Below are 71,103 nucleotides of genomic sequence, written 5' to 3'. Positions count from 1 at the left end.
TGAGTTGCGTTGTGTTTATTGTTTAAAAAAAAGAAGTATGTAGGCTATAAAACAGTACTATGTATGATATCGTGAACTCGATATGATTTATAGCGCTTGGTTTAAAAAATAAATAGGGGAGAATGCAATTGGTATTTGTATAGAAATTATTCAAAAAGAAAAAGGGGGTTAGACCTGCTATATGCCATACCCATTTGGTTTTAGTCTTTCTTGCAAAAGAAATATTATGTTGGGTTTTGGGCTCTACTACAGTTTTCTTTTACTTTGTATATAATGGCGACCCATGATTTTGATAATAATGTTGAGTTAAAGAAAAAAGGGTTATGTTTCGCTTCATTCTATAAGCATAAAGAATATTGTAACCTACATATCATTCATTCATTCATTTATATCATCACTTTCCATACATATATACATATGAAGACATAAAAAGTGAGCTTAAATGGGTTGGTTTATATACAATATGAAGCCCTTGTTACTAGAAAGAATTAACATCTTATGCAAAGAATCAATGTGATTAAAATGTTGTTGTCGTTGGGTGATGTCCTCCATAATTTTTCATTTTTTTCCCTATAAATATAATTATTGTTAGCTATTAAAGATGATTGAAGTACTTAGTCCGCAGGGGTGTAGTTTGATTGGCGATTATTGTGATATGAAGACATTGTGCGAATTTGAGGCTAAAGGTTCAAATCCCTTGATTTAGCGTGTGATCCATGTGTGGGGGCGCATATGGGTTCGCATAGAGGTTATAGTGGTAGCAATTGGAATTGACATTGTCTCACGCGAGTATAAGCCTGGCCCAGTTGTTGATTCTTTAAAAAAAATGGTTAAGGTACTATATCCTAGAAATTGGAAACTATAAATGATTGGAATATTATTTTTAAAGGAAGTTGTTTAAAACAAAAAGATGAAAAGGCTCATATACATCAAAAGAAGAATAAATTATATTATGAGTATAAAAACAATGTGTTTTGAGTTTTCACTATATCAAGAAATATTTCATTGTCCTCTCTTCTTTTACATTCTCAATTTTTTCTATATTTTAACTTGGGCCTTGCTAAAACATGTTTAACATATTTTTATGAAAGTATTCTTTCTTACTACATATTGTATTTAATTTGAGAAGATTTAATTGATTTAATGGTACTTATATAATGAGTTTCTTCAGCAAAAGATCCAGAGGAAATAGAAGAAGATGGGGAAGGAGGCCAACGTGGTTCGGCAGGAAGGTAGGAACAAAAGAATTCACTTTTCCATTCACTTGGATGTCAATTCAGATGATTTTAATGAATTAATTCAAACATGATGCTTAGACCTTGGTGGAAAGTTAGCCATGCCTCAACCACTTCCCCCTCCGGATGTGCCTTTGCAATCTCACCCAAGCATTACAGATTTCCCTAAGCAACAATCTCATCCTATTCAAGATGGTTGGGAAAATAATGTCGTCAAACCACCCATATGTAGAATCAATTGGCTCACTAGCCTTATAGATCCACCCTTACTACCTATTACTACACCTATGGCTACCTTTGATGCCTCTTTTGTCGACTCTCCTCCTAAGAATGATAAGTAGCCTCTTCCTAAGATTACTGGAGATAAAGGGAAGAAGCCATTAGAAGAGCTTCCAAGCACTAAGGCTTCTTAGTTAACTTCAATGGATTCTAAATCATAAAAAATAGGGGATGAGGGGAACCGAGAAATTTGTTTTAAATATATGTGTCTAGAACTTTTATGATGTGATATTTATTTTATTTTATGACAATATTTATAGTTTGGACATTTGAGGCATTAATTTTTCTGAGTTGACATTAATAATATGATATTTAATTGTGATAAATATTTAAAAAATCATTTGTTGACCAGGGAGATACAAGTGTTATGATGATGGTAGTGATGCATTTATTATGCTTTTTCCATTTATGCTAATTATGTTGTTAAAATATGGGAGTCATAAGGACTTTTATGTACCATAAATTCTTGCAAATAGAGTCTAGCGGGATCCCACCTACTATTAGGTAAGAGTGTTTTAAAACTTCGTGACCTTTTTATAATAAATTTCACTATCCCATGATGTTCTCTAAACTCAAAGTGTAATTAAGTTGTTAAAAGGTGTTTGAACGAAATAACTATTTTGTATAAGTATTTGAAAAGGGAGAAGTCATGAAGAGGAGGAGAAAAATAAAGAAGAGAGAAGTCACGAAGAGGAGGAGAATTTTGAGTGAAGGTATACCAAAGTTTTGAGAGTGATTTTCTTATTATTATTATTCATTTCCATTTTAAATTTTCTATGGACCAAATTGTTTTGTTGATAGTAGGGGTATCTTGAAAAGTGAAAAGGACATATTGAGTAAAACTCAACTATGGTGTTTTTCAAGGTTATTTGTATATTTTATTATTTAGAAATTCTAATCCTATTCGGTGTTAGTAAGTATAGTTTGTGGATGTTTTTCACATATATTGAATTGTTCTAGATCAAATTTATTCTTCTTTTTCTCTTTCTTGTAGCATTTAGTTTCCTTTGTATGATTTATTATAGACTCTTAGGCTTCTAAGGACATTTTTTATCTTGGTCCTCATAGGTATTTGAATAAACAATTTATCTTGTATTCAAATTGGTCTATAATAAAATTTATTGTTGCTTTCTTTCTCAAATTGGCTTACTAAAACTTTTACTCTGAATTGGTATTGTTGTCTATTTTTACTTTTTTACAAATAAGTTTGGATAGTTTATGTTCATAAGTTGATGCATTATTTTATTCTTTTGACTGTTATGAATAAAAGAATAACAAAATTGTAATCTAAAAATAAATTTTAGATTTCAAGAACTTTGCGCCTTGGATTTTGATTACAAAATTAAAGGCTATAAACACAATTTAACATTCCTAATTATCTTGTTTAGCCTAACGAGATTCAATATTTTCTTGTGAGAAGCATCAGAAATTCTCCATTGATAGGAATTACTTCTTAATAAATTTATGTCGAATTTATTTTCTAGCAAGAATTTGAGAGCATGGACCTCACAGAACATGACATCTAAAAGGCATGTATGTAAGAAATTTGACCGTATTATTAAAGATATTTGAGAGAATGTTATTATGTGAATCTATATGTGATTGTGCATGAATGCAAATTTTCTTCCTTGACTTTAAAATGTAAGGCATGCATAATTGTTTCATGTTACTTGTTTACATGGTGTCTAATGATGCTTTTAATATGAATCTTCATGAATATGAGGAAACAATCCTACTTATTTCACTTAGCCTAACATAATCTTGTATAGTTTTAGTAGCTCGAGTGGTTGGGAGCACGTTTTGTTCTCTCATCCACTCGGGTTCAATTCTAAGGGATATGTTTCGCTCATTGTGATAAGGCTAGGAGGGTAAGTGTCCCCTTGCTAACTAATAAGTTATTGATATATTTAATTTGCAAGTCATTGGCTATACTCTTGGTGTTATAGTGGCAACCGGTAGGTTTGATCCTGAGCCTCACTCAAATTACTCCAAAGTGTTACCAACTCACCATGGTTAGAAAAAAAACAAAAAACAACATAATATTTTATTTGAAAAAGATGATTGCTATAAAAATGTAACCCAAATAAAAAATGATGCAGGAGCATCCAGCTAGGGCACCATGAACAAGTGTTGGTCTCGAGCATCCAGCTAGGGCACCATGACCGGGTGTTGGTCTCCGCTAAGATGGAAGTTGTGTTAACAAATTGTTTTTTTTTATGTTAGTTTGTCAAAATAGGGTGGAAGATTTTGTTTACTTTTAGTTTTAGTACTAGTTAGGGATAGTTTGGTCAGTTAGGGTCATTAGTTTGTATGTCTTTAATCAATAGAAATTTAATAACTGTTCTGTCATTTTGGAGAAAAAAAACAAAATGTGTTTGATGTAAAATCTTGTCAAAAAGTAGAACCGAATGCAAGCATCATTATGTAACTAAATAGAAATACAACTGAAAATAGTGACTACACAGTTCAGGTAACAATGAACAGAGACTATAAATGTACATGAAAAATTCGTTGAAAGGGTTCAACATTTTTGGAATTCAAGCAATAATAAGAAAAGAACAGACAATTCGAATCCATCTATGTATCCATAGTATTTTCGTTTTGCTTCCTAATTCACCAAACATCAAAGTAATCAATACAATGCTTACATACAAGTTTATTTAATTCTTCTTTTTTAAGAAACAGAGTCCAGATAGTGAGACAGAGTTGCATTTCCAGAATGAGGGTTTGAATCCCATAGAAGAAATCAACATTGAATAAACAGGAACGAACGCAGACAAATCAATCGGACGAGTTAATCACATACAGGCCATACAATATCTTCTTAACTTCGAAATCAACCACCAGAACAAATTACCAAAGAAACTACAAAACTTTTTGTTTGTGGAAAAAAATAATTACAAATACATTTGCAAATTAACAATCGTAATTCAAAGGCGTTGAAGCCGGAATGAAAGGAACAACAGCCAATCATCATCATTAAAATAAGGTAAACCGAAACAAACGTTTTCCTAAAAGTTTTTTTTAAAATTATAAGATGAAATGTATGAGCATACATAGAAGAGTTCCAGAATAAACCAGAAACAGTCACATAGCCGACGGTCGACAAACCCTAGGTGAGGGTTTTGGGAAACGGCTCCCACACATTAAAAGTTACAACCAAAAATCACAGAACCAAGGAAGCCTATGCTAACAAAACGACCAGGATGCTGGCTACAGCCGAGAGACAACACTGACTAAGCATTGAGGAAAACCAAATCCTCAATCTTACAGGCCTAATCCAAAAACTGAAGATTAGTTGCATTGACAGAGCCTACCAGGCAGAGGCCGACACGTTTGTTTCGAGCATACCCAACTGCAAACCCCAATACCTGCAAAAGAACCAACACACAGTTGTTAGCAACCTGTCGACAGAGGAAAACAAAACAAGTGCATGAGTGCAAGTATAAGAGGGATACATTTTCCCTACCTGAAGGATTCGCAGCGAGAATAGAGAACAAGCCTTTAACCCTCGAGTTCCAACCAATGACTGAGACAAAGGAGTGGCCACATTAGGAACAGAAGAATGGAAACGACAAATTGAATCATGGATAGAAGAGGCTACCTGCATTGAAGCTGAAGACCGGAGAGCACCACTGTTTCGAAACCTGAGTGCATGCCAACTCACTGAGTTTCACAAGCAAGACAACCTCATACCAGAACCCGAGCTCGTGGAGCAGAGACTAGTTGAAACAATTGCAAAAAGAGCACAGAAATCTACTTACACAGGCAGCGGCAGAACCATTTTTGGTTGTCCAACGAATCAGGACCAAAGGTTATCCAAGCAAGTATAAGAGTCAAGCAAATATAAGAGTCACACTGTCGGACAAGAAAAACCAGAAGGTGCGCCCAGTAGTTGTAGTGCAGCTGCATACACAAGCAGCAAAACCACATAGAACAAACCCTCGACGAACAAGTGCAAAGAACAGAAATGGTTGAATGAACGACGGAGGAAGAGTTTTGGCGAAACGAGGAGCAGGAAACACGACCCGAGATACAGTACACAGTATTGATTGCACACATAAATGCAACCCATCATTTTCCAAAAAAATCTGAGAACAATGGTAATCATAAACTAATCCACAGCTAAATCACACTTAAATCATTTAATTGTTGATTAGTCCGAACAGTGTTGGGCTGGTCCCATCATAGTGGTATCAGAGCAGGTTGAAATTGACTGAAGAAATGGAGGTAGGAAGGAGAGGTCATGGAAGAGGTGTTCGGAGGATAGCAGAGGAAGGACTGAGAGAGGAGATTAGGATTCTTACTGCCCGTTTGGAGGCAGTCGAAGCAGGGAGAAGAAGGGATCCAGAGGTAGGTGATGACAGCGAAGAGGAAGCTGAAGCGACAATAGATGGATCGGATGGAGAGGGCCCAGAAATGAGACTGTTGAGATCTGTCTTAGTGGCAAGTAGTAAACCCAAACCAGAACTCCCAAATTATGACGGCAACCTATCCATAGAGGTTCTATTGGATTGGATCAGTGAGCTAGATAAGTATTTCGAGTGTGAGGAGGTTAATGAAGACCGCAAAGTTAAGTTCACTGCGATGAAGTTGAAGGGACACGCAACCCTGTGGTGGGACAATGTCCAAATAGAGAGAAGGAGATTGAACAATTTGCCGATCAAAACCTGGTCAAGGATGGGGCCAAGTTGAACGGCAGATTTCTGACGAAAGACTATCAGATTGCACTACATAGACAAGTGCAAAATCTGAAACAAAAAGGAATGACAATGAGGGAGTACATTGAGGAGTTTTATCGAGTGAACTTAAGGGCCGGTTATACAGAGGATACCTCGGAGAAGATAGCCAGGTATGTAAATGGTTTAAGACTAGAAATTTTAGATGAAATTAGTATTCTGTCTCCAAAGAACATTGAAGAAGCGTATCAGAGTGCTATGAAAGCTGAAGAGAAAATTACTAGAAAGCAAAATGCCAGGAGAGGACGAGGAACCGGCAGAGGAAAAGGCCAGTCATATGGCAGAGGGTGGACTGCTAGTAGTAATGAGGAAGGCAGCAGTTCTAAAGCTTCCAGATCAGCAGATAAAGGTGATAATGCGAAAGGTGGTAGGCCATATCAGCGAGGTAGGGGAAATGGCCGAGGCAGAGGAGCTAGTTACCAATGTTACAGGTGTCATAAGTGGGGACACAGATCATTTGAGTGTCCTGAGGTAGACCAAGCTAGACAGAGGGGTGCGTATGTTGCACAACCAGAAGAAGCAGAGGCACCTCCCCAAGAAGCAGAGAATGCTCCAGAAACAGGGGAAGCCCTAGTGTTGAACAAGGTGTTGTTAAAACCAGCAAAAGAAACCACCGAACAAACTCAGCGGAAGGCTTTGTTTCGAACGGTTTGTAAGTCACACAGTAAGTGTTGTAAGTTAATTATTGACAGCGGTAGTACAGATAACTTGGTGGCCACAGAGATGGTGGAAAAGTTGGAATTGAAGCGATTGAAACATCCCACCCCTTACAAAGTTTCATGGCTGCAAAAAGGCCATCAGTTGCTGGTGGATGAACAATGTGAGGTGGAGTTTCAAATAGGCAGATATAAGGATAAGGTCATTTGTGACATCATGCCGATGGATGTATGTCACATACTGCTAGGCAGGCCATGGCAGTACGACAGAAAGGTGGTACATGACGGATTGACAAACTGCTATAAGTTTGTCAAGGATGGAATCAAGCACACGCTTGTGCCCATCAAGGAGGAAGGAACAACAGGAACAAGTGAGCCAAGAGCATTGTTGGTCAGCGGAAAATAGTTTCTGAAACAAGTTGAGGATAGCGAGGTGAGTTATGCAGTTGTAAGAAGAGCAAGAACGGTACTGTTGCATACAGAGGTATCGGATTTACCCCCAGAAATTCAGCAGATGTTGCAGGAATTTACAAACATAGTGGTGGATGACTTGCCAGATAAACTGCCCCCCAAAAGAAGCATAAGTCACCATATTGACTTCATACCCAGAGCAAGTTTGCCGAATAAGGCAGCATACCGAATGAGCCCCAAGGACAATGAAGAGATTAGGAAGCAGGTGCAGGAACTGCTAGACAAAGGATTGATAAGGGAGAGTTTGAGCCCTTGCGCAGTTCCAACGGTTCTCGCTCCTAAGAAAGGAGGAGAATGGCGGATGTGCACAAACTCGAGGGCCATCAACAAAATCACCATCCGGTACAGGTTCCCACTGCCACGGATGGACGACATGATGGATTGCCTAAGCGGGGTAGCATATTTTTCTAAGATAGACTTGAAGAGCGGGTATCATCAGATCCGAATTCGAGAGGGGGACGAGTGGAAGACAACCTTTAAGATGAATGAGGGACTGTATGAATGGCTGGTTATGCCATTCGGGTTGAGCAATGCACCTAGTACATTTATGCGGTTAATGAATGAAATGTTGAAAGAATACATCAGAAAATTTGTGATAGTGTACCTAGACAACATACTAATTTTCAGCAGGACAAGGGAGGAGCACCTTCGACATGTTCAGAAAGTGTTGGAAAAATTACAGCAGAATAAACTGCTGATAAATCTGAAGAAGTGTACTTTTCTGCAAAAAGAGTTGATTTATTTGGGCTTCGTAATAGCAGAAAACGAGCTGAAGATGGATCCGGAGAAGATTGCAGCAATAGTTAATTGGCCATCTCCGAAAAGCTTATTTGAGGTACGTAGTTTTCATGGGCTGGCGAGTTTTTACCGGAAATTCATAAGAAATTTTAGCGAAATCTGTGCACCTATGTTGGACACCATTAAAAAGGCCAGTCAGCCTTTTCGATGGACTGATGCAGCGGAGAGGAGTTTTCAGCTACTAAAGAAGAAGATCACAGAAAGACTGATCCTAAGATTGCCATATTTTAAAAAGCTCTTTCAGGTTCGTTGTGATGCTAGCGGTACGGCTATTGGAGCTGTACTTAGCCAGGAGGATAAACCTGTTGCATTTTTTAGCGAGAAGCTAAATGAAAGCAGACAGAAATATTTGTCCTATGACAAGGAGTTCTATGTTGTTGTACAGGCATTGAAACACTGGAGGCACTATTTGTTGGGAAATGAATTTGTGTTGTTTTCAGATAATTCTGCACTACAGTATGTGATGCAACAGCACAAGCTGAATCACAAACATGCCAACTGGGTGGAATATTTGCAGAGTTTCACCTTTGTGTTGAAACGCATCAGCGGGTAGGCCAACAAGGTGGCGGATGCGTTGAGTCGGAGAGCCTTACTTTTGCAGGAGAGTACTGTACAAGTGCTGGGTTTTGAGCACTTGAAAGATTTATATACGACTGACACAGATTTTAAAGAAGCCTATGAGGCATGTCAGAATCCCTTGGTGAGAGATAACAGTCCATGGTTGGACTACAACTTGCAAGAGAAACTGTTGTTTGGAGGAGGATAGCTATGCATTCCTGACTACTCAATGAGAGAGAACATTATTTGGGAGAAGTACAATGGAGGTCTAGCCAGACATTTCAGCATAGACAAGATACTCAAGCAGCTCAGTAATTTCTACTTTTGGCCAAAGATGCGAAGGGATGTACAGCGATTGTGACCAAATGTAAAGTGTGCCAGTTGGCGAAAGGTCACGGTCAAAACACGGGACTGTATACACCATTACCTGTTCCAAGCAAACCATGGGACTCAGTCAACTTGGACTTTGTCTTGGGTCTACCTAGGACACAACGAGGTTATGACTCGGTGATGGTAGTAGTGGACAAATTCTCGAAGATGGCACATCTTATCCCTTGCAAATAAACCAATGATGCCACTCACGTGGCCCACTTGTTCTTCATGAAGATTGTCAGGCTACATGGTTTGCCTAAGTTTATTCTTTCGGACAGGGATGTGAAGTTTACAGGGCACTTTTGGCACACCCTGTGGAAGAAGATGGATACACAGCTGAGTTATAGCTCTGCTTATCACCCGCAAACCGATGGAAAAACAGAGGTGGTAAACAGGAGTCTGGGAAACCTACTACGGAGTTTGATTGGTGAGAATTCACAGATGTGGGATCGAGTGCTTGCACAGGTAGAGTTTGCTTATAACGACTCACCTAATCGCAGCACAGGTGACAGTCCATTTCAGATCATGTATGGCATGCATCCTCGCTAAGTGCATGAGTTGCGAGATCTCGGACTCCAAGAAAGGCGAAGTGCAGATGGAGAAGATTTCGCTAACGCGATGAGAGATTTACATGAGCAGGTGAAAATTAAATTGCAGGACAATAGCCAAAAGTATAAACAGCAAGCAGATTTGAAGAGAAGGGAAGTACAGTTCAATGTAGGAGATGAAGTCCTCGCGCATCTGTGCAAGGAACGCTTCCTTAGAGGTGCATACAATAAGCTGAAGTATAAGAAGATAGGTCCTTACAAAGTCCGTCGGAAATTTTCAACGAATGCCTATGAGATACAGCTGCCACCATGGATAGGCATTTCACCCATCTTTAATGTAGCATACCTGTTTCCTTACACTGCTGACCCAGAAGAAGAAAACAGAACCACACAGCCTACACGGAATACCCAGGATGGAGGAGAAACTTGGATGAGACAAATGCCTTACGTTCAGCCTCCCAAGATCGAGAGCATCCTCGATACTCAAGTGGCCAAACGAACTCGGCGGAAGGAGTATCTGCAATATTTGGTTAAGTGGAAGAACCATCCTATTGAGGATAGTTCGTGGCTTGATGCCAGGCGGATTGAGTAGGCGGGTTCTTCAGTCGTGAAGCTCATGGACCGGAGTCATGATTTCTTTTTGCCCTGGGAGCCTGATGCAGTAGCATCTAGCTAGGGCACCATGACCGGGTGTTGGTCTCCGCCAAGATGGAAGTTGTGTTAACAAATTGTTTTTTTTTATGTTAGTTTGTCAAAGTAGGGTGGAAGATTTTGTTTGCTTTTAGTTTCAGTACTAGTTAGGGACAGTTTGGTCAGTTAGGGTCATTAGTTTGTATGTCTTTAATCAATAGAATTTAATAATTGTTATGTCATTTTGGAGAAAAAAAACAAAATGTGTTTGACGTAAAATCTTGTCAAAAAGTAGAACCGAATGCAAGCATCGTTATGTAACTAAATAGAAATACAACTGAAAACAGTAACTGCACAGTTCAGGTAATTGTGAAAAGAGACTATAAATGTACGTGAAAAATTCATTGAAAGGGTTTGGCATTTTTAGCATTCAAGCAATAATAAGAAAAGAACAGACAATTCGAATCCATCTGTGTATCCATAGTATTTTCGTTTTGCTTCCTAATTCACCGAACATCAAAGTAATCAATACAATGCTTACATACAAGTTTATTTAATTCTTCTTTTCTAAGAAACAGAGTCTAGACAGTGAGACAGAGTTGCATTTCCAGAATGAGGGTTTGAATCCCATAGAAGAAATCGACATTGAATAAACAGGAACGAACGCAGACAAATCAATCGGACGAGTTAATCACATACAGGCCATACATTATCTTCTTAACTTCGAAATCGACCACCAGAACAAATTACCAGAGCAACTACAGAACTTTCTGTTCGTGGAAAAAAAAATTACAAACACAGTTGCAAATTAACAATCGTAATTCGAAGGCGTTGAAGCCGGAATGAAAGGAACGACAACCAATCATCATCATTAAAACAAGGTAAACCGAAACCAACGTTTTCCTGAAAGTTTTTTCTTTAAATTATAAGATGAAATGTATGAGCATACATAGCAGAGTTCCAAAATAAACCAGAAACAGTCACATAGCCGACGGTCGACAAACCCTAGGTGAGGGTTTTGGGAAATGACTCCCACACATTAAAAGTTACAGCCAAAAATCACAGAACCAAGGAAGCCTATGCTAACAAAACAACCAGGATGTTGGCTACAGCCGAGAGACAGCACTGACTAAGCATTGAGGAAAACCAAATACTCAATCTTATAGATCTAATCCAAAAGTTGAAGATTAGTTGCGTTGACAGAGCCTACCAGGTAGAGGCCAACACGTTTGTTCCGAGCATACCCAACTGCAAACCCCAATACCTGCAAAAGAACCAACACACAGTTGTTAGCAACCTGTCGACAGAGGAAAAAAAAACAAGTGAATGAGTGCAAGTATAAGAGGGATACATTTCCCCACCTGAAGGATCCGCAGCGAGAACAGAGAACAAGTCTTTAACCCTCGAGTTCCAACCAACGACTGAGACAAAGGAGCGGCCACATTAGGAACAGAAGAATGGAAATGACAAATTGAATCATGGATAGAAGAGGCTACTTGCATTGAAGCTGAAGACTGGAGAGCGCCACTGTTTCGAAACCTGAGTGCATGCCAACTCACTGAGTTTCACAAGCAAGACAACCTCATACCAGAACCCGAGCTCGTGGAGCAGAGACCAGTTGAAACAATTGCAAAAAGAGCACAAAAATCTACTTACACAGGCAGCGGCAAAACCATTTTTGGTTGTCCAACGAATCAGGACCAAAGGTTATCCAAGCAAGTATAAGAGTCAAGCAAATATAAGAGTCACACTGTCGGACAAGAAAAACCAGAAGGTGCGCCCAGCAATTGCAGCACAGCTACATACACAAGCAACAAAACCACACAGAACAAACCCTTGGCGAATAAGTGCAAAGAACAGAAATGGTTGAATGAACGACGGAGGAAGAGTTTTGGCAAAACGAGGAGCGGGAATCGCAACTCGAGGTATAGTACACAGTATTGATTGCACACATAAATGCCACCTATCATTTTCCAGAAAAATCCGAGAACATTGGTAATCATAAACTAATCCACAGCTAAATCACACTTAAATCATTTAATTGTTGATTAGTCCGAACAGTGTTGAGCTGGTCCCATCAAAAAAGGAAGCAACAACAATAAATATGAACCCACTATTCAATGTTAACCAATTGAAAAAAGAAAAAGAAAAAATCCTTAATAACTAGTGAATAGCTTTTATGCTTAGAACTAGAATGACTTACATTTAACAAATTTATTTGATCTTTTTGTGAGTTTTCCGAGATGATTTTATTAATTGAATCAAACAAAAATAATGTTGAAGGCAAGTCATCCTAGTTGATTTTAAGTAATTGAAGACCACCGAGTTTATACATATTAATGTAATTGAAACTAATGATATAAACAATATCTATGCTTTTGAGATAGAAGTCATTCTTTGAAGATTGGGGAGAGTATATTCTTTAAGTAGCATATTTGGTGGAGGCCAACTGAACCGGGCATCATTCTTAATTGGGATTTACAATTGAAACACAAAACAAATCCAAACATAAAACCCTCAACAAGAATGGATCTACGGATCGAAGGAACACAATCCCAACTAAACATTAATATACTACCAACAACAACTCTTATGTATTTGTATGTTTATCTTTAAGAGATAAATTGACAAAAATTGTTTTATATAGTAAAAAAGGAATGATAAATTTTAAAAAAGGAAAATTTCTATAACCATTCTATCTCCTAAAAAAGACACAAGATAATGTATTTTGTGTGAGTTCATTGCATGCAATTAATGTAAATAACTGTGAAAAATACAAAATGGAAAAAAAAACAATAAAACTAAAGGAGAAAAATAAAAAGATGTGTGGATATGCATTTAAAGAACTTAAGTATGTAGATGAGATGGTTCGTCTAATCTCCCCTACTCCTTTAGTGTCTTGAAAATCATGATCTTAAATTAAATATTATTATTAGCTTTGCCTTACAGATATCTTTCAGATGCAAATTTGTATTCTCAATCTTAAAAATTGGATTGGTTCCACTTATAAATATAGATGTAACATTATTAAGAAATATCCCCAATCAATGATGTACCATCATTCAGATATATGCCACTTCACTAATTATAATTTAAAAAATGGGATTGGGATACTAACTTACTAATGGAATAAAAAAATTGCACTTAAAAAAGCAAATAGACAATCAATGAATGGACAATTAAAAAGACTTGAAAAAGAAAGGTAATGAACTTTTCCACACCTAGGCACTATACCTTGGCACACTACCATCAAAGTCAACATGGAAGAGTTGCATCGTATTTGAAAGATATTTGCATAATAATAACACATCAAGAGATAAGGGTGGATAGTTATCGTGGGCATTCTAAATTTAAATAATATATATATTGGATTTATTATTCCCACAAGTATCTACGTGTAGTTATTGTGGACATTCTAAATTGGAAATTTATTCCGTTTATTAGTGCTAGAAGAATCTATGCACCATGAAGATGACCTTGTAGGTCTCTTGCTTTCCCATTTGATATGCATTAGTATGGTTTAAACTCTTTAAAATTTTATAATGATTATAAAACTATAATAAAAATTACGTAGATTGTTTTTTTGTTTTTTTTTTTTTTTTTAGGGATTTGGAAGATATATAATAATATAACTATTTTTTTTTTTTAGTGTTTAAGAAAATAAGAGGTCGTTACATGTTGGTAACGATAAGTTACAATGAGCTTTTTGATAATATGAGAAGGCCTGAGGGGAAATTGTGGTTGGGCTCTTCCATCATAATGACAGATCCCTCCATTATTAACACAACTACTCATTGGTATGGAAAAATATGCTTTTAATTGAGTTTTGGACTAAAAAAGTTGTGTTAGTATGAGGGTGGTTCATAGTCAACTTAATTGAACCTAAAGAGGGAAACTTTGGTTAGCATGTTAGAGGTTCAATTGTGTATGGCATATGCAACTAGGAGACTAGAGAATAAAGATAGCAATTAGGAAGAAGGTTGGGATGGAAGAGAGAGAGAGAGACACACACACACACACACACACACAAACCAGATGTGGTCAATGTTGCTGTCACAACCCTTTTATTTCACCCACATGTTTGTAAATATAATTGTGTAATTCTAGTTTGAGAGTCATGACTGACTAAGGCAAAATTTGGTGAACACTTGAAAATTAAATTTTGAATTGTAATGATGGCCTAAAGGAGAGGACATTATGGATCCATAATTTGAGGGAAAATGCTATTGTGTGCCTTGAAGAGTCATGAGTCAACCCAAATTAATTTATGAAGCCATTATGGGCCAATGGAACAACCCCACTAACAAAAATTGATCAGATGGGATTGGGCAATGTGGGCACGAGATCATGCCCATCCCATTCCCCTTGGGGATCTAGGACGAGTCACGACCTCTGAGGAACACACACAGCAAGGGGCCAGTAGATGAGACAGGAAGGAAAAAGAAAAAGGAAAAAAAGAAGAAAAAAGGCATCTAATGGGGGAAAGGAGAGCAACGAAAAAATGTTATTGAAGGAGAAACACACAGTGAGGGGGTTCAATGATACTCTCCCCGTTTTCCTTTCGTTGGGTATTGATCATCTCTCCCTGGAACCTAGAGAGACCATTTGTTATTAATTGAGGGGCACGTGGAACTATGGAGCATGATAGTATAATGCAAACCATTTTGGAGTTGATTGTTGAACCCTATGCTTGAAATGAACTATTGTGCATTTGGATTATATTCCTTGTAAACTTGTTTCAGGCCATTAGATTGTTAGTTTAACCTTGTTTGGTTAGTGGGAGGCTTAGTGAATGACCAAATCACTATGGTGCTTGTTGTAGAGTTGATAAACCACCTGGACAGGGCAATATGAGTCACCGTGGTGCTTACTAAAGAGTTGATAAGCCACCTAGATAGTGGAATACATACCCTTGTGGCGCATGCTATGAAAAGACAATTGATAAACCACCTGGATAGTGAATTCAATATCCTAGAAAAGCAATACCTCATTTGGACCTTGGGTGAAGCCCTGTGAATGAGCTCAAAGGAGTGGGTGGGCCACTATGGTGCTTATTACCATATACTAGTTGATAAACCACCTGAATAGTGGACTCTATCTCCTAAGTGTATGACCAAGTCATTGGTGTAATTTCCCTAAGTAAGCATCCCCTTAGACTTTGGATTTGACTTGGGGGTGGTTAGCTATAAGAATGTTGTGGTGTAGTTGGCCTATGGTTGGGTGGAGAGTGGAAATCCCTCCTTCAGTTGCTAATCATCTTAACATATTCAAATAAATCTATTACAGTTATATATTTGAGTTATGAAATGTGATGTTTCATGAATTTCATATTTCCAGTATAAGCTCTTCTATATCCCTTAATGTTATTGGATGCTTGAATGGTGATGTTCGTTATTATGCACATGGTTGGCATGAAATATCTTATGTTTATGGAAGTGATGAATGACTGAACTGTAGTCCAATATTGTGTTTATGGTTAATGCCTTAATTGTTTGTTTATGCTCATTCACTTTGCTGTTATGAATGAGGAATGTAATAGGTTAGTTGCTCAGAGAGTTTATGTTGTTTAATATAGGGAGTCTGCAATTCCTCTCGTATTGAGATCAGAACTTGTAGGCATGTACTTAGTTGATTGATTATCCCATGCATCTTAATATGATTAATCGACTTGCAAAAGATCTGCAGAGTTGTAGTAACTTGGTATGTTCTCCTCGAAAAGCTATGAGAATTGTGTAATAAATTGGTGTTTGGGCTCTTGCCCCCATTGGTTTCAGGACCGGTGCATTTCGGTGTTATAAACCCTTACACCCCTATTTTGTTTGTACTTAGAATTTGAACTTTCAGTGCCACAAGCCCTTGTACTGTAGACCACCAAATGTTGGCATTCTCACCCTTGCACCATAACACGTAGATAAATAGATAGTTGGGGCAGTCGCCCCTTTGTTGATATTATTAACCAAAATTGAGGTCTTGGGGACCTTGGTACCGCGTGCCTCCTTAACTAGAGGTTGAGATACAAGGCTTCAAACCCGTAGGCCATGATGCCAAGGAGTTGGGCATGGGGCAGCCACCCTTATTTGTTTTGTGAACACCCCCAATGTGATGTTGTGATTATTCATTGACACCGATAGGGCAATATGAATCAATACACAAGTGTATGGGCAAGAGCCTAGCACTGAGGGTCCACTGGTGGAACCTTATCCCAATGGAACCATGATAAGAAGTTCCATGATGGGCATGGGTCATTGCCCTATAGCCCCTAGTATAACTCAATGGATGTGTGAAAAGAGGGATGTGGCAGGTTTGATGGTGGAACCTAGCCAGTGGAACGTTTCCATTGAGCTACTAGACCACTGGATCCTTGGGGAAATATGCAAGTAAGCTAGGTGGAGAGGCTGACACTAGTGGGTTGATAGAAAAATTAGTGAAGAGAAGTGACACAAACCTCATGGACCCCATAGTACTCTTGGGCCTTCGAGGAATCAGGGTGTTGGTTGAGTGAAGAACTTGAGTAGTGGTTGAATGGGGAAGTTGACCCGATGTGATGTCAACAAGTGGACCCCATTGACCCTTGGCCCTTTTGGTTTTTGAAAGAGAGTGGTAGAGAACGAGTTGGTATGAAATGGTCTGAGGATGGACCCATAGAGTTCATGGGCCTTCAGGCATTTCAACATAGTGAAGTAGAGGAGAGACAGAGAAATCCTAGTCTGACATGATGTGGACTCATGGTTCCCACGCGGGGCATTAGCCATTGGTCCTCGACCTTCCCACAAAGTGAGAAAATGATTCAATGCGTGGAGAGACCAATCTGCCATGGCATGGAGTGCTCTACAGACCTCATTTGATGATGGCATGGCAGTGCCACATGAGTCAGCAAGGGCCATGTGGAATCCATGTGGAGCTCCAGTGATGGCGTTGACTCTTTTAATGAGTCAAACTCTAATGAACATACTTTTGTTTTGGGACTTGAATTAAGATAAAAAATTATATTGTTGAAAAATGCTTAACAAGGTGAACACAATGGTGGTATCAGTTTTAAGTTCTGAAGACTTTGAAAAATGAGTTTGTTTTAATCCCATATTCATAACAGACCTTGGAGATGAGGCCAAACAGGTAACCCTTTCACATCCTGGGATGGACAAGAGGGTGGGAGGTGGTTACAGTGGCGTTTGTAGGCAACAAAGGGATTGATGGATGAAGAAGAAGGTCAACATGGTGGGATTCATAGCCATAACAATAGCTAAATTTTACCACTAGTGGTTTGCAAGCACGATGAAGGAGGACATTGAGAAAATTGAAAATTGGGTCCAAAAGAAAAAGTAGCAATCCACGGTAAAGGAGGTTGCACTTAAACTCGTGAGTGGATTCCATATATAAAAGTATCAAAGATAGGGAGACAAAATACATGAATGTGATAGATTTATATTAGATCAACACAATTTTAAATATGAGATTGTGGAGGAAAAGGGAATGCAATAACATGCTATTTTACAAAAATTGAACAAAATGGAAAAAAAGTATGAAATGGTCGCGTGAGTGAGTGTGTGTAGGATTAATAGAATCAATTATTTTTGGGAAATGAAAATGTAGAAATACATTTCGATAAAGAAAATATATAATAAAATAAGATGTTTAGATTAGAACTCTTATTGATGTAGATCAAGTCCAATATGCAATTGGTGAAGATATGCCATGCTATGAATTTCACTTGACTATTGAACAACGACTATAGGTGTGCAGATAGGTGCAACATTTACTTGCACTATGATAACCAGAATGACATTTTGTTTCTCCTTCTTTTGGACATTATTCCACTCAACAAAAGGGGGTGAGTGTGGTGGAGACCTCTATGAAATTACTTGTCAATATGTGTCACAACCAAATTCACCCTTGGATGTAAGCAATATCCATTTCTTGGACATAAGCATTCGATTCACATGGCCACCTCAGTGCACTTGTAAGGCTATTTCTCTAAATAATACACATAGTAGAGTTGGGTTCTTTACATGACCAAAGTATAATATCTATCTTGCCAAAAAAGGGCAAGCATCACCTTATTTAATGCATCAAGCTCAAGTCAAACATTTTCTTTTTTTGAAATTTCTGTCAGAGTGAAAGTCCAACCTCTAGGTTTGGTGGTTTCCCCTTCCTTCCTTGTAAAATATTGGCTTTGGTATATACACCATTCAAACTATTAATTCCTTCATTACACACTCTACATTCAAACTTGCATTTTTATATCCAGTGCCTAGATATAATAAGAATTATTTCACTACATGACAAACTTATTTCAAAGGCCTAGATTCAAGTTAAGCTCTACCTAAATGGGAGCATAAGAAGCGATACCCTTTTCAACTTGTTTGAAGTCAACCTTAAAAAATTTCCCTAGAGCATTTCCAATTACTTTTAAATTTAGCAAAACCAAGATAATAAGAATATGCTAGTAATAGAGATGGTAGCTAGATTAATATTTTAATACCATGGTTTAACAAAGGGGTTAGCACAACCCATAAACCATAATGCCTCTTCCAAACCCTTATTTCAATTATAAGAATTATTTTGAATACCATAGTTTAAATGAAGGGGCTAGAACAATCTATAAATCATGATCTTCTTCAAAATCCTTATTGCTGTCATCAATATTATTACAAAACATAATAAAGAAATCCTTGGAGCAAAAAAAAGACTGAAATATATGTGTTTTTTGTGGATTTAATCCACTCATAAAACAAAAGACATTGACAACCAATATCATTGAATCTACAAACCAAGCCACATGCTGATAACCTTAGCAACATTGCTAATCTATAATGCCCCCAACTTTAACAATGGATATTCATATAACCTCTCCACAATGAATCTCCTAAGGAGGAAGAAAAGGGAAAGATTAATTATTTTGAATATATTCTTTATAGGAATGTGGCGTTGAAGAGGAGGGTATTCTTTATCTAAAAAACCCCACAATGAAGATGTGAAATTGAATCCCTAGTAGACTTCTTTTGAATGCATACCCTCCTAGATTGAAATGATCATCAAATTGTTGACCAACGAAAAACAATTATTAGTAATCAATGATAATCTCATGCTTGAATTGCAATATTCATATTAAAATTGCAATATAATCCGAAAAATTCACCAACAAAGAAAAAATCCTCATTATGAACAACCTCACAAAAATATGAAAATTGATTACCATGTCAAAAATATTTTAATAGTTTTCAATTAATATTTGACAAACAAATTAACAACCCTCTAAACTATTTAGGCTACATATTTCCCTACTCCAACATAATTTATAAATAATTTATAAAAACATTCCAGGAAAAAAAAAATAACCTACCTTAAAAGTTTCATGACAAACCAATAACCCTTTCTAAAGCATCACCAAAACTATGCCCAATTACTAACTAAATTACTAACTAAAATAATTATAAGTAACACAACTCCTAATGACATTAAACTTATAATCCCCATTAACATCCACAATAAAATAAACATCACAAGCTTTCTCACACAACATTAATACACCACCACCAAAAATAGACATCACCATGTCAATGTCACATATTAATACCCTCTTCAATATTCAAATCTTTCCATACTAATACCGTTAACTAGGTACTACTATAATTGTACCAAACAAATTTGTGATAATTACACCCACTCGTATGCCTATAGATAGACAGAATAATATCCATGCTGTCAACTTTTACTCCATAGGAAGATTATCTCACTTTCAATCATTCTAAAAGAATCTTTCAACAGAGTATATCTCAAAAAGAGTATATCATAAAGACCCTCTACTTTATCCTCCAACTTTAAAGTGTTCAAATTCCCACAAGAATTCCTTTCTTCGAAAAGGAGAGCTATGTAGGTACAATAGGGAAGGCCTTAAACATCCATAATATAAATTATTTATATATTTTGTTAAATTGGAAGTTATTAGGTATATTTATGTTTATTTTATTGTAATATTAATTTTATATTATAATAGGTATATTATTTATTATTTATATAATATTTTAATATATTTTATATTAAAACGTTCTTTTACACTAATAAAAATAAAAAAAAAAAATATATATATATATATATTTTTAATTTGTAAGATTTTTTTGTTTTGTAAATGTTATTTCAAAGATAATATTTAAATTACATATTAAATTTTTTGAGAAGATATAAATTTATATTAACAATTTTTAAATATATTTGAGTATGTTTAATGGTTAAGAACATGTGTTTCCTCATAAATATTTATATGTTCAAATTTATAAGGGGATAGAGTATGTACATTTTTGCATACTTTAGTAGTCAAATTGTTTCACAAAGGAGAGCCCTTTATCCCACAAACAAGGGAATCTTACACCAATTCAGTTCCTATAACTTATATGTGACCTTAAAAATGAATGATTATTATTATTAAACTTACTAACAATTAGTTCATGAAGAGTAAACATGTTATAAAGTATGATTTGAATTTAGGAGGGTAAGGAAACAACTTTTCCTCACAACCATTTGGATTACATCCAGTGGACTAGAATATATACACTTATATAAATTGAGTAGTAAAATATCTCAAGGAAGAGGTCCCTCATTCCACATAGAACTAGAATATATATATATATATATATATATATATATATATATATATATATATATGTAAATAAAGTGGTGAAATTGCTTAAGGAAGATTTTACTTATTGCATAAACAAGAAAGTTTAATACATCAATTTGGTGTCTTACTAGATTATGATTTTAAAAACAACTAAAAAAATAGTAGTCTAATTTTAAGGTCACAACGGACACCTAATAGGTGTATAAGACCTTCTTGTTTGTGGGACAAGGGATCCCCTTTGTGTCACGATTTGAAAAACATGTAAATACTCTACCCCACTTTCGATTTGATGATGTGACCTCTTAAAACAAAACACATTTTTTTTTCAAAGGAATGATTGGCTTTATATTATCAAACTGGAACACAGGGCAGAACCCTTTACATTCATAGATTGTTCATCAACTATTGGAAACCAAAATTGATCAAAATGGATTATGCATCTACTTTGCATATGTCGTATTATGCCTCTAACCAAGTCGATCTTATATAGTCTTCAGAACAGGCCATTGTATTGCACTATGTTACAAAACATATTGTAACAACCTTGGTTAAAAAATCCAAGTATTAATAAAGGTAAAATAAGACCTTGGTCATGGGACACATACTCTAAGCTAAATGTTAGACAAAAACATAATGATGGGGATCACTTGTGATTAATTAATGGCTAAGGAAATTGGTAAAGGAAATTGCTAAGGCTTTGGAAAGGCAAAGTGACATTTATTGGCATTTTATTTATGAAAATAATGGAAATTAGGAGAAAATGGAGGTGAAATGTCACAGGTTGCATGTGAGGAGGAAAATGAAGGAAAATAATGGAAAATGAAGAAAATAGAGGCCTCATTAATAAAAAGACTTCTGAGGATCAGTTCAGTTTTAGAGCTCTCATTCTCTCTTTCTCTCTCATACTTTTGGATATTTAGAGTTTTCTTGGAGCACTCTTGGAGGAGTGTAGCATACTTAGAGTTTTGGAGCAAGAAGGAATGTATGTTTTCCTTACTAGTTTTAGCATGCATGGCATATGCATGTTGTTTCTTGGTTATGATTTGTCATTGACATGGATGATTGTCTGGGTTGACAGTGGATTTTCCTAGCCTTTCCATTTCCTAGATAGCCACGGTGTTGTGGGTTTTACTTTTGTTTTATGGTTGGTTTTCTTGTGCCTTTGGTTGTGGGTTGAGTTACTAGTTCCTGGACGCTTTGGTTGGACAAATGCTCTAGAAGCAGTGTAACGGCTTGGGTTGAGTTACTAGTCCTGGAAACCTTGGTTGGAAAAATGCTCTGGAATCCCTTGGTGGGTTGAGTTACTAGTCTTGGAAGCCCTGGTTGGACAAACACTCTGGAAGTCGGACAACAACTGTGAGTTTAGTTACTAGTCCTGGAAACCCTGGTTGGAACAAACACTCTAGAGCCCTGGACAACTTGGGTAGAGACCAATCTGGTGATGGTTAGTGGTCTCTGACGGTGAGGTGGAATCACTAGTTGAGGGTCGAGGTGGTTTGGCCTCTGGAAGCCCTAGATGGTTTTTATTGAATTGTTTTATGAAATCCCACATTAATGCTCGGAATATGGCACAAGGGTGACTGATTAAAAGAAATATATGGTTCAGCCTAGTCTACGGTCGAGCGGTTCATGGAAGTCCCATACCTGGTTGGCGTATGCAATCATCAATGAGAACTCTCTTTCTCCTTGGTATTTTATGGGTAAATATACTTGTTTATATGTGGCTTATATGGTTGTTATATCCCTGATATTTATGTTGGTTATATGTTGGTTATGAATGAGTTTTATGGGAGTGAGAATCTATGATTCTCAATGATCCAAATCAACTTCAAGGATGCATTCAGAATTGCATATAAAAGATGATATTAACCAATTAACTTAAACCACATGAAAGAAGCGGAAATCATATAGCAACCATGAGATCAAAGACACAATGATTTAATTGCAAAGTTCACCCAATGTGGGCTACGTCTCCAGGTCCTGCTCAAAAGTGGGGAGGCCTTCTTTCATTAAGTGGCATCAAAGAAATCAGTTACAAGCAACTTTTACAAAAATGACCCTTGTACCTCCAATCCAAATGATGGCCTAAAAATGGATACCTCAGTTGGAGAAAAGTATTGCACGATTGGATTCTTGGCGAAAACATGCAAAATCGGCTATAAAATTGTCCAATTATGACACTGGCACCTCTGGCCCTCTAAGGGAATATTTTTAGCATCACTAAGATTCCCTCACTCGGGGTTGCACACCTTTGGACCGCTCCTGGTTTCGTGCATTTCACCGGTCTGCTTGAGAAATTGAAACGAGTTCCTATATACTTGGGTGAGTGGACTTGACAAGGAACGAGTCATTGGCCCAATGATAAGGTTGGCGGATTTGGTGGGGCGGGGGGGTGGGGTGGATAGGGTTCAAACCTCGCCCACCCCAAATATGGCGCATTTGTTTTGTAAAGCGGCTTTTAACGCTGATGGTTATCCTTTGGGCGGTCATATATAGCAACAATTGTAGTGTTATATTTTTTTGGGGCCGCACGTTGGGGGCTGGCCCATGTGGGCCGAGTGGGTTCAACACCTGTTGGCTCCCCATCCATGTGACACCATGATATATTTTAGTTGGCACAAGGCCATTGGGTGGGGTTCGGGTATATATATATATATATATAGTTTTAACATATATAATAAATGATTGTTTGGTGGGGGTGGCAGCCCACCACCCCTAATTTGTATTTATTTTATTTATATAAATAGTTCAAATTTTCCTGCCAAAAAATAAGGGTCATTGGACAAATTAAGTAGGCGACAAATTTTCTCGTTCCGGTTGATCCAAATGGATCCTAGAACACTCTCTAAGTTTTCATGAACTCTTTAAAAATTATGCCAAGATTAAAAGTCTTATAAAGATCAAGCTATCGGAGGGAATCCTCAGACAGTTGCAATAGCGATTAGCGTGGATCAACGAGGGCCGTTGATCTAACGCGCAGAGCGGTGGACCATGGTAACGCGCGCTGACCCCAACCAGCAAATGCTGGGATAATTTTAAGCAAATGAGGGATAATTTCAGTGAAGAGAAGCCCCAAGCATCCGGACCCAAAATAATTATAAAATGCAGAAAATATTGTTGCAGTTTCGTCGGAGCAGGATTCCACAAAACCGACAGAATATCGAAGGGGCTTCGAGCGGTAAGCGGTTTAGATCGAGTTCCACCCGATGCCACACAGCGATCGCCACACGTCCTGGGGAAGAGAGAGAGAACCACTCACATCGGACGGGTAAACATCATGTTACTTAGCCGCCTGATATGAACGATGATCGTCGGATCTGAGGCCCCCCAGATCAACGACAAAGACACGTTCTGATGGATGACCGGATTTGACAAGGTTATGAAGCGAGGTCACATAGGATTTGAAGTCCGATATGGATGATGCATTGGCAGAAGGTCGTGTTTCGCGGCCATTCTTGGAGTTAACGGAAAGAACGATCATTTCAAATATGTCCAAGAGAACTGACACTCATCCAATATGAACTAGGTGGCCACCTCCCTATGAGGCGTTATACAGTGACTGGTTACACAGGACAGAGGGATTAAAACGGACAAAGGCAGGGGAATCAGAAAGCCAAGAAGCGGAAACGAATAGTCAAGAAGTAGATTGGCTTAAAAGCCACAAACTAACAAAGAGAGAAGCAAGTAGTAAGCGAAGAGCAGTAGGCAGTAAGCCGAAAGCAGAGAGAAAAAGCCGAGCTGACCTACAGAAGCAAAGACAACATCGAGCCCGAATTAAGATAGAGACATAGAGAGTTAGAGAGTCTGTGCACTCCAGAAGGCTTGAGAGGTTCAAGCGCACTCCTCTGTAATGCCTGTCATGTATGAGTCTCATATTGGGCCCATACTACTATGACCAATAGAGGTCAAGAGTTCAGTGAGGAGAGTCTGTGTACTCCAGAGACTTAGGGAATCCAAGTACAGTCTTAATGATTTGTATTTGCTGAGTGAGACTCAAATTGAGCTCACTGTTGTAAAAACTCTGCTTTGAAAACATAATAGAGAGGCCACCACTGAAGGCTGGACTGGGAGACGTAGCCCAAGAGTATTGGGTGAACTCCTTATTAAACTTGTTATGTTTATATGTTTGCCTGTTATGTTTTCTTTAACTGCTTCATTGCCTGTGTATTTTGCAATCTTATCGATCCGTTGCATAAAATAACATAGCCACATCCATGCACATGAGTCTGTAATACCTTATTAATTGTCTTAGATCAATTCTAGATCACCGGTGGCTGAATTTTGTGTGTCGAGACGCTGCCAAATTGTTGCCTCATTAAGACTACCACTTGGCCAAGTTTGACCATAACTTTGACTAGCTATAACTTGAGCACACGAACTCAAATTTGAGTGTCGTTCACATCGTTGGATTCAGGGAGACGAGCACTACGATCTACTCCTAGTTTTACTTCTATCCAATGATTTTTAATTTTGAGCTATTTTCAAGGCCACTTCTATTTTTGGATCCTCCCAAATCATTCCTACCCATTGATAAGCTTTTGGTCTTCAAAAAGCATGACCACATCCTGCACACTTCTTGCATCCTCATTAAACCACACTTTCAACATCTGCATTGCATGCAAATCTGGTACATTCTTTGCAATCACATAAAAAACCACACATGACTCAAACAACCCCATACTTGCCAAGAGTTTATAACACACACTCTTTGGTCAAGTTTTACATAATAGAAACCAATACCCTAGCTACCAACAAAAGGCCAAAAACATCATCGTTGCTTTAATAAGCGATGGAAAACACATCATCACTTTTACAATTATTCGTAACACATGATTTACAAATTGTTGCCATGATAAGCAACGATACCTAGTAAAAGCATCTCTTACTCAACAAAGTGAATGGGTCATCTCCATGTGGTGGATTTGCTTGTTGAATATCTTCACTAGTTAGTTTATTCATAGGTGCTTTCTTGGCTTGGAGTGTCTGACATGCGGATTTTTTGTGTCCATGCTCGTTGCAGTAACTAGATTGATACTTTCTCCTCCAAACTTTCTGGATTGTCTTGGAACACTTTCTCCTAGTGTGCCTCTGATAAGTGTCCGTGGAATAATCACTATCACTGGAATGTGATGAGGTGCTTTAACCATTTGTTGTTGGTTGGTCATTGGCTATCTTGGAGCATTCCAAAACTTCCTTTCTGACATATCAAAGTCCTGCATAACGAGGCAATTCCTCTACTTTGATGGGATTCACAATGCCTTGGCCATTAATGTTGAGGCCTTTTTCTTGATACCCCATTTTCTTCAACAATTTTGATCCAATTCCTGTAGTATGTTTCTCAAAAGCAGCGAAATCATCATCATAAAAAGTACATGAAATTGAAGAATCATTTTTTACCTCAGGATTGTTATGTTGCAACTTTTCCAAGGCCTCCTCCTTGGCTTGTAACTGATGTTGCAACCTTTGTTTCTTCTTCTCTGCTTCTTGTAGGAGTCTCCTTAGTTCAACATTCTCTGCCTGAATGCTTTGGTTTATTTTTTCGAGTTCTTGGAGCCATGCCACATATGGTGCCCTCTTCATTTTTGGCACAACATCTGCTGAAATCTTTGTCTCATTACCCAAATCAGAACCAAAAAGTCAATGGGTCCATCTTTTGCAATCCTGAGAGCGACAATCTTCATTTCGTCAACTGAGTCCGATCCCAGGTCAATTAGTCCAACACCTGCAAATATTGCAGTTGTGATCCTCTTATCATCATTTCATTCAGATTCTTGGTCTTGTTGCATAGTTGTAACTGTCTTTTGCTTCTTTTTTCTATTGTTCCTCTTAGGCCTCAATTCTGGATGCAGTTTCTAGCAATTCTCCTCATCATGCCCTTCTTTCTCACAATGAGTGCAAGAGGGCCTTGCTTCTCTTCTCATAGTTGTTGTTGCCCTCTTCGGGCAGTCATCTTGCTTATGTTTCTCCCTACTTTCAAGATGTACAACCTTCACACTAGCTTCATTAAGAGACTTAGGTTCAAATAATAATAATGAATGATGCAAATAACTATGAAAATATCCAGTATATTTCATCAACGTCTCATAAGTGTCTAGTGGAACATTTAATGTTAATGCTTATTTTCTAAACTCTTCTGTAAAATTTTGAACAATTTGACATTTTCTTTGTTTCAAATGTTGCCATTCCATCATGACCTTATGTCTATAACCCAATGGATAAAATTGTCTTCCTAAAGAAAAAATGAACTCAAACCAAGATGAAATAAGTTTATGACTACTCTTACCACCTTGTTGCAGCTTGACTTCCCACCAGATGAGAGCGATGCCACTCAATCGAAGGGATGTTAGCTGGAACTTGGCTTCATCCTCTTTGATTTGTTGTATGTGGTAATACACTTCAACATGTATTGTCAAATTATCTAACTTTTATGCATTAGATTCTCCACTAAATACATGTAAATCAAATTTGACATCCAACTTGAAAAAGGGCTCTTTAGATGCACTTTTCTGATTCCTATTAGAATGACGCGAAGAGGAAGAAGATGAACTTTCACTGGAGGATGGAGAGGGATAAGGATCTTCTCCTCCACCTTCATGATTTACCAAGGCATGATCATATGGTTCCTTCTTCTCAAGCTTGATTGTCTTCTCATATTCTGCAAACAACTTGTCAATTTTTTCTACCATGATGAAGAAGATCTTGCGATAATTTCACTTTTCCTCCAATCGAGCTTCCTCATATGCCATGTTTCGTCTTTGTGGTGCACGCCTTGCTTCGGGTTCAAAGGTTTTAAGTTTTCCTTCACATCTTTGGAGCTTGTTACTGGTTAGCATTAACTCATGCAACTCATATCAATAATACCTACTCTGATACCAAACTTGATCCAAATCTTTTAACTTCAAGGATGCATTTAGAATTGCATATAAAAGAGCATATTAACCAAGTAACTTTAACCACATGAAAAAGAAGTGGAAATCATAAAGCAAGCATGGGATAAAAGACTCAACAGTTTAATTACGGAGTTCACCCAATGTGGGCTATAGCTCCGGGCCTTGCTCAAAAGTGGGGATGCCTTCTTTCATTAAGTGGCATCAAAGAAATCAATTACAAGAAACTTTTACAAAAATGACCCTTATACCTCCAATCCGGATGATGGCCTGAAAATGGATACCTCAGCTGGAGAAAAGTACTGCATGGTTGGATTCCTGGCGAAAACATGCAAAATAGACTATAAACTTGTCCAATTCTGACATTGGCACCTCTGGCCCTCTAAGAGAATCTTTTTGGAATCTCCAAGATTCCCTCAGTCAGGGTTCCACACCTCTTGACCGCTCCTGGTTCCGCGCCCTCCGCCGGTCTTGTTAAGCAATTGAAATGAGTTCTTATATACTTGGGCAGGCATACTTGACAAGGAACGTGTCGTTGGCCTAATAGTAAGGTTGGTGGATTCAGTAGGGGGGCGAACAGGGTTCAAACCCTTCCCCCCCAAATATGGCACATGTTTTTTTTTAAAGCGGATTTTTAACGCTAGTAGTTATCCTTTGGGCGGTCATATATAGCAACAATTGCGGTGTTATATTGTTTTGGGGCCGCCCGTTGGGGGCTGACCCACGTGGGCTGGGTGGGTTCAACCCCCGCCGGCTCCCCATCGACACCATCCCATTATATATGGTGGTAGGCATAAGGCCGTTAGGCAGGGTCCGAGTCACACACACACACATATATATTTTTAACATATATAATAAATGATTGTTGGCGTGGGTGGCGAGGATGGCAGCCCGCCACCCCTAATTTGTATTTTTTTACTTTTTATATATAAATAGATCAAATTTTCCCATTGAAAAATAAGGGTCACTTAACAAATTAAGTAGGCGACAAATTCGCCCATTCCGGTGGTTGGATTTCATGCGCTTGGACGCTGCCAAATTGTTGCCTCATTAAGACTGTCACTTGGCCAAGTTTGACCATAACTTTGACCAACTATAACTTGAGCATACAAACTCGGATTGGAATGTCGTTCACACTGTTGGAATCAGGGCGACGAGCACTACGGTCTATTTTCAAGGCCACTTCTTTTTATGTATACTCATAGATATCATGTTTTTGTTAATCACTGAATGTACAATAAATATGTGACTTAATAGAGGGTAATGCAATTATTGTGATGAGGCATCAATGCTTCTTAGTGATTCTCAGATAAGTATGAGACCCCTATGCTCATATATGTTGTTTAAACCTGTAGAATGCATATTTGTGACATGTTTGATGAAATGCCTGTCATGGCTAGTAAGGGTCCAGTCAAGTCCTTGTTCAAGTAATTAAATTTGTATCATTGTTCCAATATTATCTTTCATTTCTGGAAGTGTCATGGATTTCTAGGCAATTACTTGAGCCTTGGGCCTAAAAAAGTGGCACAGAATTCAGAGTCGCAAGCATAAAACTGGTTGGGAAAGTCCCTAGTCGCAGGCATACCCATGCTGTGAGAGAAAATGAAGGGTACCAGCCACACTCATGCCCATGTCATGGGAGCGACTGGGGGATTAATGCAATCAAAAGGTAGTCAACTGGAAGGTTTGGATGGCTTCTGGGGGTTCTGTAGTAGGACCAGAAGGTATGTGTTGCTATGTTCCGTCAGTTCCACTTCCTTAACTGACATATAGGGAGTTTAATCATATCATAATAACTCTTCGTCACATGTTTACCCCTGTTGGCCAATTACTTGAGTAGATGTGGGAGGAGGGTGTTATACATTTATAAAAAAAGGTTGAAATAAACTACATTCTTGGTGGTTCTCCATTTGCCATGATATTGTCATCCATCGTCACTTCCTGCATTGGGTCCTCTACTGCCGCTAGTAACTCAGGATCACCTGCATTATCCTTAACAAGGGGTGAAGGGTTCTACAAGCCGAAGACCTCTTTTAGAACCCCCACCACCGTCGCTTCCACTGTAAATTCAATTCCTTCCACCCTGGCCGAGAGGTTATAAAATTTCATAGCCACGTTTTCCACCGTGAGCCTCAACCTTTCCACATCATCTTTCATCGACTCAATTTTATGCAACAACAACGAGAAGTGGGATCTCGCCTCCTCCATCAATTGCACCCTGATACGCTCCACTTTGGCTAGCTTCTCCTCCAACGATGCTGCATCCTGGACCTCTTCTAGCTGCTCTTCACTAACCTCATTAGGGGATGCGATTTTCGCTCTCAAACGAATTTTAATGGAAACTCGATGCAAATCCTCAACAACTACTCTCCATTTATAGCGAGTTGACTTACCAAATTCATACTCTGTCTTCATTGTATCACATTTAATGGCAAAGCTGCTCATTCATTCTGCGGTGCTATTACACTGCAAACTTTCCATTCTCTAAGTTGTTGCCTTGACACATTTATTCCTCCTCCTATAGATTAAGGAACAGGCATGTGAGATGGCATATTTCAATGCTAAGCCACGTGGGAGGTAATTACAGATGTCCCTTGTGATGACAAATTCCATCACCATTATTCCCCAATGCAATCTACTTGTCTTCATTTCTACTCCCGAGAGTCGTCGCTTCACTATATTCATTATATTCAAGACCATTCCATTCATTAATGCCCGTTCATGCCTCGGGTCCCTCCCTATTTCTCTCGTTCTCCAATGTTTGATGAATCCCATCCCACATTGCTCCTCTCGTTTATCTATCACGATAAACACAAATAAATATTATCTCCTTGATTAATTAATAAATCACCTTGTTCATAACTAGCTCCAATATTTGCTTGCTCATCTGCAACTGTGTTGTATTCCCTTCTAATATGATAGAAGTAAATAGAGTCAAACTTTTGAATTTGTTCTCTTATTCTTTGGTCTAGAGGAGGCAAGTATCGATCTCTTGATTCTTTTTTTTTATGGAAATTTTGGATGTTTAACATCGAATCTCCCGAGACGATTATCTGATGAATACCTTTGTCAATGACTAGCTTCAGGCCCAACCACAAAGCTAGAGATTCAACCTAGTTATTAGTGGATATACCCAAACCCCATGTGTATTTGATCTTTATTTTTTCGCAGGGGCAATAAATTGCCCCTCCCGCTCCTGCCTCCCCAACAAAACATGTGTTGTTAACCATGATTATCATTCACACTATTATCTGAATATACTCAATAATCATTTATCAACACCTTGCTTGAAGTAAGTGTGGCACTGAAAAATCAATCCGTTCACAAGTAATTAAATATATAAAGGGGTGAAATATAAAGTTGTGACACCACTATGAAGAGGAATTGAATAGACAACGAATATGTGGGCACTATCATATCTCCAACTTAGATTATATTTATGGGGAAGAAGTGGTGGACATGAGAGAACTTATTAGACAAAATTGTCTAATATTGATTTTATATGTAAATAATAGGCAAACTAATATAAAATAATTCAATCTTTGACTCTTTTTAAAGGTGGAAAAAACATATTACAATTCAATTGTTTACTAGACTGGTTGCGTTCTTCCTTGGGAAATAAGGAAGACTATGTACTCTAGGGATCAATCCAATAGCCTTTGAAAGTCAACGGGTTATAGGCAAGATAACTCAGATATGTTCGTAAGAGATTTCACAAGTTTGTCCAAGACCGGGCTGAGAAGATCCACCAACTTCAGGAATATGAGTAGGGGAGGTGATGGGAATATTGTTGCCTTGACCGAAAGAAGTATGATGAGGGTGGTTGGAGTTATTAGCCATAAAAATCTGGTTGCCCTCCTTCTAGTGCTGGAAATGTTGACAATGCTGGACCTGCCAACATTCAATGGGGTCTCCCCGATATGCTGTCCCAATTAGAATTCACACCGTTTGAGATAAGAGCCCCATTCGGAATACGACCTTATTACCGTCTTCTTAAAGGTTTTTCTTGGATCTAATTGTCAGCAAGAGAGAGGAATGCATATGTGCCTTCAAAAAGCAAGTGAGTGTGCCTGGTGAGTGTTTGGTTGTAGGTGTGTCGAGGTTCTTCTACTGCAACGGGAAAATGAAAGTGAGAAAATAATCATAACTCGCTACTATTTTCAAAAACGATCCAACTCATCATCATTATTTAAAGAAAACAACACCACTTAAAATAATTCATAATTTATAATAAAATAAACTTTCACTCTTATCCAATTTCTTAAAATCCTATGCTAATAACTAATTTAAAAAAAAATAAAAATAAAAAGTACAAACTTTTTAACCCATACACTTTAAATAATTTCAAATCTTACTATAAATTCAAACACTTTCAACACCCTATCATATCCTTTATACTCCATTATAATTAAAGCTAAGGGAAAACATTGTAATATCAAACATTTAACTCAACTTTACTTTAACTTCATACAACAAACGAACTTAGTATACCTATTGGAACTTAGTATACCTAATTACAATAGTACTTTTTACCTAGAAAGAGCTTATGCTTAACCTTAAATGCAAATAATAAACTAGAACAAAACAATATAATCCTCTTGCACTAATAAATCTTAAAGTTAATCAAATCCTTAACCAATGAAGCGGGATGGAGGATGACCGGTATATTCCAATGATATCCCCAACGAAAGCTGGGGTCCTCTCTTGAAGTTAAAAAAATAAATAATAATTTACCGACCGACCAACCGACCGACCGAATGCGACTTTAGACCCATTAACATTTTATTTTAACCCCAACACTTTATGTGACCATGCGGAACCGAAGCCCGGATTCAAATCTATTAAATATTATGGAGCGGATTCCAACAGAGCCATTCTAAAGTTATTAAATCCCAACCCCGCATCACCCTTTTCATGTGCTCAGAGGAGCTCTAGCTTTCTGTATGGTTAGTTATTGTTTCTGTATTTTTCTCGGTGGTACTGGATTCGATCGCGTGCGTTCCTCGCTGTAATTTGCTGCAAGTTATCAGTTTTCCTGGGCGATCTTCAGTCTGATTTTCTTTTTTCTTTTGTCTCGGATTTGGTCGGCCTTGCCTTTGTGGGATCTTGCTGAATTTTTGGAGAAGTGAAAATGTCGTGGCAGACTTACGTCGATGACCATCTCATGTGCGAGATCGGGCGGGGAAATCGGCTCACAGCGGCGGCCATTATTGGGCAGGATGGCAGCGTTTGGGCTCAGAGCGATAGCTTCCCAGCGGTAACCCTCATTTTCTCTTTAGGGTTTTGATTTTCAGAAAGTTTGTCTTTCTGTTGGAAATTTTATTCTTGGGTTTAGATCTCTGACTGTGTATACGGTCTGGGTCGGCTTTAATTTTGGATTTAAGTGTCTTTTCTGGATGATCTCTATGATACCTGTATATGTATTGCATTGGATTGACAAACAGATATATTGCCCAATTGTATATCTGTATGTCTGGTTCTACCTGTAAGTGCTTTTGATTGTTGTTCGATCCGCAAGGAAGCAAACGGCATATCTGTATAGATAAGTATGAATCACTTTGCATATGCATTCAGGGCATATATAGGTTCTTTCGATAATATCGGATGTCCCCGATTGAGTAGATCTTTCCCTTTTTCCTTGTTCTTCATATGAGCCCATACACTACACATCTGTTTTATGCACAAGGAAGGAGACAGTAATCTTCGTTCCCAAGGTATGTATTTTCGGCTATCTTTGTCTATTTGGTATATGAATCATCTATCCATATCTAGAGAGGGAGAGGCAAGGGCACATATGATAACTGCATACCTACATCTCAACCAAAATTTATCTGCATCTATAAATATAGATGTGTTTTGTTGTATACCTATAGACATACACTGCAGTCATGTGTCTCATGACATTATTTACATGTGTTTGTATATGCATCTGTGATTGTGTGTTTGCATTTAGGTATATATGTTTCTGTTTTATTTTTAACGTCCTTTAAAGTCTGCCTGAACAGTGGGTATTTATTTGCTTGTATTAAAATTGATAACCAAATTTAATCGAAGTTAAATTAGAATGTAGTGTGTGCTATGAAAGTCTACGCCTACGCATATATACGTATGCTGGAATGTACATTATGCATTCCTGTGTAAGCAAAAACACAAGTACTTATCCGCATCCTTGTATGTATCGGTGCCGACATAGAAAGGCAGACACTTCCATGCAAAAGTGAGACATCCACATATCCATTTGAATGCATGCGCATATGTATTTACACATAGTAGCCATTCTTATGCAAATATAAAGGCACCTATTTTTGCACAAAATATATAGATGCTCTCCTTATGTGTAGGTATCATTTTCTCCTTATGTATGTGTAGGTATCATTTTTTTATAAGAATCTTCCTGGATGTGGATGGAATTCGTCTTCTGATACCATTTTATATGTAATTCTAGCATATTAATTACGAATTGTATGTTTTTGGAAATTGTTAATTTTTGTCACCAGATCATTGGATTCAACTTAGTGGTAACTTGCATCTGCAGATCAAGCCTGAGGAAGTGACGGCCATAGTGAATGATTTTGCGGAGCCTGGATCCCTTGCACCAACTGGCCTGTATATTGGAGGAACAAAGTATATGGTCATCCAAGGTGAACCTGGAGCTGTCATCAGGGGGAAGAAAGTAAGAAAATGGTTCTTCAGTATATTTATCTTAACAGGATTCTCATGTTATTATGAAGGTCTAATTGAAGTCTTTCTAGAAATAAATGCCTGGACATTGTATGTGATTAGTGCATGTCAAATGAAACTGTTCAGCTTGTATAGAAATATGGTTGTATGCTTATCTGTTTTGATCAAATTGTAACACTTTAAATAGCATAAATAGCATTTAACTTTCTTGGAGTATGGTATACCCCTTTTGTCTTTGTGAATGCATTTTTTGTTACATTTTTTCACGAATGCATCAAATTTTATATTTTATTTTGCCATGCTGAACATGTCCCAAGTGAGATTTTAACCCTAGTGGAGATGCTAACCTCTATTCTCAACAACCCGAGGCAGAGCCAATAGACACCATGCTGATATAATAGACTATTCCTTTTTAGATGGGCAAAGATTGGCAGTGTGTCTTATTCAGCCCCCATCCCAAGAGAGTCTATATGGTTATGACAAATGCCTATTCCTGTTCAAACCTAAGTTGTCTATTCTGCTTTTAACAATTTTTATCTAATTAGCTAATTTGGCTTTGAACAATTGTAATCCCATTAACTAGGGCGTATTCAGAGGCAACCATTTTTTATAACACCAGAGCACCACCCAATAGACCTGGCTGCTGAAGTCTTAAAGCTTTGCTAGTCCCTGGTCGACAACTATCCAAGCACCCTAGCCATAAAAGGATGAAATGTTTTATTGTCAGGGCTACTTTTAGGTTCTCAGTTTCAGTTATTGAAGTGCTTAGTGCAATTTCATGTTATAGTAGCTAGCATATCGATAGGTTGCAGTTACCTGTTCTTATGCAAGTGCTAAATGCAATTTCATGTTAGATTAATTCTCATACCGATAGAATGCAGGTCTTTTCTTTTAGTTGTTTGTTCTATTGGGACAGTTAATGAACTACTGGTGATTTATTTTGGTTTTATCATGCGTCAACAAGATGGTGTGCATTGTTGATATTATTCTTACTACTATGATCTGTGTGCAGGGATCTGCAGGTGTCACCATTAAGAAGACAACATGTGCACTTATCTTTGGCCTTTATGATGAACCGGTGACTCCAGGCGAATGTAATATGATTGTGGAGAGGCTTGGTGACTATCTTATTGACCAGGGCATCTAATTCCCAGTTAGTCCCTAGTTATAATGTTGTATGGGGCGTTGTGCCAATTTAAGTTCTTCCTGTTTTTTAGATGTTGGTAATTCTGCCTAATCCTAGTCATTAAGTAATGGAATATATATGCATATTCTGTAGAGAGCCTATCTGGTGTGTAAAACAATGACGAGGTGCTTCATCAGTAACTCCTGTACGTTTCTCCTCGCGTTGAGGTTTCTGAATTTGAAGTGATATATTAGAATGTGTCATTCTTTTTGTTGTGTAGCCTTTTTGCTTCGTTTTGATTATGCCAACAGCTTCTTGTTTAATTCGTGTTGTACGGCATTAAATGGATATTTCTTTGACATTGCTCCAGTATTGAGCTTGCACTGATAATGTGTGGACATTTTATCATTTCTGAAATGTGCTTAAATGCTTTAGTGGCACTCTTTATATAGCTTTGATGAAGTAGCTATTTATAGAAATACTCGGGTTCATTGGCCATCAAATGCCATTTGAAATGCGATAGAAGTTTCATGGCTCTTTCTGTCAAATTTAATGGTTGTGCTGAGAGGCGCTTTATTCCAGCCCAATAAATGTAAACAATTTAACTCCATACAAATAGTTGTGCTGAGAGGCGCTTTATTCCAGCCCAGTAAATGTAAACAATTTAACTCCATACAAATAGCCCAGTAAATGTAAACAATTTAACGCCATACAAATAAAAATGACAAATAGTTGTGCTGAGAGGCGCTTTATTCCAGCCCAGTAAATGTAAACAATTTAACTCCATACAAATAGCCCAGTAAATGTAAACAATTTAACGCCATACAAATAAAAATGACAAATGAGGGTGGATCTAATATAAAAAGAGTAATGTAAACAATTTAACTTATAAAAATAAAAATAATCTTATAAAAAAATAAAATGACAAATCATCGTAGATCTATATATAAAAAGAGATTTGATTGCTCTTAATCTTGGGTAGATTTAGAGTTAATTCTTGGTAGATTCTGAGTTGAGATGGATTTAAGCTAGTTACTTCAGAGTTAAGATGGATTTAGGTTAGTTACAACATTTGAAGTGAATCTCTATATCTTGAAATTGTTACATGGAAATGTTCATCAAATTGTTACATGAAAAAAAATTAAAAATGACAAGTAGATTTAGAGTTAATTCTTGGTAGATTCTGAGTTAAGATGGATTTAGGCTAGTAACTTCAGAGTTAAGATGGATTTAGGTTAGTTACAACATTTGAAGTGAATCTCTATATCTTGAAATTGCTACTTGGAAATGTTCATCAAATTGTTACATGAAATAAAAATAAAAATGACAAATCAGATCTATATGAAAAGAGATTTGATCCCTCTTAATCTTGAAATTGTTACATGGAAATGTTGTTGATCAATTGTATATGAAATTTTGGGTTTAAAGTTGGATTGTAGATAGAGTTGGGTTGTGCTGTTTTGAAGCTACTAATGGAGTTTTCTGATGAATAATCCTCTGCTATTTATTTTCTTCTCTGTTTGGTAAAGTAATGGAATAACATTTAACTCATTTATTATTGAGAAGTGGCGATGACAGAGTTGAGATATTTGGGAACCTAGTAGATCATGTTGGATTTGATGCCTATTGTAATAGATGTATAATGCTTATGTGAATAAGCTGCTGGAACCCATGCTTATCATCTTTAAAGTACTACAAAAAGGTATAGATGTATAATGCTTATGTGAATAAGCTGCTGGAACCCAGGCTTATCATCTTTAAAGTACTACAAAAAGGTACAAAAAGGTATCAATGAATATGGATGGTATTTTATTTTTATTTTTTTTACCCATGGATGCAAAATTTGATTTCAGTAATCTGTAAAAGGATGAATGTTGAATGCTTGCTCTTGTTCCTCAAGTAATTGCACCAGCTTAGTACCACCAACCAGCTCGTGCAATGTTGTGTTCCTCAAGTAATTGCACCAGCTTAGTACCACCAACCAGCTCGTCAATGTTGTGTGAGATGTCTGGTGCATGAAATATGTTAGACCCACATATTGAGTGGAGTTTGAGTCTGGAAATTGTCGGAAGAGGCTTTTTTTTTTAATTTAATTTCAGTAATCTTTTAAAGGATGAATGTTGAATGCTTGCTCTTGTTCCTCAAGTAATTGCACCAGCTTAGTACCACCAACCAGCTCGTGCAATGTTGTGTTCCTCAAGTAATTGCACCAGCTTAGTACCACCGACCAGCTCGTCAATGTTGTGTGAGATGTCTGGTGCATGAAATATGTTAGACCCTCAAGTAATTGCACCAGCTTAGTACCACCGACCAGCTCGTCAATGTTGTGTGAGATGTCTGGTGCATGAAATATGTTAGACCCACATATTGAGTGGAGTTTGAATCTGGAAATTGTCGGAAGAGGTTTTTTTTTTTCTAAATTAAATCATTGGGTGATTTTTTTATGACATTAAGTCTGTGGTGACAATGGTTTCCATCCCATAATGATTGCTTTCACATTCAAAACAGAAGATGCCTCAGCTTAGTACCACCAACCAGCGTGTGGAATGTTGTGTGAGACGTGACGCATGAAATATGCTAGACCCACCTTTTTGAGTAAATTAAATCATTGGGTGATTTTTTATGACATTAAGTCATTGGTGACAATGGTTTTCATCCCATGATGATTGCTTTCACATTGAAAACAGAAGATGCCTCAGCTTAGTACCACCAACCAGCGTGTGGAATGTTGTGTGACACGTGACGCATGAAATATGCTAGAACCCACCCTTTTGAGTGGAGTTTGAGTGTCGAAATTGTCAAAGAGATTTCTTTCATATTCTTTTTAAAATTAAATTACGGTTGACAATGGTTTTCATGCCATGATGATTGTTTTCACATTCGAAACAGAAGATACATTTCATTGTACGGATCAATTGAATTTTTTGATGGGCCTATGGCATGGCGGGCTGGCAAGGCCTATTCTTGGCCATTGACCTATTAATTTCTGGGCTGCAGTATATATGCCAATGGGCTTGTATCCTGGGCCACTGAACCTATTAATGCTCAATTGAACTAATAATGCTGCAGTATATGCCAATAGTATATATGCCAATGGGCTTATATCCTGGGCTACTGAACTATTAATGTTCCATTGAACTATTAATGCTGCAATATATGCCAATAGGCTTATATCCTGGGCCATTGAACTATTAATGCTGGCTGCAGTATATGCTACCCGGGATGGCTTATATCTTGGGTCATTGACCTATTAATGCTAGGCTGCAGTATATGCCACAGCTGGATTATGCAGTATATGCCACCCCTGGATTATGGCAAATATATAATCTGACGAATGACAATACTTTTATGTCGCAGCCCCTCATTAATGGGGCAATGAGAATTAATTTTTTTCTTTTAATATTTAAATGGGCTATAACCTTTCTGGTGTGAGAGGTGATTTAAATTTTTTAAAAAATATTTAAATAGATATATGACATTTTAATATTTAAATGGGCTATAACCTTTCTGGTGTGAGAGGTGATTCAAATTTAAAAAAAATATTTAAATAGATATATGACATTTTAATATTTAAATGGGCTATAACCATTCTGGTGTGAGGTGATTTAAATTTTTTAAAAAATATTTAAATAGATATATGACATTTCTGGTTGAGAGTGGTGATTTCTGGTGTGAGGTGATTTAAATTTTTAAAAAATATTTAATAGATATATGATATTTCTGGTTGAGAGTGGTGATCTACAGAGATGTTAGGAAAGTTAGGTTTATTTTAAGTAATATTATAAAGTAATAAAAAATTGAAATTGATTTTGAAATGAAAAATATAAAATCAATTTTAAAGGTAATTTAAATCTATATTAGATATAATATATACGAATAAACTATCGTATTTTTAATTCACATGAATGCAAATTGCGGATCTGGAAAGACAACAATGAGATGCGAGTGAAAATGGCACGATTGGCGGCCAATAGATTATCCATATGGTGGATGGCCTTGTCCTTGATTGAAGAAAATGCTATTGCGGATCTTCAAGATAACAATGGGATGGTAGTGAAAATATCACGATTATTCGGCCATCGATTATCCATATGATGGATGACCTTGTCCTTTGTAGATTATCCTTATGATGGATGACCTTGTCCTTTATTGAACGAAATGCTACAGTAAAAAATTAGACCCTGGACAATGGCTCTCTCCACGGCGGGCTCGGGCGCTTGGCTCTTTTTAGGGTTTCGTCTGTCAGGGGTCTGGCAGCTCCCTGCCGCTGCGGCCCCCTCTTATGTTTTCGGGTTTTTGGTTGACTCTTTGGGGTTCTTGGTTGCCTTGTTTGAATGCGTTCTGCACAACCCATACAAAATGTAAGAGTAACTTTGTCCTCTTTTGATGAATAAAATTACCTTTACTTGTTTGAATGTATTCTGCATACACAAAATGGAACTTTGTTCCTATTTCAAAAATAGGAAACAAAATTATGCGTTTCCTTTCGCAGGCGAAAACAAATGTTAGGCCTTGTAATAAAACTCAAAATCCTGGGCCTGTATTAAAACGCTCTGTAAATATAGTAGCCGCCTTTCCCTGTTTTTGTTGGGAATTTGGATTATTGGTGGAATAGTATTGATCATTTTAAGAGGAAATGTCTAGGTGGAGAATGACGTCCATTCATTCTTTGGCCGGGATTGATTTTCACATTTTGTTTTTCCTTATGATCGATATCGTTCGCGGCACCTATGGACATGTGGAACACCGGAGTTGGTATCTTTGGTCTGCGGCCGAAAAATCTCCACGCACTGTTGAGATGTGTCTTTTTGCATATAATATCCTTGGCAAAGAATCTTTTCAAGAATATTCTTGTAAAAAAATCTTCGTCAAATTGTATTGGGCTTTTATATCCGTGGGTGTTGTTTTTGCTAGTAGTTTGTTTTATGGAAGATTCTGTGTTAAATTGTTTTTAATATCAGTGGTGTTTGTTTGTTTGTTTTTTAAATCATTAAAATTCTGTAATTTTAAATAATTTAATACTTTTAGTATTTTTTTATTCTTAAAAAATTCTTTTTTGCATAATGATAAATACAAATTTTCGTAATCAGCATTCATGTTTTCATTTGTAATCAGTATTCATGTTTTTTGCAAAGTGGTTGGAATCCAGCGAAAAAAAATTCACAATAGCAGTGTTTGAATCATGTTTTTGATGGTGGAATAGATTCAAGATCATCAAAAATTGATCCAAATCTATAACACTATCACTGTTATGCTAAAAAAATCTATGAATTATGAATTAATCAAAACTCATAAAAATGTATAAATTATGAATTAATCAAAACTCATATATAATTTAATGGAACATCATCAAAAACTGAATAAAAAATCTATAAATGATGAATTGATCAAAACTCTTAAAAATCTATAAATTATGAATTAATCAAAACTCATATAATTTAATAGAACATTATCAAAAATTGAATCTATAACACTGCCATGTTATGCTAAAAAATCTATAAATTATGAATTAATCAAAACTCTATAAAATTCCATAAATTATGAATTATCAAAACTGCCATGTTATGCTAAAAAATCTATAAATTATGAATTAATCAAAACTCTATAAAATTCCATAAATTATGAATTATCAAAACTCATATAATTTGATGGAACATCATAAAAACTGGTCGAAATCTATCTATAATCACTGTTACGCTAAAAAAAAATCTATAAATGATGAATTAATCAAAACTACTCGTATATAATTTGATGGAAAACCAGTTCGACCGCCTTTGATAAATAATAATATTTAGCTACTCATATATAATTTGATGGAAAATCAGTTCGACCGCCTTTTGAAAGGGATAAATAATAATATTTACTTTATCAACCATCATTCACGTTTTGCAAATTATTAATTAATCAAAACTACTCATATATAATTTAAGGGAAAATCATTAATTAATCAAAACTACTCATAATTTAAGGGAAAATCAGTTCGACCACCTTTATCAACCATCATTCACGTTTTGCATCTCGTACGATAAAAATTTGATAAATGCATCTATAAATTATGAATTATTCGAAAATCGAAAATCAGTTTTACGTCTTTTGAAAGGGATAAATAATATTTTGTTAGTTGATATTACCCATTTAACGGTCTACATATGTTTTTATTTAAGTTTAAATTATTTGTTAATTTTTATTCACAAATTGTTTTGTTAGTTGATATTACCCATTTAATGATTTAAAGATGTTTTTATTTAAGTTTAAATTATTTGTATATTTATTCAAAAATTGTTTTGGTACTTATTTTTGTAGTTCAAATATGGTAATCATTATATTTACAGATAACATTATTTAATGATTCAATATATTTTATTTTCGTGAAATATGATACACATTTTTATGCATAGGTATTTTATTTTCGTGAGATATATGAGCTAGTAAGGCATTTTGTAAAGACAATCACAATTTTATGATGAGTAATTTTATGAAGATCTAACATAGCAACCAAAAAAATTGAGTATGAAGATGAATGGAAATTGGTATTGTGAAAACAAAAGATTAGCTAATGTTCATGTTTATTGTTGAAGCAATATGATTTTACTTTGTTGTCAATTATATGTGGGCTGCCCCCTGTCCCCTCTATTGTTTATCTTGGCAATGAATGCTCTAAGCCTCCACATCAACAAGGCAGTCAGTGAAAATAGGTGTCGCCCACTAAAGATTTGCAGAAACAATTATATTTCGCATAACTTATTTGTAGATGATATACTTATTTTTGGAATGCTATGCAGACTCACCTGGTTATGCTTATATGACATTCTAAAAAACTTTCAAAAGGCCACAAGACTGCAAATAAATGACTCAAAGTCAGTGATCTTCCATAATGATGTCAACTTGGAAATAGTTGAATGGTTATCTTTGCTGTTCGGGATAGATGCGCGGTCCATAAAGCATGGAATAAAATACTTAGGATTCCAGTTAAAAGCAAGGGGATACTCTAAAAGGGACTGGCAATGGATATTAGATAGGTACTACAAAAAGATATCAGTATGGGAATACAAATGCCTATCTATGGCAGGAAGAGTTATCTTGGCTCAATCAGTTCTAACTCAACTTGTAGTGTATTGGGCTCACCTATTTTTTCTTCCTGCAAGTATCATTCAGAAGATGAATAAGTTAACTGCAAACTTTATATGGGGCGGCCAATCAGAAAAAAGGAAATTTCACTTATCTAAATTATCTGATATCTCTTTGCCGAAGAACTTTGGTGGATGGGGCCTTCTGGACTTGCGGACCTTCGGAAAGGCACTCTTATGCAAATCATCATGGAGAGGGATTTATGGAGAGGGTCCCTGGAGCAACACAATAAAAAATAAATATATGGGAAGTAAAGATATCTCTTACTGGTACAGGTTGGGAAGGATTGGATCCACATATGGGTTAGCAATATGGTTGAGCTTTTGTAAGATAGAAGAGTATTTCCTAAGGAATTTAGCATGGAGTTTCCAGTCTGGTAGCAAGATTTTCATTGGAATAAATCATTTCTTGAGCGAACAGGAGGAAATCAATTTGCCTGTGTCACTCCTAAATTTTTTCCATAGGAAAGGTTTTTTTTATTGGGACAAACTGATTTCAGAATGGCAGAGCCCCTTCCCTCTTTGGAAAGAGGCTGACAATATGGGGATGTCAGATATCTTAGCTCAGCAATGGAAGAACATCAGAGATTGCTTGAGAAACTGATGTTCTTATCTGGAAGGATTCAAAAGGTATCTCCCTGGTTCGTGTAAAGGACATTTACCGAAATATGATAGGCTTAAAGTTTGCTCTTCCCAATTCAATATTCCCATCAATCTTTTGGAAATCTAGATGTCCTTCCAAAATGATTTTCTTTTCATGGCTGGTCTTTCACAACAAGAATTTATTGTGGGAAAATTTGAAAAAAAGGAGTTGGCATGGACCAAGTATCTGTTTAATATGCAAATCTGCCAAGGAAAGTAACTGTCACATGTTTTTTAATTGCCAGAAATCTCAGCGATTATGTTAAGCTCTGGAAAATCTTTATGGATTCCCACATATTTCTCATGCACCTATAAAAGAAGTGTTACTTTGGTGGAGCGGGCAGAAGGAATCTTGGAGGCCGATAGTTATTATCACACTCTGGTGCACATGGAGATGGAGAAACAATGTTATCTTCAAGGATAGTAAAGAGCCTTTCATGGAAATTTTACATAATATCGTATCTCTTTATGACTCCTTACCGAAAAAGACTCAAGCAAAAAAAGTTTGATCCTAAAGAGCATGCACATGCTCACACAATGTTCCCAAGAGCGTATTTCAACGGTGCTGAGCAAAATGGATCTTGTGGGTGTGTAGTACAGATCATCATGAATGAAAATGTACAATTTCTCATCTATTGGAATGGGGGAAAAGGCTCTAAGTGCAAAGTTGAGGCGATCACTCTTGCAGGCCTCCTAAATTTTTGCCTTTTCCTTAACATTCAAGCAATTTCAATTTTCGGAGATTTCAAAGTCATGGTTGATTATGTATCAGGAAAAAACCATATTTGCAAGCCTCACCTTGTAGGCTGGATGGATAGAATCATGTTCTTTTGGAGAAGGATGGAAGGATGCTCCATTCAACATATTTACAGATCACAAAACCAGCAGGAAAACATCTTATCAAAGGAGGGTTTTCTATCAGAATCAGGTATTTGGAACTTGAAGGTAAAGTCTGATGAGGAAACCTTCTCTATCCAGGAATTTTCCTTTCTAGGTTCTTAATTTCAAAATCATGTTGATCTCAGGTATGCACTGTCCTTTTGTTTCCTTTTTGCCTCTTCCCCCTTCTGAATATTTTGTTTATGTATGGTTGAAGTATAAAATTGAAATTTCTGAATAGTGCTGCTTCTCCTCTGAGAATCTATTTCTCCTATTTTCCCCTCTATGAGCAATGTAAAATCTTTTATTTTGCATCTTTTTGACAGCTCAACAGATTGTCTATTTTTCTTGGAAATCTTATCCTTTTGCTGCGATTATGCTTCCCATCTCATCTAGATATTTCTAGTATAGAGTGCTCCAGCTACATATTGGCCATATGAAGAACTTCATGTCAATGTTCGATCTGTTCATTATATATCTTATATAATACAATTATGCTTTTTTTCGCTCTGGAAAAAATCTATATTTTTTATTTTAAGTGCATATGGGTAAAGAGATCACAAGCGAAGTGTTGAGAAATTTGCCTTGGATTTTGGGTTTGTAGAGGGGCTTCAAGTGGGACATCATATCGATATATTGTAATAATCTATGGTAGATATTGAAGAGTTCAACATCTTCCATTAGCGAAGGTGTTTCTTATGTACCAAAATCTTGCAGATTTAGATTTGAATGTTAGATGATGTGATACAATCCTCACTGACTTTGGTGCAAATATTGTTAGTGGTTTTAGTGTTATGCTTTGTATTTTTCTTGTGGTTATTATGTGATGTCTATATGGTAACTTTATTGTAGTTGCATGTCCTTATGTTGGGATTTTGTTCTACATCAAAACTTCTCTATTTGTGCATGCATACTTGTGATAATTGGATATGCTTATTGATTGTGAGACCCATGTAGTTTATAGAAATATAGTTTTACTTGAAGCTCCTCTGCAAATTCAAAGGCTAGATTCGAGGTGCAAGCCCCTTGGTTATGTGATAGCATCCACTTTGGTGTTGATATTACCATTTTTTTGATTGACATGCTTTCTAGGTGCTTGTGGATGTTTATGTGGTCTCTACAATAATATCTTATCGCATTGGGTTTGACACTAAAATAGTCTTTTAATAACTAATAAATTTTTTAGGGGTTTTGAGTGGAAACCTAAAGTTCATATTGACACATTCAAAGGCAATAATAACTAATTTTAAAAGAGTAGAATTTATTGATATTAGTATGCAAAATACAAATTGCAACTCCATCATTATATTTCAAGGTATTGCTATCACCTAACGACTTTGCACTTGCATTTTCCTTCATTGTCAACCAACTTACCTTGAGTTCGTGTGGTAGTAAGTCTCTTAATTATACATCTTCCTATCAGTGTCTTAATTATACATATTCCTATCCTCACCCTATATTTCTAACTTAATTAGCTTTATAATTGTTTCTTGCTCTCATTCCTCCCCTTTGGTGGTCAAATGTTGTCAATGGCAATTATATAACTGAAGGCTAGTCTCATTTGTAGTGGTTGAATACTTATGGTTTCTAAAGCTTGATACAATACATATCATGGTTGGTTTTGGAATATATGGAGCCTTATTGTTGTTTGATGTTTGGACACATATAATCTCTAATTGCATCACTAAAGTTGTTTTCTTGGGTTTTTCATATTTAGAGAAATTGATATATTTATACATGATGCTCCATTAATGACTCCATTAGATGTAATACATGATGCCCCATTAATGACTCCAATAGATGCACACATTTTCCTCAAAATTGTCTAATATATCTAGAGTGAATCAAAACATACATCATTTGATCTCCATGTCTTATGTTCAAAGAGATCGTTAACAACCTAATTCCTATTCATACAGTGATCCAACTTAATATTGTTTAGTGAAAAGAGTCCAATTACACTTTCTATAAAAAATTAGTTCCAATTATGATAGATTTAGAGCAATACTCTTCTCCCTTGAACTCTTGAACTATGAAAACACTTTTTGCAAAGAGAGAATCCTTACAGTGAGTTTACTTTGTGCCAAATTCCTTGAAATTATGGACCAGTGAAGAGAAGACAAATGAAGGATCACCCCAACCCACACTCTGAGTTCTTTGATTGAGACCATAAAAAAACATTGGGATAATGAAATATCAATCATCGATTCCTCTACGACATTGGAACTTTTTTAATAGTGCCCTTCCAAAACTCCATAAGACAATCGTATAGAATAGGACACTTGATTTATTAAAAAATATCTATCTTAAAAATTATTTTATTTCTAGATAGTCATATGCCCCATAAGGCATAACATGTTAAAAATTTAGGATATTTGCTAGTTGTCTAAGATCCAACCAACATAAACCCTTTATCTAGTTGTAGGTATTCTCTATGGAGAAATCTCAAAATAGGACAAAGAACAAAAAGATGGTCCATTACTTCACTATTATCTTTGCACAAGACACACATCCTTGGTCCATTCTATTTTTTTTCCCTTTTTTTTGGTTTATTGTCTTGGGTAAGAATTTTATTAGATAAGACTAGCCACAAGAAAATTCTAGTTTTTAAATTGCTTTTCATCTTCTAAAACAACATCCAACCTTTTTGACCACTTTAGCTCATACTCCCAATCCTATTACATAATTGCATTATGTCTTAATATAGTGATGTAATTGATGGAAATACTGAGAGGAGGCGAGGGTGGTGAATCATTATTTCTTAGCAATTAGCACTTCTAAATTTTTTCAGAGCATTAATTAAGCATTAGTGATTATTAGAGTTCTTCACGTAATCATAAATAATAATCAATAATAGACAACACCATATAACAATGTACAAAGATAAAATAGTGGACACATATTTTTAGGTGGAAAACCCCCTCTGGGTCAAATTTTTTTGAATGCTTAGTAATTATCTTCTCCTCTTTAAAAGAAAAGTAATTACATCAAATTTTCAGCTACAACTGAAGGAGACTCCAACCCCCTAATTCACAAACAACAACTTGTAGGACACGACTAAACTCTAATAACTTGCTGCAACTGGAAGGATACCCTAACACCTTGTAAGTCAGGCCATAACTTAACGAGTGCCCTAACACTTTGTTTACCAAATACTATCGGAAACGATGCTTCGTTGCCTTGTTTAGCAGCCCCAATTGAAAGGACGCCACAACAGACTAGGTCTTATCAACACCGACTAAAAGGATGTCACTATGCATGTGAGGGCTACAACCTACCTTAGCACCACCCTGCCACCTTTGTTGCAGGTGAGACCACCCTTAAGGCCTTCCCATGAAGGTTTATTTATACTTCTCCAAATTAGTTTTTTTGTTTTGTTTTTTGTTTTTTGTTTTGTTTTTTTGTTTTTGTTTTTGTTTTGTTTTGTTTTGTTTGTTTGTTTGTTTTTATTAGTTGGGAAATAGTTGGGCCACAGGCAATAGTAGGTGAGTAACAGGTAAAACCTGTGAACTCTGCCCGAAATTAAGGGAATTTAATTTTTTTAAGTGTTTTAACATATGTACGTAGGTTGGGTATACGCTGACCCACATGTACACGCTTTTATCATAGGGAAAAGTAGCATATAGGGAATAAAACATTGTTTTTAAATTTTGGACCAAGTCTGGAAGGAAGGGTTGCTCTAGGCCATAATCAGAGCATCAGATCTACCAAGAGTGGTAAATGGTGCTATAACAGATGCCCCCTAATATATGAGGTCAGAAGGGGTCCCAAGAGTAATTTCAGTAAGGAAGAACAAATTGCCTTTAGGTCCCTACGAAATAATGACAAAATTGTAGTTCTTAAGGCAAACAAGGGAGGGGCAACGGTGATCCTGAATAAAGAAGACTACATTTGCAAAACGAATGAACACCTCCGTTGTGGCAGTTAGAAGAGGCTTATCACCAATCCAATTCCTAAAATAATGAGAGAGGCCAAGAAGGCAATTTTAGACTCCAGCCTTGAGGAAAAATTAAAGAAGAGATTAACTCCTTCTTGTGAGACCATCCCAAGAATTTAGGGGTTCCTCTTAGACCAATAGTCAATACTATTGGCTCCCCAACCTATGAACTAAAGTATGTTCCCAGACTCCTTAGGCCTCTGGTTGGGAATAAAGAGTCTTTTATCAAGGACTCCCATGATTTCGTGAATCTTATCAAGAATGAAAGGGTGAACCATGATGACATCTTGGTAAGTTTTGACGTGGTTTCATTATTCACCAAGATTCCTTTGGATGAAGCTATTCAGGTTATAAAGGAGGTTACGGATCCAGAAACTGCAAAACTTGCTGAGATTTGCTTACGGTCAACTGTTTTCACATTCCAAGGAGGATATTATGAGCAGACTTCTGGGGTGGCAATGGGATCACCCTTATCGCCAATTGTGGCCAACTTATACATGGAGTACACCCTGGGGGAAACGTTTCGTTGATGATACCAACCTAAAATGGACCCACGGTAGGGAAGAGCTTGATAAGTTTTTCGTACACATGAACTCTATCTCTCCCAAGATAAAATTTACTATGGAGATAGAAGAAAACAATAGTATCCCATTCTTAGACGTACTTATCATTAGAAAAATGGACTACTCTTTAGGACATAAAGTTTTTAGGAAATCCACTCACACAGAAAGCTACCTCCATGTTGACTCTTACCATCCTCTGTCCCAAAAGTTCGGTGTGCTTAACACTGTTGCCATTAGGGTCTTTCGAATTTCTGACTCTAACATCTTAAGGAAGAGAAGGAACATTTATCTTCAGTATTTAGCAGTATAGGCTACAAAGAAAAAGAAATTAAGAAAGCCATAGAGAGAGCATAAAGGAGGGTGTTATCTCCGATACCTAGGGCCCAAGACCTAAACCAGGTTGGTAGTCTTCCTACCATATATTCATGAGGTGACAGATAAGATTGTCAAAATCCTAAGAAGGAAAGACATAGTCACGCAGTTCTCAGCATCCGGAACGATTAAACAGGGTATGAATTTTGTCAAGGATGACATTGATAGACAACAACTCAAAGGGGTTTATAAAATTGATTGTTCCTGTGACAAAAGTTACATTGGTGAAATATGGCTCTCTTTACAGAAAAGACTGAAAGAACATGGAGCTGATATTAAGAACGGAAGATCTCGTATTTTGGCCCGCGGAGCATTCCTCGAAGACAAAACATCAAGTCTGTTTGGAAAGCGCCTCAATTATCGCAAGGGAAGAACAATACCAAAGAAGGAAGATTAGAGAGGCCCTTGAGATTATAAAACATCCAAAAAATCTCAATAGAGACAACAGTATTGAGATCAGTAAAAGTTGGCTTCCCTTAATTAGAGAGTTAGAACCACCAAAGCATCCCAGGTAATCAGGTAGTTGTTTTTTCCTCTCTTACCCTTATAAATATCTAATCTTATAACTATATAATTATAATTATATTATTAATACACAAGAATTAAATTAAAATAGATATGGCTATTAGGTTTTTATAATTATCATTATAAAAATAATATAAATAAAGATTATAAAGATTATTAATAAGAAATTTATGATATTAATTTATAATGATTATTAACTAATTATAATAACTATATTCAATTAATTAACTAATATCAATTATTAAACAATAATAACAATGATATAATGATATAAATTATAACCCTTATAAATATCTAATCTTATAACTATATAATTATAATTATATTATTAATACACAAGAATTAAATTAAAATAGATATGACTATTAAGTTTTTATAATTATCATTATAAAAATAATATAAATAAAGATTATAAAGATTATTAATAAGAAATTTATGATATTAATTTATAATGATTATTGATTAATTATAATAACTACATTCAATTAATTAACTAGTATCAATTATTAAACATTCATAATAATGATATAATAATATAAATTATTTATAATAATAACAATAATAAAATTATTTACCATAAAAACTATTAATAATTAGTTTTTAATTATTAATAATATCTAATTTATATTATCATATCATTATATAATAAGAATATAATAAAAACTATCTAATCTAATATAGTTTATGAAACTAAACAAATTAAATAAACAAACAAACTATCTAATCTTATATTTAATACAAGTAGAATGAGATTGTAATTCTTAATAATAATTATTAGTGAATATTTATAATAATAATTATCATAAAAATAAAAAAATAAAGATGATAAAGATTATTAATAAGAAATTTATGATATTAATTTATAATGATTATTAACTAATTATAATAACTATATTCAATTATTAAACAATTAAAATGATTATTAATAATAATTTATTTATGTTAATAATAATGACTATTACTATTGATTATTTACAACAAAAATTGGTTTTGTTAGAATTAAGGAACTAATTAATCAAATCAACTAATATTTAATCCATTATATAAAAACCTCCAATTAATTAATTATTCAACTAATATGAAATCCGTTAAAAATAAAAATAAAAATAAATAAAAATAATTTATTAATGATTATGATAAAATAAAATTAAAATATAAATTAGAAATTACTAGCCAACCTTCAATCAAAACTATTTATCCTATCACATAGCTCTTCTTATATCATCATTCAAATTGGTCCTAATGATGGATCCCTGTTGGGATTTGAAACGTTGACAAATACGGTTTCTACTGTGGATACTCTGAGACAAAGCTCAAAAAAAAAAACCCTAAGGTACTGCCAAATGGACTCTATATCTCTTTCCCAGAGCAATGAGCTGAAGTCAATGGGAAAAGCTCTGCTAGAAGGAAGGCATTAAGGCATCCTTCATCAATCTAGCACAAGTGTAACCCGTAGGCCAATAATGTGGAAGGAATCAGACGATCAAAGATGTAGTAACCCAACCGAAACATGTTTCTGGCATACACAAGATGTGGCTAGCGCACGATAAAAACCCTCTGAACCAACCAATAATGAAAGTTGACACAGAGGCGAGGAATCCACCAATAGGGTCAAATGGAAACCAAGGCACTGCACGAATCCTAATGTGTGATAATGAAAGCTGATGTCAAACACAAGGGAGACCACTCAGTCAAAGACCCATGATACTGATCGATGTTGAGCACAAGGTGACCTATCAATAATGAAAATAGGGCCAGGATGTGGCTCTAGATCCACCCCTAGAGCAATTTGTCGTAGTCGATAAGAGCAAGATCCGCCAAAAAGAAGTCAATGGAGACATTCTCAAATCGACATGAGCAAAGGACCAATATAGCTGACGTGATAATGAACATGATGCTGACAACTAGGGATGACCGACTGAAAAATAGGTCAAGAGACACCACATAGAGGCTGACTTAGGTTTACTTCCCTTGAACAAAAGCACGACTCAACTGTGACTACATGAAAACATATGATAAAGGTTAAGGCTCTCCTAAGTCAAACTAAAGCCCATCCCAATGGAGGAAAGACTTACTTTTGAGTGCTTTGTTCAAGGGCGACACAACTGACTCTAGCTGCCATCAAATATGGAAATAATGTCCCGTTCCCGCTCTTTTTGGAATATATAATTTTTTTGTCTTTTTCTTTTATATGAAGCTTGAAAAAGAATAAAAGAATGCTATAGTACAATGGAAAGAACGAGTGTCGAAAAAACAGATGCTCTAGTTCCTGGGAGGGGAACATTCCTATGCTCAATGCAAGGTGGCGAAACTGGTCAAGGACACTCAAATGAATGTTCTTTCCATGGGTAAAAGGGTGCGTCAAGTCACAGAGGCTAAGTGATTGCAAGGTTGATTTTGCAAAAGACATGGTCGAAAATTGGCTTAAACACAAGTCCAAGTGAAGCCGGCTCAAGGCCAAAAGGTGCAAATAGTGAATATGCAATGCAGTGGTACAACTCAACACAAAGGAGCCTCTAGGGTATAAGGCCAGAAAGTAGCACATAAGAACTAGAATGAGTCTTCAACGCACAAGTCATGGCGGGACTAAAGAGGACTCCCGAGCCTATTCAATATAATAGCATGGGCAACAAACGTCAGCGAGGATCTAACTAAGATTCCCATGTAAAGGTTGGCTCTACCATCGCGTCATGATTTTAAAGTCGGCAAACATATCGCAGTATGGATGCTAGTATGAAAAATGCAACGGAAAGTGGTATTCCCTAACCTATATGCCAGTAAGAAAACGATACCTGCCATGACGGGCCTGCGGTCATGGGACCAACAAAATTTCTCGAATAAGTCTCCAAAATTTCCTGTAAAGATAACCCATTCTCGACACTCCAAGCCAAAAGGTCAAAAAGTCCATAAGATAAAAATCAACTTTTGAAAAAATAATTTTCATTTTTCAACCTATATAAGGACTTTTGGACTCACATTTTTGTCATTTGTGTTGGAGACAAACTCAAACAAACTTCCTCCAAATCCAACCGTTCAAATCGCTCCAAAATTTCTAGGTAACCCTTTTAACATGCTTTTAATCATTTGTGATACTTTTTAGATGTTTTTTTCATAATTTGACCATAGGAAAATATGTTAAAAATTTCAACTCTGCATACACACGAGTTGAATACAGGTAACTCACGTATACGAGGGCCCTACATGTGACTGTGTAAAAAGGGAACCCGCGTGTGCGCAAGTAAAAAAATTTAAAACATAAATTTAATGATTTGAAACATATTTTTTGGGCAGGATGACAATCACCTGGCGTGAAAGGGAGCATAGTGCCATTGATAACCAAGTAATGGAGGATCAAAATGCCTTAGATTCTTTGAGAGGTTGTAGCTTGCTAAAATGATTTAAAATGCCAAACATGAATGCAAATACACGATTGCTTGAGTTGTTGATTCATTACTAGAGTGCAGAGGATGATGCATTCATGATTGATTAGATGCCCCTAAGGATCGAGATAGAATATATTTACTTCATTACCGGTCTTTCTTGAAGGGGAGAGATAGTGCATTCTACTGGCAGGACGAGAGGTAGTCTTAGTGTAGAAGACTACGTCCACATATACTGTCCCGATCATCCTGAAAAGATTGGAAGTCAGATTCCAATCAAGCACGTAGAGAGTTTATCCTTGAAAATCCTACTATTTACCATTGCCAGGGTAAACGGTTCTGCTACTTTACATCAGGCCTCACGTGTATCCATGAGCCTAGCAGTGGAATACCTCACTATTGTGTTTGATTGGTGTACACCTCTACTAACCAACATGAAGAACCAACTCACTTCCATTCAGAAGGGCCAGAGAAAGAATTTCAGATACGACACAATCTTATGCTCGTTCTTCTTTGAGAAAGTGGCTGGGCTTCGACCCAAGGTGCTATCGACCATCAGCAGCTAGAGGGATCCGCGGATGGGCTGCCCTAATGAAACTCCTAGGGGGTGGTGATGTCCCCAGGATGACTTTTGATAACAAGTTTTTTCGCATGGTGGATCAATAGGTCATCGCAGTCGATGACTAACCCTATGCCAGAATGGATTTCTGGGGAGATCCAGATTTAGTATTACCACCAGATGCAGCATGGGGTGCCATAGGTAACAATTTTTGATTTTTTGAATTTCTTAAGATTTTTTGGGATTTTTAATATAAATGAGCTTAAAAATATTTTTATGAGATAATACACTTACAAAATATAGTGATCATGTTTCAGATGTGGGGCCAGTGAGACCTAACAGATTTCCTCGACATAGGTGTCGTGGAAGAGATGCCAAAGGGGCTGCAGCTGAGACAGAGAGAGTTCTCCATGCAGTTTAGAGGAACTTGGTGAGACTGACTCACCAAGTACCCATGATAGCCATAGAGGACTTACCCGAGGAGATGCAGCGTCGCGTGGTAGGAGTACCACGAGACTGGGTGCGACTATTTCGACATGTGGCCAATGTCGTTGTTTATTTTATAGCTTCTCATCCTGAACCAGCTAGATAGATGATCAGATCTTTTTATGATTAGACATGATGATGGGAATAAGCCCAAATTTTGTAGGGAATTTTGTCCCGATTTTTGTATATTATTTTGGACACAAACACTTTATCTATATACATACGATTTTATGATGATCATATATACAAATGATACTTCGATTATTTTTGATGTTTTTTAATTTAATGAATGATTTATATGCTAGTCCAATGCTTTATTAGCAATAGAATATGCTAAGGAATTTTATGATTGTGGAATGTGAACAAATGTGATATAAATAAATGATCGTTGCAACAATTTTACTCCCATAAATTGGCAATACAAATAGGGATTTCATACCTGATAAATTTTATTCAGCTAAGATACCACCAGTTGTGAGTCTAAATAAACTATGAACGAATCAATATCAAGAGATATCGCTTCGGATAGAAAATTAATAATGGAAGTATATTTGGCAATATTATTTGAAGCAGGACCGATACATACTCCTCTCGAAACCATCAACTGGCTAGATGGATAATAAATCACACAAGTTGCAGAAGCAAGATTCGGGGTATGCCTACTCGCGCCATCGGCGAATCCTAAATATACTGAATCGTCCATCAATACCTACCAAAACAGATCAAAAATATTGACATCGCTAAAACCAATAGATAGATATGTACAAACATACAATATATACAAACAAGTAAGTGCCCGGCCGAAGCCTAAGCAAAGTACTTCTTAAGGTAGAGCCCATTTATGGGCTCCGCCAACTTGTTTCCTTCAAAGTCAATTAATTCATAAGCTCCCTTTTTCAAAACTCGCTTGATTATAAAGGGACTGTACCACATAGACTTAAACTTTCCTGCCCCCAAGGCGTCTTTGTCTTGATCGTAGACCAGGACAAGGTCACCTTCAGAAAAATTTCTAGGATGGAAAGATTTATCGTATTGAGTTTTTATCCTCTTTTTATGGGCTTCGTTTAATGTGGCGGCATCTCGACGCTGCTCATCAAGATACTCCAAATGAACGTGGTGCTCCTCGAGACTAGAAGTCTCTGGAAGAAGTTCAACAACTAGTTTAAGGGAAGGAATTTCACATTCAACTGGAAAGATAGATTCCAACCATAAACCAGTTGAAAAGGAGTAAAGCCAGTGGCAGTCTTAACTGATGTTTGGTATGCCCAAAGTGCCGATACAACATGATGTGCGAATTGGATCTATCTTTATTAATCATCCTTTGTAGGATGATTTTAAGGGATTTGTTCATGACTTCAACTTGCCCATTGGCCTGAGGATAATACGGAGATGAATTCTCCTACCGGAAACCCAACTTGAGAGCCAATTCAGACATCAGTTGATTTTGGAAATGACTACCATGATCAATGACAATCTATTTATGGATACAAAATCGGGAAATAACTTGATTGAAGAGAAACAAGGGCGCTGTTTCAGTGTCATTCTTAAAAGTAGGCATGGCCTTAGCCCATTTCATAAAGTAGTCTACGACCACAATGATGTACTTGTGATTTCCTAGGGAAGGCAGATTACAAGTAGTAAAATCAATGCCCCACTTCGTGAAAGAACCGACGGTGATAACAGGGAAAAGCGGAGCTGGATGTGCGTGCATTTTTTGAGTATAGACTTGACAAGGATGTCATACTTTGATTCCTTCAATACAATCTTTGAAAATCGAAGGCCAAAAGTAGCCTTCTTGCAAAATTTTTTGGGCTGTTGCAAGCCTAGAAAGATGACCGCCATAAGCTCCACTGTGGTAATCATTAAGAACTGACTCGACTTGTTCCAAAGTTAAACAACACATAAGAATTGTATCAATCCCGCGACAATATAAAGTGTTACCTATAATAACATAACTCTTAGCGAGGTGACACAACTTTCTACGCTCATCTTTGGAAAAAGTGGGCGGAAACTTTGAAGTCTGGAGATATATAATGATATCCCCATACCAAGGATCTTGTGAAGAAATAAGAAATAAATGTTCATTAGGAAAATTTTCCTCGTGAATAATTTCTTCCTCATAAGGAAACTCTGATATCAACTTTGCAAATACTAAATATTTCTTAGATTTATCCAACATGAATTAGAGATCGAATTCCTACAAAATGACAATTCATCATTTATATTTGCCCCCAATCACTCGCCTACTGAGAACAAACTGAAATGGATTGACGACTGCTAAGACGAATATTTTTCGAAGCAGAATGTAATGTCGAAGCCGCTGGACAGCATGGACAGCTGCCAAAGCTAATTTCTCGATGGGAGAATAATGCAGTTCAGGGCCTACCAAGCCTCGACTTAGATAGTAGATTACATGCTCACATAAGGCATCATCTTCCTGAACCAGAACCATACCAATGGTTGATTCTGCTGCAGTGAGATACAAGAGGAAATATTTGCTATAATTAGGTGGACTCAACAATGGAGTGGAGGTTAATGCTTTTTCCAAAGCATCAAAAGATCGTTGCACGAAATGATCCCATAAAAACGGGATCCCTTTCTTAAGAAAACACATAAATCCTTTTGTGATCTTGGCATAATTGGCTATAAATCTCCTCAAGAAATTTGCTTTTCCTTGGAGACTTTGAAGTTGATGTATGGAAGATGGGGGAGGCAACTGAAGTATTGCCTCAACCTTGAAGGGATCAACACGAATCCCCTCTGTTGACATGATGAATCCTAATAATCGACCGATTGTGATTGCGAAAATTCACTTATTTGGATTCAACCGGATCTTATAAAAATGACACCGCTCAAAGATCAACCAAAGGTGCTTAGGATGATCAATTCTCTTTTGAGAACGAGCAACTAAATCATCCAAATATGCTTCGATAACGTGCTTGATGTCATGAAAAGCATAAGACATGGCTCGTTGAAAAGTGGCTCCAACATTTTTGAGGCCAAAAGGCATCTTTTTGTACGCAAACGTACCCCAAGGACAAATAAAGGTTGTCTTGTGTTGATCTTCTGGACGGATAGTAATTTGATTGTAACTAGAGAATCCATCCATGAACGAAAAAATTTCATTACCCACACATTCATCAATAATTTGATCGATAAAAGGCGTGGGGTAATTGTCTTTCGGACAAGCCTTATTTAGGTCCATAAAGTCAATGCATACTCGAATCATTCCTTGCTTTTTGTCTACGGGGATTAGATTAGAGACCCACTCAGTTAAAGGAACGGGGTATATGAAACCCGCCTTTAATAGATTTTCGACTTCAGCTTTGATAGCTTCTGCTTTTCTAGGATTAACCGGTCGAAGTTTTTGATGAATAGGTTTAGCATTTTTATATGTCTTGATCTCATGTTGGACTATAGATGGATCTATTCTAGGAATTTCCTCATAAGACCAAGCGAACACATCACGAAACTCTTTGAAGAGATCGGTATAAGTTTGAATTTCTTCAGGGGAATAGTAAGCTCCAATGAAGACATTTTCGATTATGTTAGGATTCCTAGAGATGTTCACCAGTACAGTTTGTGAGATAATAGACATGTTACCTTCGGCAGAAAATTGTGTTGGGGCCAAAGGGTTTAAAATTGTATGAACATCACTAGTAGAAGGACTAGACAAACTTGACTCAATTTCTTGCAAATGAGGGAGGAAATATGAACGATGATGTAGATCATCCCATGGTCTATCAACACCCATCATTGCTTCTAGAATTGCTTCTTCAGATGGTAAGATTGTATCTAAGAAATCCTGAGCCGAAGTTGAATCGAGGGTCCAGGCCGGAGCCACATCTCCATCTAACTCCTCTGGTGAGAAAGGAGTAGGATGGGAGTCTGCAGAGTTAACAATAGACTGATAAGAAATTTCTACTGCAAACATAGGACATGCCATTCCACCTACCTGCCCTCCATCTAATGTGGTGATAGATGAGGGTAAACACCAAGGGTCCGAAAAATAATGAGTTTGAAAGAACTCTCTTCGAGAAGGTCCCTTGGAGGATGAAATGGCATTGATTCTAGCTGTAGGAGCAGGAAGACCAAAAGTACCCATTAAATAAGAGTACATCCCAACTCCCAAATTCTCTATAGGTTGCTTGGGATTGTCCACTAATGGAATAGTAGACTCAGAAGATGCGTGGGAGTCACCCGGAGAATAATCCATCTGATCAACTTTTACAATCCTCCCCTCATGAGGAAAAAAAGGATGCGAAATAGTGATGAAACTGTGGCATCCATCTCGTAAATCCAATTCCTGCCTAAGGAGGTTGTAATCCAGATTCGCATTGACTATTTCTACCTCAATATTTACCACATTTCCCCCAAAACAGATGGGAAAGGTTGGAATAAGCTTGTGCGTCCTATGAGAATGTCCATCAAATTCCATCAATAGAGTCGGTGAATGAACAACTTGAGGCAATCCAATGGCCTTCCAACATGACATGGACATCACACATGTGGAAGCTCCCTCATTGATAACGGTTCGAAAGATGTTGGTATTTCGATATATAGACTTTATCGGGAAAGCCATATGACGAGGGAGTTTCTTTTTGACGTTTGACATATCAAAAGTAAGCACAAGAGAATTTTTTGGATCTACTGCTCTGATTGCCGAGAGTAATGCACTCCTCTGAGCGGGGCATGACTAGAGTACCTCTAACGCTGACATAGCACAAGGACTCTGAGCCAGATCTTCTATAATCGAGTAGTTCTGGGCTGCCTTAGCATTAGAGTTAATGGTCAAGTTCTTTGCGGAGCCTTTCGGCATCCGAGGCATAGACTCAATAGGGGGCCTCTCAATATGGAGCGGCTCTGAGGCATCAGAAGCAGACTTAGCCTTAGATGATTTTGATTCACCGTAATCATGCGATCGCATAGTGACATCAATATGTGAACTCATCATGTAGACATTTGATGAATTATCCCCTTCCTGGTTGCCCCCAGCAGGGGTACCAGTACTAGAGTTCGCGCCAACAAGTAATTGCTGCCCTTGGGGAAAAGGGTTAGTGAGGACAACTTGGGAGCTAGAAGACCCCTGCTGTACTAACAAGCGATGAGTGCCTTGGATCTTAGGGCAGAGATGAGTTAAATGATCCCCATTGCATAACTTGCATGGAAATTTTACTTTTTTCTTGGACTCTTTCCTACCCCCTCTGGCATCATTGCCGGGTTTGTTTGCATTGCCCTTCCCATCCTGGCTCTTTTTCCTACCTCATCCTTTCTTCTTCCCATCAGATTGTTGGTTTCCTTTGGGGTTAGAAGTTTGGATGACGTTTATAGACGTCGGTTGGGAAGGTGTAGATACAAACGACGATGCCTGCATAGAAGAAGTAGTTTGTAAAGACAACTGTTGCAATTGATTCAGCAGGTTAGCTGTGTTGGCATCAATTGATCCGACTAGCCTGTCGGCATGGGGACCTAGCTTCAGTTTGGCTATATCCACCTTGGATCTAGGAGCGTCAGGTAGAATTTTTTGAAGAACCCCAGACTGAGAATATATAAGTTCCAACTGCTGGGCTCTGAAAATAGCCTGCTCTTCGGTGAAAACACCGGAGAGAGACACGTCCTTAGAGATCTCAGGCTGTAACGATTTAAGAAACCATTCAAGAAGGAATTCTTGTGGAATATCGGCTTTAATGAGCCTCTTCCTTCTCCATTCCTGGATATGATCCGAAATGTGAGTTGCCTGATCCTGTTGGAAATTAGCTAGAAGCTTAGTTCCAACATCATATCGGACAGGCAATTGAAAATGGTTCAAAAATATAGTAGCCAAATTGCCGAAAGAAGTGAAGGTGCCCCTTGGCAGTTCTATGTACCACTTAGCCACATTTCCAGTTAGGGTACGTTGAAATAATCTCAACCTGATTGAATCATCTATCAGGGAGTTGGACGAACACCATAAGTGGAAAGTGGTTACGTGGTCACCGGATCTTCACTAGTATTCCCCTTGAAATTTGGTATATCTGAGGGAAGTTTGGTTGGGATTGGAGGCTAAGTCGGGTTACACCTAATAATATCATTAGTTAATTTAGAGAGATATGGCAAGTTTAACGTTGCCAGAAAAGGGAGTCACGGAGGACCCTGAGGATTCCACTCGGTGTGGGCGGAACTCCCAACGTTCTGAAAAGAATGGCCTGGATTTGTAAAGGCACCAGGTTGCCTAAAGTAACTCATAGACCCAACTAAACCATAAGGAGCTCCTTGTGGTCTAGAAAAAACCAGAGTTTGACCAACTCCTACCGAAAAACCTCCATAACTAGTAAAGTTTCCCCCTAGAGAAGTGTTAAAAGGAGCAGAGAGCCCTTGGTAAGGGTTCCATGCATTAGCATAGGGAGAAAAGTTCTGGAAAGAACTGATAGAAGAATACGACATATTCCCTTGTTGGCCGAAATAAGATTGATTCTCGGCTCCTAACCCACTAACCGCAGGGTTTGTCCAACTTTGAAATGGATTATAACTTTGACCCATAGAGGAAAAAGGAATTGATCCCAAAGTTGGATTGGAATGTGGTATATGACCACCCCTAAATAGGAAACCTTGAAAAGAAGTTGATCCACTTGCCATGGATGTGGAGGCAGCTGATGGAATACTTAAAGGAACCAAAGGAATCGCGCTGGTTGACATTCCAAAAGGGAAAAATCCAATGCCAAAGGCAACAGCTTGAGAACTTCCACTCGAAGATGGAATGGAAGTAGAACCAAATATAACAGTGCTAGGAGTAACGAAAGGTATAGAAATGGTTCCTCCTCCTTGTATGGATACCAGAGTTTGCATACTCGTAGCACTTGTCGTGGATGCCATGCTTCCAGCAGTGGTCATTGAAGGAAAAGATCGATATAAACCTGGGCTCGAAGGCTTGTTGGTCGGAGTCCCGACGTATAATAAAACGTCTGGATAATCGGGAGGAAGAGGAGAATTAGGAGCCGCAATAGACTCAGGAAGCTATTCAACCTCAATATTTTCTTCTAACTGGAAGAGGACTCGATAAAGAATTGGAGTGTTCCTCTCTAATTCTCTACTTGTACCAGGTCTATCTTGTGAATCAATAACTCCAACCGGAGGATCAATCTCCGATGCACCTGCTGCCACTAGTTGAAAACCACTGGCAGGATCGCTCCTACGCCTTTGAGGAAAAGGCTCAGGACTCGTAGGTGATAGCCCATGAAGTCTCCTGGACCGATGAGCCGATCCATCAGCCACTTTGAATTAGACATACTTAAAGACTCAAAAAATTGTAAAGCTAGGCCAACTAGGATTAAAGAGAACTCTCCAAAAGTCCCTAAAGATATAAGCAATCAAACAAATTTCAAGTATTTCTACTCCAGGTGATTAGGACCGGACACCAAAATACAAGAAAGTCAAAATCAAGGGCCTTCCGAAAATAGTCTGGGGTAATTATGCCCCAGGCCTACTAGTGAAGGTATCAAAAGAAGTTACGCTGACCTCCAAACAACAGCCTTTGTCGGTGCAAGCACCCAAGCTTCGCAAGGGTATCCTCCAGAAGTACTGCTGAATGTGATGCAATGTCAGCCTCAGGTGCCATGGGATTCCCCTCCGCAGCCACCTATGCGATCCATAGGAAAGGAAATTATGGATACCAACTCGTCTCAAAAGCTGGGTGGAACAGTCGTGAGGCAGGATCCAACAAGTAGGAGAGGGGGTATCTCTCTTCCTTGTCTTCACTCTCCCTCGTGCTTAACTCCCAGTCACGGAGCTTTCCCAGTCTTTCTAATGATATTGGATTTCGCTCTTTATTCAACTTCTAAGTTTTATAATTGGAGCGGTCTTGGAGATTTAACTCTCCACTCACTTATTCCAAGGCCCTAATGAACCTAAACTTGTGGGTGTTTGTTAATGACAACAATAAGTTCTAGTTCATTTTATAAAATCGCATGATTTTATATAGCTGTTCTTTAATTCAGGGGGAATTACGAGAGTGAAACTGATGATGTTTTATGGTGCAAAAGAAACCAATAGAAAACTAACTATATGGATGCAATCATTTTCTTCGATGAAGAGTGATTTCTACTTAGGTTCTACGAAAACCTATATATAAGAAAAATATTTTTCTTTTCTTTTCTAAAACAATCCACACACACCCAAAATCTAAAAAATACTAAGAATGCTTAAGATGCAAACTAACCTAATGCAAGTCAAAATGATGATGCAAGATCCTAAACAACACTCATAAGCAAATGCGGTTCTTTATAGAGACAATAAGCCAACTTGAAAATGAAGAGGGAAAAATTAAAAACAAATCTCTCTCCAAAGCAAGTAGAACAAATTGCAAAAGATCACAATTCGCTCTTCAACAACAAAACAAGAGGAATTGTAAACCAAAAGCTTGGGAAAAGAAAAACAAAAACGATGTGTTTGTGTTTTTTATTTTAAAGAAATAAAAGCAACTTTTTGAGGTCACAAAAGTACTACTAAAATTCGAAAGATCAAGAAATAAGTACAAGGAGTCTTTAAATCTTGCAAGTTATAAAACTCATTATGTTATGAAACCAGCTCACAAAAAGATAGAAAAGATAGATCAATGCCTTAGAATTCAGCCTCTTCGAGGGGGCAACCTCCTTTACATTACATAAATGAACAATTCTTGGATGATACAAATGACAAGACCTCCTTTCTATATATAGGAGTCTAAGGAGTCATAATATAATCAGAGCCAACATAACAATAATGATATAAGGGCACAATAATAACAATAGTGGGCTTCTATGGGGTACAATAGTAACAATATGGGGACTACATGGGTACTACGATATAATAAGGGGGATGTACTAATAACAATAAGGGGTTACACTAGTAGTACAGGGGCCTAACATGCCCCTCTCCTTCAAAGAGTGTTGTCCTCAACGCTTGAGTAGTTCTTGATGCTTCTGTAGAATATTCTTGTCCTCCCATGTGGAATCATCAGTCAGTAAGTTCTTCCACTTGATGAGATACTCTGAAATTGATTGATTTCATAGCTGTCGGGTTCTTGTTTCTTTGACTGCTCCAGGTTCCAATATGATTTTTCCTTCCTCTTCAAGTTATGGCAATATTGTTTGAATTGGGATCTTCTGCAACTTTTGAATGAGTGGCCACACTTATTCGTCCTTCTTCCATTCATCCCTTGCTTCGTTTATCCAATCTGATTGGATAATAGAAATATCACAAAACAATGCTTCCACATCTTCATCCTTTCTTGAGAGTGCATATGCAACAAAATTTTGCTTCCCTTTTCTATAGATGATGTCAAACTCATAACCCAATATATTTGTGACCCATTTTTTCTGTTCTTCTATAGATGATATTTGTTCTAAAAAGTATTTAAGACTATCATGATCCATTTTTACCTTGAAGTGTCTTCTCATTCGGTAAGGTGGCCATTTCTTAAGTGCATGTAGTATTTCCAACATTTCCTTCTCATAAATAACTTGCTTGAGATGTAGTAGTAAAATACCCAATCACCTACATCAAAACATTTTTCACTACAATGTTGATCTACCTGTTGTTTCATTCGATTTTGCACCAAAGTGGCGTTATCCTTTAAAAGTTGGAGAACTTGTTGTTGATGCTTGATGTGATCTTTCACTGTTTGAACCTTTTTCTTCTTGATATGTCCTTCCATCTTGAGAGTTTGAGGAGTGGTAATTTCTTCCAATGATTTACAAGATATGGTCAGATTCATTTCTTGATGCTCGATGTGATCTTTCACTTCTTGAACATTTTTCTTCTTGATATGTCCTTCTATCTTAATAATTTGAGGAGTGGTAATTCCGGCCAATGCATTACAAGATATGGTTGGATTCATTTCTTCTTTCTCGATGTGATCTTTCACTTCTTGAACCTTTTTCTTCTTGATATGTCCTTCTATCTTGAGAGTTTGAGGAGTGGTAATTCTTGCCAATGCTTTACAAGATATGGTCGGATTCATTTCTTCTTTCTCTGGGGTTGGTTCTTGGTGTATATACTCTTCTTTTGATGTTTCTTGATTCTTTTCTTCCTCCTCTTCATAATCTATGTAAAATAATTTCTTCTCAACACACTTATGACCTTTAGTGCATTTGCTATCACAATTGTAACAAAGCCCTTTTTCACTTTTCTCTTCCAATTGTTGTGGTGTAACCCTTGTAGGTTGTGGAAGGCTAGGAGAAACAACACTTCCATTATTATAGTTGTGAGGGGTAGACTTCCTTGTTTCCATAATTTTACTTTCCACTATGTAACAAAGCTCTTTTACTCTTTCCAATTGTTGTACTGTTGCTCTAAAGAAGGTGTTGCTCTTTGTATCCTCATAATGTGCTATCATTTCCTTCGTGAAAATTGACCATGTAACAAGTTGTTTACGAGAACAAAGCCCTTTATACCATAAAAATTGATCCGGTTCTAAATATGAAGATGCAATACATACCTTTTGTAATAGTGGTACACCATGTAGATCAAAATATTGCTCCATTTGAAGTATCCAATTTACTGGATCCTTGCCATTAAACTTCCTCATATCGCCTTTTCTTGATTTTAGGAGCTCGATCTTGAAACGACTATAACTCTGTAATTTCGGTTCTTCCAGTTCTGAAATTGCGACCTGCAGTAGCCCTCTGTGTCCTCTTTCCAACTAGTCTGATCCAAATTGAATTCTTTAAGGAAGAGTTATGCCAAATCTCCCACGGTGACCTTCTTATGAAATTTCAATCCGATGCTCAGAGAGAAAGTTATGACGATTTTCCCTAGGTCACCTGTTTGGAATGTAATCCAGGAGTCTGCAAAGAGGCCAACTTCCTCAGATCATATCTCCACAAATATAGTGTGAAAAGCTCTGAAATTTAGACCGAGGTTCAGTGTGATTTTGTCTCAAATAGTTTTTTTTAGCTTCTAAAACGTCACAGAAAAAAAATTATAGAGAAAATGCCACGATGACCTATTTGGAGCAGTGAAACCCTAGAATCCAAAGCTCTGATACCAAATGTTATGAAACCAGCTCACAAAAAGATAGAAAAGATAGATCAATGCCTTAGAATTCAACCTCTTCGAGGGGGCAACTTGCTTTACATTACATAAATGAACAATTCTTGGATGATACAAATGACAAGACCTCCTTTCTATATATAGGAGTCTAAGGAGTCATAATATAATCAGAGCGGACATAACAATAATAATATAAGGGCACAATAATAACAATAGTGGGCTTCTATGGGGCACAATAGTAACAATATGGGGACTACATGGGTACAACAATAATAAATGAAACTTGAAACAAGAAAGACTATAAACTTGCACAAACTGATCCGAACAACAGCAAAATATTTTGGCAAACTGACAAAATTCAAGAAAGAAATACTTTCAAACTTTCCAAAAGGACTAAAAAAGGAATGAAAAGCAACAAGGCCATGAAACAATGGAAAGCAAAGCAAGGGAACTTGAAATCTGGGCTGCAAAAAAAATCAAAATCAATTTCTTGTTCTGGAAAACCAGAACATCCAAGAACTTCAAAACGAAGCCTTGAACCCAAGACACAAACTACAAACTTGCTTAAGAAGCAATCCTAGGCCAATCAAAACTTTTCAGTGAGATGGAGATTTTGAAAAAGAAATCTTGCACGAAAATTGAGTTCTCTAGAAAACAGATGACCATACAACAACATAAATCACTAGGAAATAACCCTAGATGAGCAAAAAGATTTGAGAAAACAATTAAAAAAATTGCATACGTGACTATGTAAAGACAGAAGTGCGCACACATGTTTCTAATACAATAAACTCGTGTATACGCGAGTCTGCTTGAAGAAACCTACGCGTATACGCGACTGTAACCTAAGAAAACAACGTATACAAAGCTCAATTGGGAAAAAACAAAATCAAAGTCTGATAAAGAAGATCATACTTGATGCCTGGGAAACTAATGGATCAAACAACACTGTAAAAGCAAGCAATCAAGAAATTGAACCCTGATTGAGAACAAACAACCCAAACCAGGAATAACAAGAATGTTATCCCCAGTGGAGTCACCAATTCTGTTGCGGGTGAGACCACCCTAGGGTCTTGGGTTGAGAACCCCAACAGAGTGGAGGGCAAACCACAACAAGAAATGCTCAAGAAATCAACCTAAATGCTTATTCTACTGAACTGTGCAAGAGTGTCCTTACTCGGAAGTCCTACATTTGAGTAGATCCTACAGGATGCAAACTCTCAGCTTCTCTTGATGTCTTCGAAACCTGAAAATTATTCAAATGAAACATACATAGCATTAGAAACATAAAGAATGTTCATGATATTAACTTTAAATCATATAAATGATTGAACAATTACGCATCAATGTAAGATTTATAAACGAATTACAATATAAATCGATGCATAAACACATTTAATATCGGAAACAAAACAACATTCCTTTATTGAAGTTAGCTACAAGTAAAGTGGAGAAATACAACCTGAGTCCTTCTCCAACTCCAAGCATAACCGTCCTCCGGATCCATCCTTTCTTGGCGTCAACAATCTTCCTCCATCACCAATACAAGGATATCTCAAGAAAGATGAAGGATATATCCAACAAGGAAACAAGGGTTTCCTGAAGCTTTGGGGAGTGCAGGAGGCACAGGGATTTCATCAGACTTGACCATGGATAATCTCACTATAGTATCAATATCTCATATCCCTTCCCTTAAGGCCTTCCCATGGAGGTTTATCTATACTTCTCCAAATTAGTTTTTGTTGTTGTTGTTGTTTTTTTTTTTTGGTTTTGTTTTGGTTTTGGTTTTGTTTTTTTGTTTCTGTTTTTGTTTTGTTTTGTTTGTTTGTTTGTTTGTTTTTGTTTTTGTTTATGTTTATGTTTATGTTTTTTTGTTTTTTGTTTTTTGTTTTTTGTTTTTTGTTTTTTGTTTTTTGTTTTTGTTTTTGTTTTTTTTTTTTTTTGTTTTGTTTTTGTTTTTTGTTTTTGTTTTTGTTTTTGTTTTTTGTTTTTTGTTGTTTGTTTGTTTTTTTGTTGTTTGTTTTGTTTGTTGTTTGTTGTTTGTTGTTTGTTTTGTTTGTTGTTTGTTGTTTGTTGTTTGTTGTTTGTTTTTTGTTTTTGTTTTTTTTTTGTGTTTTTTGTGTTTTTTGGTTTTTTTGTTTTTTGTTTTGTTTTTTTTTTCTTCTTCTTCTTCTTCAGTTTTTTTCTTCAGTTGGGCCATCGGCAATAGGAGGCGAGTAACAGGTAAACCTCGTGAACTCCGCCGGAAATTAAGGGAATTTATTTTTTTCAAGTGTTTTAACATATGTACGCAGGTTGGGTATATGCTGACCCACATGTACATGCTTTTATCACAGGGAAAAGTAGCGTATAGGGAATAAAACACTGTTTTTAAATTTTGGAGTCTGGAAGGAAGGGTTGCCCTAGGCCATAATCAGAGCATCGGATCTACCAAGAGTGGTAAATGGTGCTATAACAACCTTGAAGTGTTCTCAGGACACAACTTGAAGGTGACTCTAATCACCTTCCTTGCACCACCCTGAAGAGCCGACAGACCACGTTTCACAATTTTCAGACTGGATCCCCCTATGTTATAAATCAATATAAGAAGGTTGTAATGAAGATAATAATTCTCTGCATGATATGTATATCCTATCAATTCCTACTACATAAAACTGCTTACCTGACCATTGCCAATTCAACCCACTGAATATCACTGAACATTGCTCACGATCTCTGCACATTACTGTCAACTACACATCATTAAGAGCTGTAGATCATTGTTGTTTCTCAAAATGATACTGTCACTACACTGATCATGAATGAGTAATTGTCATAGGCTCATACGCAAACTGCCACATCATTGAACCAATCACATTGTACTACTAAGAGTCGAATCCAAGTGTCTTAGAAGGGCACAATCACATATGCCACAGGTCATTCCTATGAATTTCTACAACTGCTCTCAAGCTTTACCCATGGAGAGCTACTAGCATATGTTCTTTCACTGTTGAGCATTTCTTACACACTACTATCCATCGTTACTTCAATAAGATGTACAATAAGGTGATCTGTCCCCAGAAACCAGTTACCCTGTAAGGTCACGATTAGTATGAACCCTAGGTTATCATAGCCATTATAGCGAGATTAAGATAGTGTGCCAAATCAAGGTTCTACAAGTCAAATTCAACATATCAATAACTTGTTATGTCAAGCAAACATCATGTTGCATGTAGAGTGTCAAGTCTAGTCAAAGTCAAAATATCAACATATGTGTTATGTCTAGTATGCTAAGTCTACTCTCACTAAGTCAGAGTCAACAATTACTAGGACATATCTATATACCAAGCCAATTGGCAATCACCAAGGGTACATCACTCATCAAATCAAGTCAACTCAAGGTCAATTGCAACATAGTTAAGTTAATCTTAGCTTAAATATCTAATCATTGTTATGTCTAATTTTCATGTTGCATGAGATATCAAATCTACTCTCAATGAGTCTAAGTAAACGTGTCAATTTTTAGTCAAGTCAAGTTAATATGATGAGTTAAGGTATCAAGTCAACTAATAATTACAAAGAGAGTTACTATAGCAATGAATTCAAGTCAATGTGATGATATATATTTATTTAGTATGGTTACACTCACAAGGAAGTATCATTCATCAAGTTAAGATAAAAAACAATGACAAGTGTCAATATATCACTGTCAAGTTAAATCAAGAACATATCAAATCAATTGACAATCACTCACAAGGATATGTTACTTATGAAGTCAACTCAAGTCGTTGTGTTATGTATTAGTTCAATTAGAAGTAGAAAGGTTGTTTCCTTAAAGAGTTCACAAGGACATATCTATATACATAGAGAGATGCTACAATAGGGCTACCCTTCGTAAGACACCCAAAAGGATATGTCAAGTCAACATACAATCATGTTAATATATAGTTGTGACTTACAAGTATCATGTCATGTCACTGTTACTTCAATAAAGTGTCAATTACAGTTATAGATAAGACCATTGTTATGTTTAGGTCTGAGTGTCCAAGTTAAGGTCAAATTGTCATGTCATAAGTCATAGGTCTTTATCACATTGCTATTTCCTATAGTTTTAAGAATCCTATAATAAGGATGACTGTAGTAGACCTTAAACACACCTTACATCCTTGTCTGAAATAGGTGCAGATGTCTCCTAAAAGAAGCATAGAATCTATCTATCCTCTAGAAGTTCCTCACTACCTTCAAAGAGAAAACATGATTGTTCACTGCCCTAATATAGTACTACAAGTCCGTGGTGTAGTGAAAAGTTCTTGGATCAATCTCAATACAATGCCTAGACTGACACCAACTTTTAGAGATTCCTTGTTGTGCCTTCGCTACCCTAGAACGAGCCTTAAAGAAAGAGGTCACAGGTTTTTGCCCTAATGAGGGCTAAATTAGTGTGCTACTTCTTCAAAACCTCAAACTTCCACATGTAATTGAGCTTGTCTAAACGAATCCCAAAAGCAAAAAAAATATGACAAGATCCCTTACTTTGATTCACTGTCCTATTTTCCTCAAAAGGAATTAAGTCTTTCTTTGCCTTAATAGTCTTCAAAATACTGAAAAACACTTGCTACAAGAGGTACGAATACAAACAATTTTAGAGCTAAGAATTTCGTTGAGTTTATATGACTTAGGTTGATTAAAGTCTTTCCTTTTATAGTGTATGGTAGGGGTTTCTAAATGTAAATGTTGAAAAGAATTTAGCCCTAAGAAAATCTTAATTATGTTTAATTTCAATTGATAAGTACTAATAACATCTATATTTCACTGATGTTTTTAATTATAATTATAATTATAGTTTTTCATTTGGTCCTTTAATAATTTTAATAATGTTTCTTTTTAATTCGATTATATTAAGTTTATATTAAAATTATATTATATTAAGCTTTTTTTATTTAATTTTCCTTTGACCTTGGTGACTTTTGATATTTTACCTTTGACCTTTTGACTTGGTGCATATGGACCTACATAGCTTGTGAAGTCAATGATTGGTTTATTGCCTTTGGTCCTTGAAGTTATTCAACTTATACACAATGATATTGAGGTAAGAATCACTGTCATATATTTAAAACCATCAGAGAATAAATGATAAGATGTCATGTCACTACCCCTTGGGGTTTTAGCCCAGAAACTGGGTTCTCCAACTTCAAATTCAATTTTCTCTCAAACTAGGAGGACTTATGTGGTGTTCCACTTATCAATAGAAACATCTCTCCGAAGAGAATATAATGGGCTAGACATCCAACCCAAACTCAATGGTTTGAACCTTAAAAAAACCTCGACAAAGTTTGGGTAGATCCTCAATCTAGGGAACCCAAATGCTAAGACTTGGGGTTTTCAACCATCCAATAGTGGGGCTTCCAACTTGATGTAATATGAAAATTACTAGGAAGTGTTCTCTAACCATTTGACATCAATGACTGGTGTTTCTAATCAAATTCAAATCCAATCAACTCCATGGGTTGACATCAATGATAACACCATCCAATAGTAATGAGACCATTTTGCTATCAAGTTCAAATCCTCAAAAATGTTCCATTCCTAAAACCATCCTTCAATCCCAACTGGATTAGAGACATCAATGGGCCATATCAATCGCTTTGCATGAGGTTCTTCTAACAAAGGAGGAGGGAATCTAAAGCTTCCATTGCAACCTATACAAGCGCGTTCTCTCAATCTTAACTTATCAACTCTTCTAATATACCAAGCAACCCAATTACTAATGAGTGGGAAAGCCTTGACCAACTCTTTTCATACTCATTAGATAAATTTTGAGGTAAAAAATGGGTCTCAAAACAAATTTGTACAAAAAAAATCAACTTTATAAGAACCAACAAGATTCAATATGATGATCTCAACCACGGGGGATGATTCACCTTTTTTGGAGTAAAAAGATAAAAAGATAAAAAAATAAAAAAATAAAAAAACTACTTTTTCAACTTATCTCCCTACGATTTTACTCAAATTTCGAGTGGGAGCACTCATTGGGTGTAAACTTTAATTGCAA

The 71,103-nt window shown here is 36.8% G+C and overlaps 1 protein-coding gene across 2 annotated transcripts; it reads left to right on the top strand.

The window, feature by feature from the left end:
* Positions 1 to 32,675: 32,675 nt before the first annotated feature.
* On the top strand, positions 32,676 to 35,858 carry LOC149146189 (profilin-1-like). Of its 2 annotated transcripts, none has more exons than XM_089453227.1 (3): positions 32,676 to 33,045; positions 34,324 to 34,461; positions 35,482 to 35,858. In XM_089453227.1, exons 1-3 carry the CDS (start codon positions 32,920 to 32,922, stop codon positions 35,614 to 35,616), a joined length of 399 nt encoding a protein of 132 aa, XP_089309353.1. In that variant the 5' UTR covers positions 32,676 to 32,919; the 3' UTR covers positions 35,617 to 35,858. The 2 variants fall into 2 exon arrangements, with proteins under 2 accessions (XP_089309353.1, XP_089309354.1); XM_089453228.1 differs by lacking the exon at positions 32,676 to 33,045 and adding an exon at positions 33,451 to 33,502 and having other exon boundaries at positions 34,286 to 34,461.
* Positions 35,859 to 71,103: the final 35,245 nt, after the last annotated feature.

This window comes from Pinus tabuliformis, chromosome X, assembly GCF_031772625.1.
Source record: "Pinus tabuliformis cultivar Carrire ecotype Pingquan chromosome X, CPIR1, whole genome shotgun sequence".
NCBI classification, from domain to species: domain Eukaryota; kingdom Viridiplantae; phylum Streptophyta; class Pinopsida; order Pinales; family Pinaceae; genus Pinus; species Pinus tabuliformis.
Note: the sequence above shows the minus strand (reverse complement) of the source record. Positions and strands in the feature narration are given on the sequence as shown.

What these genes read in the sequence shown, in the direction of transcription:
- LOC149146189 (XM_089453227.1), top strand. Translation starts at nt 32,920, where the DNA reads ATGTCGTGGCAGACTTACGTCGATGACCATCTCATGTGCGAGATCGGG. An exon ending in AGAGCGATAGCTTCCCAGCG is followed by an intron (nt 33,046 to 34,323) that starts GTAACCCTCATT and finishes TTGCATCTGCAG; the next exon opens with ATCAAGCCTGAGGAAGTGAC. An exon ending in CTGTCATCAGGGGGAAGAAA is followed by an intron (nt 34,462 to 35,481) that starts GTAAGAAAATGG and finishes ATCTGTGTGCAG; the next exon opens with GGATCTGCAGGTGTCACCAT.